This window comes from Dermacentor silvarum, chromosome 4 (assembly GCF_013339745.2).
Source record: "Dermacentor silvarum isolate Dsil-2018 chromosome 4, BIME_Dsil_1.4, whole genome shotgun sequence".
NCBI lineage: Eukaryota > Metazoa > Arthropoda > Arachnida > Ixodida > Ixodidae > Dermacentor > Dermacentor silvarum.
Genome location: NC_051157.2, coordinates 59,043,636 through 59,115,724, shown reverse-complemented (window position 1 = coordinate 59,115,724; position 72,089 = coordinate 59,043,636). Strand labels below are relative to the sequence as shown.

The 72,089-nt window shown below is 46.8% G+C and overlaps 2 protein-coding genes and 1 long non-coding RNA gene across 3 annotated transcripts; all 3 read right to left on the bottom strand.

Moving 5' to 3' along the window:
• Positions 1–11,666: 11,666 nt before the first annotated feature.
• On the bottom strand, positions 11,667–25,810 carry LOC119448629 (beta-Ala-His dipeptidase-like). Its single transcript, XM_037711860.2, has 10 exons — positions 25,619–25,810; positions 24,645–24,800; positions 22,843–23,000; positions 21,625–21,699; positions 19,790–19,934; positions 18,631–18,730; positions 16,680–16,851; positions 14,031–14,116; positions 12,787–12,947; positions 11,667–11,804 (listed from the first exon to the last, which is right to left on the bottom strand). Exons 1-10 carry the CDS (start codon positions 25,808–25,810, stop codon positions 11,757–11,759), a joined length of 1,293 nt encoding a protein of 430 aa, XP_037567788.2. The 3' UTR covers positions 11,667–11,756.
• A 2,066-nt stretch (positions 25,811–27,876) lies between these two features.
• On the bottom strand, positions 27,877–29,494 carry LOC125945180 (uncharacterized). Its single transcript, XR_007466676.1, has 3 exons — positions 29,359–29,494; positions 28,864–28,933; positions 27,877–28,002 (listed from the first exon to the last, which is right to left on the bottom strand). It is a non-coding gene; the product is annotated as an uncharacterized LOC125945180 (long non-coding RNA).
• Positions 29,495–30,595: 1,101 nt separating this feature from the next.
• Positions 30,596–58,364, bottom strand: LOC125944965 (cytosolic non-specific dipeptidase-like). Its single transcript, XM_049666439.1, has 14 exons — positions 58,079–58,364; positions 54,841–54,930; positions 53,956–54,022; positions 52,922–53,045; positions 50,289–50,459; positions 47,926–48,084; positions 46,878–47,035; positions 44,361–44,435; positions 42,325–42,469; positions 40,369–40,468; positions 39,018–39,189; positions 36,488–36,573; positions 32,939–33,105; positions 30,596–30,824 (listed from the first exon to the last, which is right to left on the bottom strand). Exons 1-14 carry the CDS (start codon positions 58,362–58,364, stop codon positions 30,777–30,779), a joined length of 1,848 nt encoding a protein of 615 aa, XP_049522396.1. The 3' UTR covers positions 30,596–30,776.
• Positions 58,365–72,089: the final 13,725 nt, after the last annotated feature.

The following is a 72,089-nucleotide window of genomic DNA, read 5'->3' as shown; positions in this document are numbered from 1 at the left end:
ATTATCGCCTTTTTGATAGAGAGTTAGAGAAAAGAACATTACATTTACAAAGTCAGGGCTGAAGACTATAATTAAATTCTGGCGAATAATCTTGGTTGCTCAGTTCGATGGCTCAGAATTATTTTTTCCTTTATTTCTCTAAGCAAAATGAGGCGTACAAAACTTTCTTCCGACTCACGAATGCGGTATCAAAGAGCCGGACGTGTCCTTCCGGAAGCTGAATAATTGAGCTCATTTTTATTCAAATGCTTCTCAACTTCATCGGGCCTTTCTGTGACGATGTCAACTTTCAAGGAATCAGAAACCTCCCCCCCCCCCCCCCCCCCCCCCCCCCCCCCACGTTGAGTAATTTTTTCGTGCCGCCTACGAGCAGAAAAGAGAAGTACTGCATTATGACACTAACGCGCACCGACAGTGAACGCTTCGGTGGTCTCAGCACTACGACGCCTCGATGCCAGCATTCGAAGGGACGCTGGCATCAAGAAGCACTACCAACGCCACCTAGGTGGCGTTGGTAGTGGCGTTCACCGTACTCAGCACAGCGGAGCGTGGCCTCCGCAATTAGCTCTGAAAATGTTTCTGAAGTTGATCGCGGAGGCTGCAATTACGACGCGCTGTACGCGCTGATTTGACTCGGTGACGATTCAGTTACGTGCTTTGTCTTGCGCGTTGTATTAGTGTGTCAGTTACGTGCTTCGTCTTTCGCGTTGTGCTAGCGTGTGCAGCGTAGTGCAGCTTCCATATGCACGACGGTTGCTCATGGTCATCGACGTTGGTAGTCGTGATGGAGGAGACGTGCCACCAGGCGTCAGCGTGGGTGCATCAACGCCTAAGGGCGCTTTAGCCACAAAACACCAATAGACATTATATATCCATGTGCAATAAACATTACACTACTTCTGTGAAGACACGTTTCACTTTCGTGTTCTATACCGATTCCTATATAAGAGGGATCAACCACATTTTTTTCCTCGTTGCACTAACTCAAGCATTGGACTGATGAAAGAACGAAACCGCACTTTCCTGCCTTTCTTTTTGCGCCACAATACGATCTTGCTATGCAGCGATGCGACACTAAAGAGGTATGTTTCGCAATCTCACGGCCATTTGTAAAACTTTATTGTTAGTCGGCCATTTGTAAAACTTTATTGTTAGTCGCGAGAAACAAGTCACACGTACCGACGCGGACACTGTTGTGACTTCGGCCGCGATTATCGTTGCGGCAACGCTCAGAATTCTCACACGTTAACTTCACAAAACGCTCAGCCGAAAGTGTCGCAACTCAATTCTCAAGGAGGCTTCGCTACCAGAACCACTCAAATTGCGGCTTCAGTTAAGACTGCTTTCTCTTCGCCAAGTTCTCCTCTTACAAGCGATATCCTTGTTATGGGGTCATCATTCGAGCCGATTGCCGTGTTGTTGTGTCGAAGACGGCCACGCGACTGTTCAGCGTAGAAGACAAGCAAGAAAAATATACGCCGATTCGACGCACATCTTAGAATGTATGTGAAGCGACACCTTTGTGAAGCCCTGTTAGTCCAATGCTATAAATTTACCCATTTAATTCAGGTATTTTTGGCGCAAAGAAAACTGGCGTGTGCCCTAGCGCACCCGTGCTACGAAATGTCTGACACGCGGCGATAATCTCAAAGAGCAAGTTCCGCGTCGACACGGTAGAAGTTTTCCTGCGATTGGGGACAAATGGTTACATCATCGGGTTGCTGTTCTGGGGAACCGAGGTTGGATCGCACCATCTGGCCGCGTAGTTCAATTTTTTTTCTTCAAAATATGAGCTATGGGACCAACGACATGGCAGTGGTCCTCATTTCTTTCTTGCTGCTTACACAGGCTTGCGTCGTGATCGAACCCACGAAAAAGCATGCTGCAGCTGTTTTCGCAGACGGGCAGGCGTGCAAGGGCGACATGGAAACAGTTATGCGGTGGTTACTTCCAGCGACGATGGATTTACGAAAATGCCCGGCACTGACGGAATTGGACTTTTTGTCGCGAAGACGACGAAGACGACGAAGACGACGAAGTGTTTCTCCTGTGGAACGCTGCTCTTTCTGTCTCCCGAGTTTGTGTTTTTGTATTTCGGGGATCATCGCTCTCCTGCGGGCGGCGATGGATCCTGGCCCCGTTGTACGTAGTCCCGACCTGGCATTGCCTTCGACGTCGGCCTCAAGGACACTCCAGGCCCTTGGATAATCATGGGTGACTTTAACGCTCACCATCCACTCTGGGGAAGCTTCAGGACAAATCAACGAGGCTCGAGTCTAGTGGATCTCGCTGCCGACCATGGACTGAGAGTTTTGAACGATGGAAGCCCGACTTATCTACGAGGAGTGACGTACAGCAGCTGTTTGGAGTTGACATTAGTGTCGCATAGTTTAACTTCAAAGGTTCAATGGTTCACAGACATTGAAACTCACGGCAGCGACCATATACCTACGTAGGTGACTATCAGAGGCCTTGACAACTCTATTTCCCCTGTGCTCTCAAGACAGATAGACTGGCAAGCGTACCGCCTTTCGATCGAGGACAAGTGCAGACATGAACATCCCGAACCCCTTGAAGACATGATCATACAAACGCTACAGGCTCCTACGCGGACGTATACAAGATCTACAAGACGCACAGATTTCGACCAAGAATTGGAGAGACTTCGGGCGATCCGCCGGCGGGCCGAGAGACGATATAGGCGTACTAAGTCCATTTATGACTTGAGGGAAGCCCGACGGATTCTGAAGAAAGTTCATCGTCAGATGATCAAACTTCAGAACCAACGATGGAAGACCTTTTGCGAATCGCTGGACCCTCGCAAGCCGTTATCACCGGTGTGGAGAACTCTCCAGGGCCTTCGCTCACTTCCACAACAACGTCGTCCCTTCACAGCACTGGCACTTCATCAAGGTCGTCTAGAGCTTGAGGTGTGAGGGCTGGGCGTGATGGCTGAGGCGTGAAGGCTGAGGCGATAATAACAGGGTAACGAAACTATTTATTAGAGCATAGTGGCACGCGCCAAAAACCGTGACCGTCCGTGGCGGCGGTCGTAGCGAATGGGAGAGAGCCCTGCCTCGCTTGGGCTTGGCGTTGAGTCGGCGTAACAGCGCTATAGGTGGCGCTAGTGATGAGATAGGCGGCACATGCGGGCGCTCACATCCCACCCCAGTCTGACTGACCACGTCTCGTGGTCAATTGCTTCTGCACACTGTCACACGCACGATACCACACACACACACATGCACGGAAACGCTGCAACTTCACTCGAGCACAAAGTCGCCGAGGTGGCTCGGTAGACATCGAGTGCGTTGGGGCCGTTGAGGCTGTTGCTGCTCTGTAGAGGCGACAACATTTGCTGCTGAGGCAGGCGTGGTCTCTGCATTGACGACGGGCTGTTGTTCGATCACTGGAGAAACTGGGGGCACGTAGGGCTTGAGCTGGGACACGTGCACTGTTCGTGTTTGATTAACAAGACGAGATGTCAAACTTGACACACGTAAAGCTCTAATAGTTTATGGAGTTAGTTGCTCAATGAGGCGGTAAACAGTAAACACCATTGAAGCGAGGTGCCATTTTATCATGAGGCACTGGACCCTGTCGTATCGCCCAGACCAGGTCACCGGCAGTAAAGGAGTGAGGACGGTGGCTGCGATCGTAGTGTTTTTTGCACGCTGTTTGAGCCGCTTCCGAATTGGCGGCTGCTTTGGAGAGCTGCACTTTTGTCGCGGATGCGCTCGGCAAGGGCGGATTGCTGGTTGATCAAGGCTGGTTGTGCATCATTTCCGAGGGAGCGGCCGTTGACGCAATAGGCGTCTGTTTTCTGCGTCGTTGTCGTCGTGGTCGTTTTCTTTGTGGCTCCTACCGGCGTCGCCGGAGTGTTGGGTGACAACACCCTGATGTCAACGTCACCACTTCGAAAAATGACCTTGGGTTCCGCGGTGTCCGTCGTCTCAGTCACATAAGTCGAACCGTAGCCCATGGCGAAGAGCGTGATCAGTGCGCTGACCAGTATCAAGAAGATGATGGTGGCACACGCCACAGTTGCGAACGTGGCGAAGCTCCCTTTTTGAGCATAATCGTCTCTGTGCTGGACTTCGTCAACCCGTACGCCGTCTGGCCATATGCCAGGGTGTCGTATGACGTGGGGCCGTAGGCCAAGTTTCCGTAGGCTGTTTGGTGAGCCACCGGGTCGTAGTAAGCCATGCTCACTGACTGAACCTTGGCAGAGCAACTTCTTGACCTGAGTTTGCAGGAACTGCCTGTCTTCTGCAGCGTACTGGTAGGGGCTTCGACTGTATGGCAACGTGTCATGTAGTAGGTCAATGCGGTGCTGCATGCCACTGAAATGGCCAAGATCATCATCGTGGCGAGCAAAAACAGCGTTGTGTTCAGCCAATCTATCATTTATAACTGACCGCTGGCTGAGAGTGAGCTGGCTGCCAAATTGGGCTGGTGCAATATCGGAATAAATGCGTATGGGCACCGTGTCAGAAGGGAGGGCATCTGATGTGATAGACGTACTCGAGGGCCACGTCTGGGCTGCTAAGGCTTGCCATGGTGGCTGTTCTGACGAAGGCAAGGTATGTCGTTGCAGGCAGTCTTTGAAATTGGGTCTGGCTTGTGGAAAGAGGCTTGACCGAGCTGAGATTACAGCGTTTGCCATTCTTGGGACCAGTTTTTGGCTAGCGGTAATGGTGACGTTCGTGGCTCGATGCTGCAGCTGGGTTGGTTCTGGCGGCTCGAAGATGAGACGTGCCTGCGCTGCCGAGAACCAATCCTCACCAAGAATGAGGGGGAGTACATTATCTTCCAAAACAGCAGCTTCAACAACTCCTGTGGCTAGGCCGATGGATATCTTCAAAAATGCAGCACCAACAGGTAGCACTGTGCTTCCTCCTACCACCACGAGTGGAGGCTCGGTCCATGGGATGATCATGCTTGCAGGCACACTAGCTTTAGAGATTAATGTCACCTTGGACCCAGAGTCAGGAAACGCTTCACACTCACCGACTCCACTGAGAGTTGCGTTGAAGAAGGGGCATTGCTGTTGTGAGCCGTCAAGCGGAACGGGTGCACTGTGCAGTGCTGGGGGCTGCTGTGTCTTGGGCATGGTTGGAGGCGCTGGTGATGATAAGCGGCTGATGCGTGTAGGGCACTTGGATGCCAGATGACCCAAGGCATGACATTGGTAGCAGACAGCTTGAGACAGGTCTTGACCGCTACGAAAAGCTGGAGCGCCATACTGTGCCGAAATAGCTGCATAAGTAGCTTCTTGTTGCTCGGCGGGCAGCTCTGAAATGCGCGTTTTTGGTGTGGCTCCTCGGGAGGACTGTGGTGTCGATTTTCTGAGCGAGGCTGCTGGCGCTCTGCGGGCTTAGCGGCACGAAAGGGTTGCGACGGCGGCAAAACAGGACCGGAAAATGGTGACGGGCTTGCTTTGGCGTGTAGATGTTGCGCACTCTTGTCGAGGCTGGTGCAAGTAGAAATAAACTCAGCTACCGAGGGCGGCCGGTTGGCTGCTATGGCGGCGAGGATGTGTTGTTCCCGTAACCCATGCAGCAGGTAGTCAATCTTTTGGGCCTCAGAGAGGTTAACGGGGCAACGCTCAATGATCTTCAACTTGGCAAAGGCATATTGGTGCAAGCTTTCGGATGGGGCCTGGGTTACCCTCATGACCTGCTCTTGCCACTCAATGAGGGACAATTCTGTACAAAATGTGTCCTTCAGGGCGGCACTCCACGTGGTCCAGGTGCTGTACTGGTTGCCGAACGCGAGATGCCAGTCTCGCGCCGTGCCTTTCAGCTTGCTAGCTGCGATCAGGCGTGTGGTGGCGTCGTCCCACGAGGCGAGCTGCTGTACTCGTCGTACGTCGTCAAGCCATGTATTGACACTGTGGCTGTGCAAACCAGCGAATTGCGGGATGGACGATGACAGGTCTGGCAGTGTCGTCACCGTTGTTGCAGGGCGAGGTAGCTGCTGGAACAGCATGGCGAGGCTCTGTAGAGTGGCTGGGTCCAGCGTCAAAGACGCCGCAGCGTTCGAGGCGGATTCATTCGTTTCAACCGGGGGGGCGGGGGGGGGGGGTAGCTTCACGCTGCTGCTGAATGTCGGCTTGCAAACGCTGAACGAGCTCCTCTTTCGAACCTGTGAGGTCCAGCTGTCGACGGGCCAATTCTTCGCGTATAAGGTCGACGCCGAGGCGCGACATGGTCACCGCGTCGAGATTCTGCCACACAATTCCGGGCATGATGCACTGCGAAACGAGGCTGCAGGCGCACGGGAGACTAGGCGAGTGATCGCTAAGCCTAGTTGTCGACTAGGGCGAGTCAACATTCACGGCACTCTAAATATGACGGCGGTGCTTTACACAGACGAGCGGTAAAATGGCAGGAGTATCTTCAGGCGTGAGTCTTCGGCGGCGTGAGTGCGTAAGTACAATGACGAATGCAGTTGAGAAGGCGTACTGACCGGCGTTCGACGCTGGCGTTGTTGCTGGCGTTCGACGCTGGCGTTCGAAAGGCGTTCTTGCGCTGCCGTGGCTGAATGGCTTGGCTGAGGTTCGGGGTCGACTGCGCCAGATGTGAGGGCTGGGCGTGATGGCTGAGGCGTGAAGGCTGAGGCGATAATAACAGGGTAACGAAACTATTTATTAGAGCATAGTGGCACGCGCCAAAAACCGTGACCGTCCGTGGCGGCGGTCGTAGCGAATGGGAGAGAGCCCTGTATCGCTTGGGCTTGGCGTTGAGTCGGCGTAACAGCGCTGTAGGTGGCGCTAGTGATGAGATAGGCGGCACATGCGGGCGCTCACAGAGGTCGCGGAAGATTTTTGTGCGAATGTTGCTGGCGACTTGGTTCTGCTGGTTGACTCCTCGCTACATGACGTTCCCGTCGCGAGAGATCAAAGCATGGAAGTGCCTTTCTCTATGGAAGAACTGCAAGCGGCCTTGGCTGCGTGCAGGCGGTCGTCATCACCCGGTCCTGATGGGGTGACGTACGCTGCCTTAAGGCACCTAGGTTCAACAGCACAATGCTATCTTCTGGATATCTTTAATCAATCTTGGCATGACGGCATAGTCCCCGACGATTGGAATTGTAGCAGACTGGTGCCTCTACTGAAGCCTGGGAAGTCTCCGCTGAACATTACATCGTACCGCCCGATTGCACTTGCGAGTTGCATCGGTAAGGTCATGGAGAGGATGTTACTAACACGCATGGAATGGTACCTCGAATACTATGACATATACCCTGAGGATATGGCTGGCTTTCGACGTGGACGGTCTTCAATTGACAGCGTCATCGATCTTGTGACATCCGTGCAACAACAAAAAGCTCTGAAGCGCCTCTCTGTGGCACTCTTCTTAGATGTAAAAGGTGCCTACGACAATGTAACCCACGAAGCCATCCTCCAAGCCCTTGAGGCTGCAGAACTTGGAGGCTACGTCTTTAGGTGGATTAGGAGTTATCTGTCACGGAGATTTGTGTTTGTCCTAACTGAAGATGGGCCGACAAATAGACATATCTCCAGTCGTGGTGTCCCACAAGGCGGAGTGTTGAGCCCTACTCTTTTCAATCTTGTTCTAGTGGGGCTCGCCGAAACGCTACCACAGACGGGTAATGTCTCGCTCTACGCAGACGATATTTGCATCTGGGCGTCCGGCCTGACAAGGCCACAAGTGCGCGCCAGAGTACAGAAAGCGGCAACCCTGACAGCGGCATACCTTCGCCGACAAGGCCTGACGATATCCGCAGAAAAATGTGCACTAGTGGCATTTACTCGACGGCCGATGTATTTTTACCCGGTGTGCATCGAGGGCCAGTCAATTAAGTACAAGAAAACTCACAGGTTCTTAGGCGTTATTGTGGATCGCGACCTCACGTGGAGTCCCCATGTCTCCTACATGAAGAAAAAACTCATTTGTATTGAGAATATGTTTAAATTCGTAGCTGGAAAATCGTGGGGACCATCCGTGCACTCCATGTTACAGCTATACACGGCACTTTTTCTCGGATTCCTGCGATACAGTCTTCCTGTCTTGTCCAACACATGCAAGACTAATATCCTTGCACTACAGAACGTACAAGCCCAAGCACTTCGGACATGTCTTGGCCTCCCGAGATGTTCATCGACAGCTGCAACAATTGTCATTGCACAGGAGCACCCGATCACCACTCATATCGTCGGTGAGACGCTAAGAGCGCACATTCGACACATTTCACGGCTACCATCCCATCATTTAGCCGATTTGCCATTGCGAAGACCACAGGCTTGTAGTAGGTAGTATTGTGACAAGACATCATGCCTCCATACCATCTGGCTTCAAGCCTGCGAAACGCCCAACATCGGCATTGTGGTGCCTCCGGCAAATTCACGTGTGCCTCTCAATTCCTGGGATTAGCAAAAAGGCAGACTTCTCAACACTAGCCCTGAAGCAATTGTCTCTGCTTGTCATCAACGAGTATTATTTTGACCGCATACACATTTACACGGACGGTTCCACCATTTCCAACAGCTCTACCGGAGCAGTAGTTATTCCATCGGACGCCGTCACTTTGCAATTTAAATACTCGCACAACACCACGTCTACAACAGCAGAACTTGCGGCTCTTCAAGGTGCACTCAATTACGTGCTCCAACAGCCTCCAAATCGTTGGGCCATTTTCAGTGATTCTAAAGCAGCTCTACAAACTCTGCAATTTTCACTACGACAAGCGTTACACGAGCAGCTAGTGCACGAAATTAGGCACGCTCATCATCATGCTCTCGAAAAAGGACACGATATTGTATTTCAGTGGTTGCCGAGCCATTGCGGAATTGTCGGCAACGACAGCGCAGATGCAGCAGCACGCTCGGCTCATCACAAAGATCAGCTGGTTCTTATACCACTCTCAAGAACGGATGCTGCGCGGCAACTTCAATCGATTGCTCGCCATATGACACTTCTGCGATGGAATTCACCGGGTTTCACCAACTCACGTTTGCTCTCTCTTGACCCTAACTTGCGACTTCGCCTACCACCTGGACTCTCCCGTCGTGAAACAACTTTACTGTGCCGTATGTGGTTGGGTGTCGCATTTACCAACGCCTATTCTTTCCTAATAGGGATGGCCAACAGTGCGGCGTGCAATTTGTGCGGGTGCGACGAGACTCTCGAGCACCTTCTGTGTCACTGTCCATCTTTTGACACTCAACGACGTATTCTCCAAGCTAAACTCAACCTGTTAGATGACAGAATGCTCTCGGAATAAAAGATTCTTGGGCCATGGCCTATGCATTCTTGCATGCAAAAGGCCACAAAAGCCCTTCTGGAGTTCGTGAAGAGTACTGGATTGTACGAACGCTTGTGACAGCGGAGATTCTTCTTTGCCAGTCTCTGCGAATGACTGACTCCAATTTTTTCCCCTTTTCTCTCCTTATCTATACTTGCCCTTTCCCCCTCCCCAAGTGTAGGGTAGTCAACCGGGCACGTCCTTGGTTAACCTCCCTACCTTTCCCTCTTCGTTTATCTCTCTCTTTGTCGCTGTTCAACTGCCAACAATGGACGCTGGGAGGCACAATGGCACAGATGCTGGCATTCGGCTACAAATTGACCGCAGCGGCACTTTGTCGACGGGGCATGGGACCGGCGAAATGGCAGTTGTCCTTATCACTTTCTTGCTGCTTGCGCAGGTTGGTTTTTCGCACCATATTTGCAAGTGGTGCCATTTCATTACGCCTGTTCCACCCCAGTGTTCCGTTTCTTTTTTGTTATTGAAGTGCCAGTATCGTGAAATGTCACGCAGAGTAATTCGCAGACGGCAGTTCTTGATGTTCCTGAGCGCTGCCTTTTATTCGTTTATTTTATTATTGTGTGAGTGAGAAGTTGAGAGAAACGCAGAGCCTTCTAGCGTGCAGATTGAACAGTTGCTCGAAGGACAGATTACAATTATTTCTAAATTCTCGCCAATTCAAGATGACCAAAGACAAACTAGCTGATATAACTGAATTGAAAACACGCCTGGATTCGTTAGAAATAAGTGTCCCGAACATAGAGGAAATGTGAACAGTAAAAGGTAATATCAAAGAATAACAGCAACGAAACCAAGATGCGATGTCCCTCGTTCTCGAGATATTAGATGACCTTGAAAACCGGAAAAGGTGTGCGAATTTGGTCTTCTACTGATTAGGGGACTCAGCGGCCGGCGAGACTAGTGCTAAGGCTGAAGATTTTATTCTGCAATGGAGACAGAGTCTAGGTGCGCCGAGGGCTGATAGCTTCGTGTGGACTGTGTTCTCGCCGCTTAGTTCGCGTTGAAGCGAGAGGCCACACGTAGGTCAATTACGCTCGCTGCTGCGGCCACGCTTCCTCACGCCGGCGTTTCGACAGCAAGTGTGCGCGGTCATAGAGGGAGATGTGTTCATGTCTGTCTGTGTGTGCGTAGCACCATGGTTGTTATTTTAGTTAATAAGCGAATGTTTACACGTTTATACGGTCGATAAAGCTACTATCCTTACTTCGTATAACTGTCTACTAACTTGGTATCGCAATCGATGCTTAGCTTTTCTGGCGAAACTGCGACATTGTTAAAATTAGCCTAGCATCTCATTAGCTGCGTACAAACACAGCTCTTATTAAGCGGTGAAGTATAGGGACAAGCGTTGAGTTCACTTCCGCTGACCAGAAGCTTCGGGGCTGCTACTCCAGAAGTATTATTTTAAAACTTCATTGGCCGATCCTTATACCAGTGCACGCTATGCGTAACTTTATCAATGACAGTGTATATAGGCCGTGTTTCTTCGGAGGAGCAACGGGATAAGAGTGGTGTAGCGGGGATATGGAAGAGTGGCGGGACGTAGAGAGACATCTTGACCGGAGTGGCCATAGTTCGCGTGTGTTCGGAGGACACGCTAGACTGCCCAACGCTTTCCACCATACTGCTTTGTTTGGAGGTGGCGTAGAGTAGAGTAGAGAGCTTTATTTCGCCACAAAAGTACATTTACGTACATGTACGTAAATATCGATGCATAACAATCGAATGACAAGATGCCATAATGATATGGCATTGCACTCACTTAAGTGTATAGCAGGTGGATCTGTGAGTTTTTCTTGGAAAACTTCCAATTTTGGGACGGTTGTACATAAGAGACCAAGAAAAAGTTTGCATAAATGGCTGGCGCCGTAAAAGGCAGGTGCCGAAAACAATGCATTGTCGGTATTGTAGGTAGCCGGCGCTTGTCACCCTTCTTAAATTATTATTTGCTCTACAATAGTCACCCAGGAAGTTTTGAGCGACAACAATGGAAGATTCTGCAAAGACGGTGCTTTTATATGAACTTCTATAGGCATGAATGAAAACCTGTTGAGTTACATTCTCACGTAACGCACGCTTCAAATGATTGTTACTAGCGATACCTATTGGACGGCGATCAACCTGTGTTGTATTTTTCGCAGTGCGTTTACACGAGTCATTGCATACAGAAACGATACTTATCTATATGTCCCGGACGGCGATGCTAGCACAGTCTGATTAGCTTTAGTTTTTTCTTTGTTTTTCGTCACATTAAGCAGGGAGACAAATACGTAGAGTATTTTCTGATTGAAGCGCGACTTCGAAGGAGCTCACTCCTTTGTGGCATCGGACGCTTCCTGGCTGGACAAGCAACTTCAGGACGATGTTTTGGTGAAACTTCTTTATTTAAACCAGTTGCTCACAAGTGAAGTGAAAGCAAGGGAGGTGGAAGTTGTTGCTTCTTTGGTGCTGAGCCGTTCGACGCTTCACGGAAACCTGGCGGCTTCGTAGCAATAAGCAGCGAATATCTTGGCCTGTAAAGAAAAAGCAAGGTTCAACGCTGTGTTTGGGCTGCTCGGACGGTGTTCTAACAATACGCGGAGCGACACGGCGCGACACAGCACGTGATGCGACTGCAGAATAGTTGTTTGCAAACCACAGCACGCGGACATGAAGAAAACAGCGTAATCAGTAAAGCAGCGTAATCACTAGTGAAAAGCTGTTGCACATTACTTTCAGTATATGACCCTCGCAAATGCTCGCGTCCTGCCAGGGATAAAACCAATCAGCTGTTGACGCCAGTATTGTCCGTGTGTGTTCCTTTTGTAAGTGTGTACACTGTTTCGCATAAAGGACACGGGCGCAAGAAAGAACAATGGGACACACAAGGCGCAATGGGAAAACTGCGCCTTGTGTGTCCCATCGTTATTTCTTGTGTCCGTGGCCTTTAGGAGCAACACTGTACTTACTTTTGGCATACCGGCAGGCCCAAGTACATATATAGCTACCTTTGTGTTCCTTTGTTCTCTTCAAAGCATGGGCGTGTGGTCATAAGTGTTCTTTTTTTAAAATTTTGGGACATTTCTTCTATGTTGCGCGCGGATGGGTCACCACAGCGTTCCGTCTGCTGTGGACATGCACCGGCCGAACCACAGTGCGAAAAATCTGTCTTGCTGGGCTTCAGAGCTCAGTCGTTATGTTGAACGACCGAATCCCTCCAAGAAGCAACCATGCTCGCTGGAAAACCTATATTCGATAGCTTGCTGCTATACTTTTTAAGGAGTGAACCAATCAACGTAATCTAGGCCACTCACCGAAGCAACACTGGGCTAGCATTTTCTTAATGATTAATAAACGTATTTTTTTCTCTTCTAAGATGAACCCGTACCAACTAGGCCAACAACAAGTTCTTTGTACTCGTTTTTTTTTGGTTGCCGTAATTCTTTTATCAGAACATTTAACTTTCATTTAACTGCATTCAGAAAGCAGATTAAAGGAGGCGATCCCTCAGCTCACCCCTCGAACCAAGTCTTCGATGGGAATGTTCTCGTTGACGCAGTAGCCGCCGGCCGCACTGATGGGCATCTGGATCACGTTGAGGCTCGCTCTGTCGCACAGCGTAGATGCAACGGCTACGCTGGCACCACTGCGCATCAGGCCTGGTGCCGTGCCGTACACTGCAAAGGACAGGTGGTAACACAAGTGCACCATGCTCTTGATGCAGCCGCACTCGGAAGCACACACCCATGATTATTTGGCTTGCCTAGGACCACTAACGCTCTTATGATGCTTCATCAGTATCTTCGATGCTTTACTACTGCGACATGAGTTAATGGCTACTTCACTTCGACTCGCTCTCTCTATAATATATATATATATATATATATATATATATATATATATAGGAAAGGAAACCGAGGGGCCTGATTGTTGTTAGTCAAATCATGAGAAGCCAACAAACAATGGCACGAAGAACAGCATAGGGGAAATTATTTGTAGTTGTTAATTGAAATAAAGACCTGATAAATGAATGGAAATGAAAGTGCATGAAAAAAACAACTGGCCGCAGGCGAGATACAAACCCACGTCTTCGCATTACGCGTGTGATGCTCTTACCAATTGAGTTACCACGACACCGTTTTCCCATCCACTTTCTGGGGTATTAATTTCTCAACCAGAACCAACCCTGGTAGTGTTAGCCAGCGCCACCACTCACGACCATGGCAGTGGATTTAGAACATCCTGTCTACCGTAGGCGTTTTCGGGTGAAAGGCAACGGGTAAATAAAACCGCACATGCTTCCCGAGGGCATCAAAGCTGCCGGATTCGATATGTATATATAAACGTGTTGGAAATTAGCAATTTAACAAGAGCGCCGACTCTTCAATGCCTTACATGGTCATGCTAACGATGGTACAGCACGTTTGATCACAGAAGCGAAGTCTGCTGCAAGGGTTGCTGTTCAAAAACCCTTGCTGGACATTTCTTATCTGCAAGAGAAATGTCTGTTGGCCGCATTTGTAACGCCTATGTCGTGAGACTGCAATGATGCATAGCATATGATTAGAGATAGCGCAGAAATACGCGCAAAATAGAGGACAGGACGAGCGCTCCTCCTGACGCCTTTTGTCTTGTGCCCGTTTTTTTGTTTCCCGCGCACGTTATATTAATCATCAACGGTATCCATCTAGCCCCCTCACCCTGCTGTGTACCACCCTGCAGGATACTACATACTTCGTCGCACTCGTGGTAACAAATACCTTGCTTGACGGCAGCTTGCGCGGCTCGGAAATTGGCGGTTCTTGGGTACGTCGTCCACGGTTCGCAACTGGTTGTCATGGTGACTCTGAAAGAAAGAGAGAGGCACACTTCATATTTAGCCAGCAGATGGTGTTAGAGAGAGAGAGAGAAAAAAAATCCTTCGCAGCTATCTGCTGTCAAAGACGGCAAAGCTGTGTGATCAAGTTCGCACACTTTTCGAGTTTGCTAGGGGTCTGTTTGCTGGCTGTTACTAGTGATGATTCTCCAGCGATGCCGCCTGAGCGTTCTCATCGGCGTACTCGTAATACGGCCGCTTCGGATCTCCCATTCTGCTTGGCGCACACGCTGGCTGCGTTGCTAGACGACACTCGCAGATTTCACCGCTACAGCCGTACAAACTCCTAGCTGACCTCCAACGCGGAGCTGGTAGAACCACGCAAAAACGTTATCTATTCCAGGGAAGTTTATGAAAGGGAAATTTTATTTTATAATGATTGATAATTATACGTTTCAAAGCCTGATGAAATTTGTGAATTTGGGATTTGGAATTCTGGCTGTTATTTGATTGACATTTGATTCCGAGCACAGTGCCGCCGCACGCCAACCTTCACCGGCGCACAAACACGGCTGCAAAACTACCCTTAACAGCTTCGCTACAAAGTTGAATGTACAAATGAAATCCTCGAAATCCGACACAGTAGGGCAATAGGTACTCCGACGACACGACGACGACACGACGATAGGATCAAATCCTGGTTAAGTAATGGAGTTTTCTTCACTGGTTGTTGGTACTGCTAGCCGCTCGTAGTTATTGATACGTGCACAAAGGCCCGCCGCGCTGGCTTGAGTAACTATGAAATTGCGCTGATGAGCACGAGGTCGCTGATTCGACTCCCGGCCGCGGTGGCCGCATCCCCACATGGACGGAATGCGAAGACTCTCGAGTACCGTGCTGTGGGTGCAGGGGGGTAGAAAATTAATCCGGAGCTCTCCACTACAGCGCCCCTCGTAACCGAGAAGGAAAACATAAGCGCGAAAGAAACAAGGACGAGACGAGAACACAGGACTGGCGCTTTCTTTTGACAGCGAAAGCTGTATATGGTTAGGCGAAACGAAAAACCATTCGCCCCATGTTTCTCTAAACGTCTCCATTGGCTGCGCCGTCAGTCACGTCGTTCTCTACGGCGCTCCATTGGCAGCGCCGTTAGTGACGCCATTCTCTGCGTCGTACCTGCTCTGCCCTCAACGCCGGCTCGTCGGGTCGCCGTTGTCGCATGCGTTCGATTATCGATATCTCGAGTAAGCTCGGTGTCGTGATTAGCAGCGTCCGCCCACCATTGGCGCTTGCATTCCACTTCGCGATTTCAACGTGGACATTTCGTCACAGCCGAAGCCAAAGTGCCGCTCGAGAAACTCCCGCCGAAAGCCGGCGTTGGCCCCGGCGAACGCGTTCCCGCCATTGCCACGTTGACGCTGCCCTGCCCGCAACGCCGCCTCCTCGGCTCGCCGTTGTCGCATGCGTTCGATATCGCGAGTTAGCTCGGCGTCGTGGTTAGCAGCATCCGCCCACCATTGGCGCTTGCGTTCCATTAGAAGCACAAACATGAACTCATAATTGAGAAATGCTTCAATACAGCGTCGGGATTAACCCTCTGCTAAATACCGGGGCCGCACGTTTCAGCTTCGCTGGTTAACCATCTGTACGAAGTGCTTGGGCGGTGTTTTTTTTAAAAGTTTCTTTCGCGCTTCTGCTTTCCTTCTCAGTTATACGAAACAACTCTCCCAATAAAATGTTTTACTAACCCTCAGAATCCTCTGTGCCATTTCGGGACGATAAGGCCTAACATTTAGATACGTGCCAGAGACGCCATCAACGCTCGATTAAGTATTTTTAACAGCACAGAAAGTTCTGGGGCGAGTTTGTGCGAACGCACGATCGGAATAAAGACGACGACCGAACAAGCGTTTGTCCGCTCGTTCTTTTCCTGCTTTCGTTTTTCTTGCGCCGTTAGACCGAGCATATTCTCAACAGATAACAGATAATCTTTCTCATCGTTTTTACCCAGCGACGAGATCTAAGCCAGTAAATTTGCCGTAGTAAAAAAGTCTACATGGTTCTTGCTATAGCAGACTGTCATCATTCTTCTAAAGACTACTGCTACCAGTATATTTTTGGGCAGCGACAGTATATATATATATATATATGAATGCGACAGTATATAGCTTATCACCTTTCTTAGCGCGCCACTGTGATTCTATGAGACAGCGTTTACGTGTGGAGCATCCTCCTTCGTTCTAAACAAGCCGGAGCCCGTTTCCGGCGAGTGCGTCTGGCCGGTGAGTGGAGCACACGACGACGGCGGCCGTCTCAATCTTCTCTCTCCCTCAGTGCGATATCCCAGCATTTACATGTCCCGCGAGAGACGACTTATCCATCTCGCACTAACCTCTTCTGGCGCATTAATGCGATTCCTAGCGCCGACGGTAATCGTCATTTTCGTGTAGTCGATGCGCTAGAAATGTGATGCGATGCGCCACTTGTCGCAATCATGTAAAGGCCGCTATTGAGCCTATTGGGTCGATATTGGCCCTTATTGTGTTCTCCCCCTCTTGAAGCGTAGATGCGACACAAGTCGCGGCGCACTTACTTCAGTCTGTTAGGACTTTTGCGCTTGGCGAACTCGCTCTCCAGGTGCCTGGTGATGCACTCGCGCACTTTTTCGCTCCTCTGATATGGCACAGTGCGAACGGAGAACTTGCCGATCACGTGACCTGGAATCACCGCTTTCCCACCGGGACCGGAGTAAGCTCCATGTATGCCTTAGAGACGGGGAGAAAGTGAAAGCAAAGAAATTTGATCAAAACAGTGGCTCGAGACAGGCTTCCAATTAAATCTGCGTCAAAGGTGACATAGCTGAAAGTAAACGTATGTACAAATCGCTATGAAGAATGGGATTGATAATGGGATGAATTCTACATAAAGGCCCTTCAAGACACTGTGAGCTCGAAGGCGAGTGATCCGTGCATTTCGGCTGCAGCCTGTTGCCGTCACACGCGCGGTGCAACGAGGCAGTAAGGCACTAGAACAGTTAAGACAGTGCTCGGAAGACAATGCTACAGGAGGTGAAATAAGTTGACTGCGCATGACACGCAAGCGAGGCGACGAGGAGGAGTGGGCGTGCGGCTGCATGAAGCTTGCTTGCAGACGGATCGAATTCATGTCTCTCGTATATGGACTGGTCGACAGCTTTTACTTTGGTCCCAGCCCGCCATAGTGGCGTAGTGGCGTAGTGGCTTTGCAGCTGCGCTGCTAAGCCTGAGGACACGCATCGAATTGCGGCCGTGGCAGCCGCCTTTCGATGGCTGTGAAATGCGACAACACCCGTGTACCGTGCATTGCATGCATGTTAAAGAACCCCAGGTGGTCAACATTAATCAGGAGTCCCCCACTACGGCGTGCCTCATAATCATATCGTGGTTTTGGCACGTAAAACCACTGAATTTATTTTTTGAGTTTTGGTTACGACATACGCAGGACCTTGTTGGCATTATGAAATGTGAAGGAGGCACCGGAAAAGTCGTCCGAGGAGAGCACGTGATTTTATTTTAATTGTCAGAGGTGGTTTAAAAGCCCTTTAAGGTGGGCATTCAGGCTAAGTGGTGCTTATGGTGCCCATCAGGCAGCGTGTTTAAGGAGGACGTAGTAAAAAGAAGCACATCAAGCACTGACTTTCTACTGGCTTATTTTATATGAGCGAACAAATATATGAATGAGGAGACATACCTATTATTCTTCTTGCTGAAATACAGTTTACATGGTGCACAGAAAGACTTTCTCGCTTTCAAAAATAAGAAAGGTAATTGTATCGATGTACTGAAGCTGATCTGTTCTTGATCGAGGAGCATAGCTATAGTGCGGCTGGTCATGTGGCTATGGCTAATCACTCGAATTGTGCAGGTAGATTTGCTTGAGGTTGGTAGATGCGCTTTCGTATTCCTTTTCCTTGGCAACGTGGATAGCTGGGCGAATTGGTTATTACTGACTCAACTTGTGGCATCGAGGCGACACAGGACAAGCACATAATTAACGCTCGTCCTGCGCTTCTCCCTTTCTGTTTATATCACCGCTTTTTGTTGCAAACAGCGATTCGCACGATATGGAAAAATTGAACACAGCCGGCCTCCTGCTGACCACTGACCACCTCTGGCAAAGCTCAGTATAACTGTGCTGACTGTACAAATGCAGCCAACGGTCGGTTAAGAGCCGACTAAGCCAGAATGTGAATACTGTACTTACAGACTGCTTCGGATGCCCTTTAAGACGAGCAGCACGTCAGCCCCAATGAGCCCTATCTATCGCACTGACCAATGGTCAGCGTGCTTTGTTGTCTCGAGATAAGTAATACGAATGGGCTGTTTTAATGAAGGAAAATTGTTGGGTGCGTGGTGCTTTGTGCGCGGCTGTTATTAGCGCTCGCGCGTGCGCACGCGCTCCCACGCACGCACGCCCCCCCCCCCCCCCCCCTCCCCCCCAGCTCTCTTTCTCTCCCCAGTTTTTCTTGACCATTGTTGCAATCAGAATCGATCGATTTAGCTTACCATGAATGCTAAGGGATGGGCACTGCCAGATGCGCTTTAATGCCTCCACCTTGTCTTTTTCTGTCAGCTGAGGCACACCCAGATTCTCGCGAAAGGTCTCCTGGAAAGCAATGTTCGCGAGTGTACAATTTGATTGTCACGCAGAAACACTCATGACGTTATAAAAAGCATAATTTATTTTTTTTGTTACTTGACCGGATCTTAAGGAGTATGGGAGAATGTAATAAATAATGATGGCTGTACGGATCGTACTTTCTGACGGCCGCATTGTTATCGATGAATAATGTTAAATGTGCTGTAAAATGCGCTGCCATTATTGTAGCTTGCATAATGGCGAATAATGTTTGTAAATGTTAGAACAACGTGATACCATGCATATACTTTTTTATTTGAATAAATAAATAAAGATTGAGTTCTGGTAGCTCAATATTTGTTCGTAATAAAAATAACTACAAGAAAAAAAAGAACATTGATTGTGGTCGAAATACAATCAAAAGATTAGCACGACTGCAATCAATTTCCTCATAGAGAGAGCAGTGTTAGTAATTTCGGTTCAAATTAGTATTGCCTGCTTATCGTTGCGTTAGAGCAGATGTAAATTTAGAAAGCTAGGTGCTACGTGTACAAAATAATCATCAGGCTCATTATTACTTTGAAATCTTTCTTGGTAATTGTAACTCTTTTGTTGCTCTAATATTAGACGTTATTAGTCAATACTTGGCGGTTATAGTGGAGATAGAAAGGCCCAATTTGAACTGAGTGCTCCTGATTTTAATCACAGTGTCTATACTTACTTTTATCTTGGATGATAACCCTAGAAAAATAATGTAATTTCAATTACTAGATAGGCTTTGAAACTATCTTACTTGATCACCTGCTGAGCGACTAGTCCCAGTGATACGCATTACTTTACGAGAAACCTTAACAACAGCAAAACATGCCGTCGCCACGCTAGCTAGAGCATAATAGATGCAACGGTGCGAAAAAGTCGAGAACACGAAAACACACAAAATGTGCATGTCAAGTGACACCGCGTTTGAACCACAAGTTGGCGCATGCAGCGTACATTCTGCGTGTCTTCATGTCCTCGACCCTGTCGTGCCGTTGCGTGGATTTCAAATATGTACGAACTAACCCGAGCATCAGTACATTGTCATACCAGGTCGAATCGGGCGTTTTCTAAAATCCGGTTCTCATCTTCCGTGATGTTGGCCAGTTCGTCGCAGAAGCCCGGCACTGAGACGCAGCCGTCGTCGTCAGTGAGAGAGTTGAGCAGACTGACCACGTCAAACATGCCTTCCAAGCTAAAGACAGGCAAGGGTGAGAGTAAGAACGAGATGGAAAGAGTGTTACGGGAATGGCAGTGCGAGGCATTACACTTTAGTTGAGCGCTGGCGCCGATAATTTTGGCGATATGTTTCAAATTCAGACATTTCTCTCCCTGCAGAAAGACAGAAGCAGGCCGTGATAACAGCAGCACCTTCTTCAGTCTTTCTGGTGCAAACAATCACACGGACGAAAGAACGAAATTCGAACGCACGCAGAAACCATACAAAGTTGGCTGTCTCATTAAGCTTCATGTTTTTAGACTATCTTTGACCGCCTCTCGCCACCATCGAGCTACGCACATTTCGATCCGTTTCGACGTTCGATCCCAGCCGCGGTGATCGTGTTTGGAAGGGTGCAAGTTAAATTGGAAGAATATCAGAAGTCCCTCACTACGGCGTGCCTCATATCAAATCGGGGTTCTGGCACGTAATACATCAGAATTTAATTTCATAATTGACTAAAGCAGCTCAACGTGCTGCGTCTCTCCTCGTTCATATATATAGGGCCACTCCAGTTGGGGCCGCCTGTGCAGTCTTGCACTAAGTGCCAACTCAGAGCGCAAGTGTAAACACGCACCACTGAAGCGCTTCTCTTCTGCCGCGACCGAGCTCGGCTGTGCATCCACCGCGGCGGAGTTCACGTCATCACTGCCCTAATTAATCGATTGGCGCCGCGCCCTATACACACGTCTACCTCACCTCCCACCTCTCACAGCCTCCTCTTCACACTTCCTATCTATTAGATCCCGTCGCTTTATTTCCTTCTCCCCTTTTCAGTTCAGCCACCGCAGCATCAAAAGTGGTCTTGCTAGCTCCACAAATAAATTAAATTTTAGGGTTTTACGTGCAAAGTCGCGATCTGGTTGTGAGGCACGCCGTATAGTGGGGGACTCCGGATTAATTTTGACCACCTTGGATTCTGCGAGGTGCACCTAAATAGAAGTGCAGGACGGTTTTTGCCTTTCGTCCCCATCGAAATGCGGCCGCCGCGGTCGGGACCAAACCCGCGACCGGCATCGAACCCGTAACCTCGAGCTGAACAGCGCAACACCATTGTCACTGGGCTTCCACGGCGGGTTATACAGATAACACTTCGCTTTTAATATTAACTGGCATAGTTTCCAATGGATAAGAATGCCTTATTTGAGGGCTCCTAGATGATTTTTTTTCTATCTGTATGCCAAAGTCTCAACAGACACGCGTGTTTTTGCGAAGTGAAGCCGCCACGTCCAGGAAGAATAAAAATTTCCAGGAATTCGACAATGAGAATTTGAAGTTACTTCGTGTCATGGTTAATCACCGCTTGTTATGCGGCTTCTGGTTCAACGAAAAAAAAAAAAAACAACTTCAGTACATTGAAACCCAAATACTATCGAACGTTACGAAGTCTAACCTACTAAAGTTGTGCAGACGCCCGTCTTCATGCAAAAGAGGAGCGCAGAAGCGTTGTGGAAGAAAGGAAACCAAGACAGGAAAGCATCCTCTTCCTGGCTTGGTTCTGTCTTCGTTAGCCGGCCTGTTTAGGCCGTAAACGCACTTATCTCGTCGCCTGTCAACTATTTCTAGGCTGCACATTCTCTCAAGTAAGCTGAAGGCTTTGACAATGCATCTTTACACGTACATTTAGATGAATCAGACTACTTTTATCGCCGTCTATAGCACTCACATTGTTCCTCCGTACACGCCAGAGTGCAGGTCTTGACCGGCACATGTCACGTCGACTTGGAAGTAGCACATGCCCCTGATAGAGATGTCAAAGAAGAATGTCGCGCACAGGCTCAAAGAGGACGTTGCGTTCATCCATTGATACGGCTGGCACACAGATATATCTTGACACCACAGTTACCATTTTAGAGGCGCTTGTAACGGTTTCAACAAACATTTGAAAAGGTGGTGGGGCACTGGTTAATCTCAAGCGGATATTATGTCATATAATCGTACCGGGCTCTTGAAAAAAAAAAAAAGAAAGTTCTGACACGAGTACATTTTTATCTTTTCCCGCCGACCGCTTTTCACCCGCCTAATCACTGCTACAATGTTATCACTCGGCTCAAGACGCACCTGCAAATATCGGAGCTTTGCTGAACGTTGTCACCATTCCTATAGGGAAAGAACCTTGTCTAATCAGATTGCAGGCTTGAAGCGAAAAGTGGTTTTCCCTCAGATCAGATTTCAATGACCGATGACTGTGCTCGCCGGAATCGTTTTGCTTTGAGTGTAACTTGTTTTTCTGGGCAAAAGTTCGCTCTATGAAACGTGAAATTCGTGACTCACAGTTTTGCTACCTGCCTGGTTCTTCGCCGTCACTACAACCCGACAATACACACCTGCGAATAGTGATAGCTGATGTGCGATGATGACGAATAACATGCTGTCAGAGGTTGGTGATAGTAGCGTAAAGTTAATGTACGATTTTATGATATTGTTATCCGGATCGAAAATGAGTACTATCGACCAAAAAAGTTCACAGACCACAGGATCTCAAAAAAAAAAAAACGCTACATATCCGAGCAGCCTTTAAAAGTAGCCAGTAAAACCGTACATCACAATGTTGTTCACATATACCATTAGAGGCTGGAAATGGGAATACCAGGCTGCGTTTTGAGGCTGCGAAAATATTCAGCTTTTTGTCAGGTCCCTTGGTCTGCAAACATTTTTGGTCGTTAGCACGTTGGTAAATAAAGGCTACGATCATCATGAAGGTGCGCGAAAACGGAGCAGGTAATGGAGAAAAGAACGCTACGCATTTACGCAGCTTTTTCGGTAATCATCGATTACCACCTAAGTCAGCTTTACAATTTTCTGCATTTCGTAAAGGAAAGGTTAGCGAAAGGTATTTATGTCAGCACCGGGTGACACGCATAAAACAACCAAGATGTCGTACCTTAGGCCGAAGGAAAGACGGGGTTTAGTTCTTTCAAGCCAGCAGCCATCTGACAGAACAACGCTGGCGGTCCTGGAGTAAAAATCGGTATTCATTTCCGACTTGATGTAATCCATGAGTTCTTGGGAGCCCACTTCCTTCGTGGAGTCGATGACGAACTGCACAATCACAGAGGAAATTTGTTGCAGCTAGTACGCTCATGGCATTTTGCGTGCTACCCTTCTCGAATGTCTTGAATGTTTTTTCTATGTGATGATCAAATAGCGACTAGCATGAAACGCGCAAGAACATAGTGTCGTTTTAATTAAACTGCACTAGGTCTACCATGTCTCCCTAAATCGAGCTCTCGGTGAAGCAGAAAAAAAAAAGAGTTTTTGAATTAATTTCAACCCCCTGGGGTTGAAAAACTCTCCCTTTAATCACTCTAAACCTATGTGTTTCTATTACTCGTTCATTAACTTAATTACCGTCTAACAAGTTGGGGAGATACCTACAGCTCCTACTTTATATCATTACAAACATTGCAAAATCGGGCTATAAGGTTGCTTACATTTAGCCCATTGCAGACTAATTACAAGAAACTCCTTAATGGCGATTAAATTTTCACAGTCGATAAGTTAGTTACAATGTCGGTGTACGTTTTTGTCAGATCTCTCAAGAATGAAGCTCCGATTGCGTTACTTCCGGCAGCACATCTGGTCAATACTAACAACACTAGGTTTACTTCATGCAATAACTTAATTCTCCCGAAAATACGTACTAACTACGGTAAAGCGAGTCATTTTTTCATCTTTTTTTATTGTGGAACAAAATTCCGCCACACTTAAAATCATTGCAGTTTACTTAATTGTCTGAAAACAAATAAAGAAATGACTAATTATGGACAGAATCAACGTAGCTGTTTTTGATCGTGGAATGTTTTAGTGATATCAGAAATATTGTCCTCTATTTTCTTTAATATTATTGTTCTTTGTATATCTTACACATCCATTAAAATTTCTTGATTTGTTGTTTTTGTTGGCTATTCAATACCATGCCCGCCGCTGCTTCTTCTTACAGCGCTGAGCTTTTGGTTATTATAGTTGCCTTTTATCGGCTTCTTGTTTATCTTTGTTTTGGACTGTATACTTATGCTTTGTTTGAGTCTTTTATTGAACTTTATTGTATTAATTGTAAGACGTATAGTGTTCTTTCTTTTAGCATTTGCCCTTTTTAAAATTATATTGCACGCTAGAACAAATAACTTCATAATACGTTTTATCGTTGCAACTTATTCTTTCTATTGAGTTTGTCCTCATGGGGGATCCCCCGCAGTCTCCGACTATGGGACCTCCTTCTGTATATGACACCCATCGAAAATTGTATAACACTACAGCACCAATAAAATCTGAAAAATCTGAAAGTGCAGAAGCATTTGTGGGTTCTGCCTCCATATCAGAATGCGGCAGCCGCGGTAGGGGATCGAACCCGCGTCCTGCGTGCTCAGAAGCAGAACGCCATACCCACTGAGGTGCCGTGGCCGGTGCTCAGTATATACCTAGTTATGCTCATTCGCGTAACTCATCGCCAAGTTCAGGTGTCATTTGCAGAGCAATGAAAACTAAAAACCGTGCTCTAGTATCCAGCTAGACTAGTCCATTAGCCGCATAACTTGACTTTGTAGGATGTGGCGCAGACGGTTTAAATCTCGCTCGCAGCGAACTGTCATTGTCCGCTGTCATTGTTACCAAAGTGCGCGTACATTAGCAACATGAAAGAGGTCACTGTCTTCCCCTGCGAAGCACGTATTCTCTGGCACTCACTCTGAGATTGACAGGCAACGCCACGCCGGCGATGTTGAACGCCTTCAAGGCCCATATCCAGGCAACCATGGGTCCTTTGCCAGCAGCACAGCCTCGGCCGTACACCTTGCCATCCCTTTCTTCCGGCACGAACGGGTCCATGTCCCAGCCATCGGACTGCACAAAGTGTAGATTTCTTGTCTCTGTGACCATATACATATATATAAAAAAGCTAATCGCCATTTAGTAAAGTGATGGGCACGTCGTTTCACAAGGCCTTTTCTTGCGGAAGTCTTGCGAAACGTATCGCGAAGCTTGTCCTTGTGCGTCAGGATTGTTGTACAGAAATTCGTCCTTTTATTTTCTGTACCCTCTGCAGGCTGTAAACCAGGTTGGACTGATTATACAGTCACAGTTATAGTCGTTATGGGAGACATATACGGCAACGCCCTATCAATACCCTTTGATACTTAATGGCTGCTATTATAATTAAACCTTACTGGCTGCCATTAAAGACTTTAGCTGTCCTTCAGTCTCCAATATAAATCATATAAAAAGCCAGCAGTGAAATAAAGATGGCAAGTCGGAGTGAAATGCTCATCACTGAAGATGTCGGAAGTGGAAATGAGGATATGAAACTGTGTAATTTTTATATTTCTTTTGCTTTTGTATTCCCTCGTTCTTCTAGGTTCATTCTCTGCCCTCGCTTCCTCCCTTGCAGAGTAGCATATAGGCTGATACATCTGCACCGACAAATATTTCTGTGTAAAAAAAAAAAAAAAAAAAAAGAGAGCTTTCTCTCCGTACCGAAATAACAGGACAGAGAGACTGGAAGTGCACGTGACTGACGTCATTATGAACACCGCAGCTTGACGACGTTTGCTGATGTACTGCATTCAAGCCCCTTCTGTTTATAACGTGATTTGTAGAGTTTATATTATAGCCTGTTGACGATTTGTCTATATATAAGCAGAAAAGACAATGATGCAGCGCACTTTTTTAGCCGGGTGCACATCGAGGTAGCCGTATGCCATCACAGTGTTCTTCCTGCTGTCATATTCCGTGCGACCCAGCAGAACCGGAGGCGTAGACCGGGTGCTGCCGTAGTAGACATTTTTGTCCCCTTTCAGTGGCACCAGATCCACACGCACGCCTTCGTTTTCGAGCGCCTGCAAAGAAAACGACATTCAGTACTGTACGCGCGCGATTCTTTTACCTTGCGCTGAAGAGAAGCTTCAAAATCTGTTCGAATATGAAACTTTTAAAAAAATTGGTTCGTAGAGGATGTCACCTTGTTTAATAAATAAATAAATAAATAAATAAATAAATAAATAAATAAATAAATAAACAGACAAACAGACAAACAAACAAACAAGCAAGCAAACAAACAAACAAACAAACAAACAAACAAGCAAGCAAACAAACAAACAAACAAACAAACAAACAAACAAACAAACAAACAAACAAACAAACAAACAAACAAACAAATAAATAAATAAATAAATAAATAAATAAATAAATAAATAAATAAATAAATAAATAAATAAATCTTTATTCATGCCACAAAATACATGAAGACGTGAGAAACAAAATCCGGCGATAATAAAGCTTGAAGGTTGTCACCCGCGTAGCGTGAATAGCAGTTGCAGTTAAAAATATCCGAAGAAATTCAGCGCAGTCAATGTAGTTGTGAAAAGATATATAAATATAGTAGGTAGATTGGTGCAACGGAAAAACGTTTTTCACATAAATACAAAAGTGAACGAAGTTGCAGCGAGATCTGTAAAGTATAAGCATGCACATCTGGTTGTGTGCTGGTATTTGGTGTTGTGTGCGCGAGAACACGCCAAAGGACACATTTGTTGTTTCCATTCAAAATAACGTGCACGTCTGCTGAGTGCGAGATAGACGGTCGCCGTGCGTCCCCTCGCTCCATAATGAACATTACGGGTACGGCAGGGCAAAACATGAGGACAATGAGGCAAACGGGGCGGACGCTCCGCGTCGTGTTTTGAGCTGCCGCGCTCATAATGAATCATTACCAAATAGCGCGACTCTCCGTGATATAATGGAAAAGTGTGCGTCAGGCAAAACGTTGGATCGGAATGTGGAATAATCTCGCGCTCAGCACGAAATTCCGAGCACCTCTACTCGTTCTATCGAAGAAACCAGCATAACCCCCCTTCCCTGCACAATCAATCAAAATTTAATTGTTTGGTTATTGCGCGTCAGAAAACAATCTGCTTACGAGGCACACCGTAATGGGAGACTCCGCATCAATGTTTAAAACCCGGGGTTCTTTAATGTGCACCTAAATCTAAGTACACGAGCGTTCTTGCAATTCGTTTCCATCGAAATGTGGCCTCGAACGGGCGACGTAGAGCTGAGCAGCTCCACGTCATAGCCACTTAGTTACCACGGCGGGTAACATGCACAGTCAATAAAGCCACATGTCATATGGAATCCTGCAACTGCTTCAACCAACGCGTGCCAATCCGCAAGTGGCCCTGAACTGCGATGCCAAAGAAAGTGTAATAAATGTTCTTGGCACCTGCTTAAAAAAACAAGTATGGGGTTTTCCGTGCCAAAACAACGATCTGATTAGGAGACACTTCGTAGTGGGGGACTCCGGAATAATTTGGACCAACTGGGGTTCTTTAACGTGCACCTAAATCTATAGTACACCGGTGTTTTCGCATTTCGGCCCCATCGAAATGCAGTCGCCGTGGCCGGGATTTGATCCCGCGACCTCGTGCTTAGCAGCCCGACACAATAGCCACCAAAGGCACCTGCTTTTCGGAAGGGTTCAAAAGCGTCAAGGGCTTCTTATAGACTATCTCTTTACAGAATTAAATAGCGACAGGCATGTCCATCTTTATAAAAAATTGTATTCATACAACCGAGGCTCTGTTCAAGTTTGCTTAAAACTTGATTTATCGTTGAAACTGCGCTTCCTAATTGTGTATTAAATTTATTAATTTACTTGTTATTATAATATAGCTTATGACTTACTACTACTACTACTACTATTATTATTTATTATTATTTTTTGTATTTACGCTGCGGAAAAAGCAGTCGGCATCAACTGTTTTGCGGCAAGTTGAACTGCGACTTCTATGGTCGAACGATTCAGCAGCTGAGCTAAACAAAATAACACTGTCTTGCTGCCCTAAACATCGCTGGCTAGCAGCACTGTTCCCACATTTGCGTAATGCCGAATTTTATGTGTCTTAATCTGCAAATATATGGACGTGCCTTTTTAGTCCACTCGATGCAGCGTTGAACGGCCGTTTGATGTTTCGTCTGCGCCGACACGCTTGGAATGGAGACCAGTTCCTTGAGAGAATCCACAATTGCAGCCCTGCTGTCATCGATTATCCTGGAGAAAAAGGGTAAGGTTACAATACTGTTCCCGCTGGTCACGTGCGCAGACCAGGCGTGTTTGTTGTAAATTCTGGTGCTTTATGTGCCAGAACCACGTACTGCTTATGACGCGCGTTTTTGTAGTAGGGGGACTCCGGATTAATTTTGACCCCCTGGGGTTGTTTAACGTGCACATAAATACACGTTAAGTGCATATGCAGTAGCTAAAGCACCGCACGCGTAACGCGGAGGCTGTGGGTTCAATTCCAACCAGAGGCAAGTTGTCTTTTCGTTCACTTCCATTCCCTTTTCCTCATTATTTCTGCATTTCAATTAAACGGAAAGGTTAATTTCCTGTATCCTTTCTCTGGCATCTTTGTCTATCTTCTTCATATGGTTGCAATTAAAAAAAATCGAGCCCCCCGTAAGCGCGAGCGCGATCGTGCCCGTAAGGCCGATCCCGTGTATCGGCAACGGTAGAGTCTCTGACCGTCTACCACAGCGATCACACGGCAATACTTTGCAAGTGTAGATTCGTCCGTGAAAGTGTAAGTGTGTGCGTGCAATCAACGGCTACATGACCTAAAATAAAGGCTATGCAACTTAACGAAATGTGTCTTCATTCAACTTCAACGTTCAAAAAATACAATCCTAAACAAGCTATCTTCGATGGGGGCTAAATGCGAACGTTCAAAAAATACAATCCTAAACAAGCTATCAAATCACATACGCATCGCGTCGGGTCGCTCCGCATTTCTTGGGTTCGTTGCGTGGTAGTTGTCTTTGGACTTTGACTAATTCAGTTTGCATGGGAGAAAGCTTCGCGCTCAACCATCTTTCTTTAGAAAAGGTATTTGATTTTAAGTCATATTCTTACCTGAAAATTGATGGTAAGTCTTTGGGGATGTGCAAGTTTCCCATTTTCAATAGGTTCGTCTGCGTGCGTTCTGAAACACAAGTGAGTAGTTATTTCCTTAATGCAGGTGGGTCAATAAATTCAATAATTTTAATAATTAAATACTTAAGTGGCGCGTATGCAGTGTGTACGGAAAACAATATAAAATGACTTAGAGCGGCAAGTAGAGCCAAATCGATCCGGCAGGCTAGTTCGACGAAGTTTGTTTTGAGGAACGGGCGACTTTGATGACGCGTAACAAAGACCAACAATACCACTAGCCACATGTCAAATTGAACTTGTGTTGACTTGCAGATTAGGACTGCACAATACAATAACAGGAGAGATGACTGAATTCATAATTCACAGCCAGGTGCTATCAGTTATTTAAACATTGACGAAAGCTAACATGCCAGTTGTCACATTAAAGCTCGCTATAATTAATACGCGTATAGTATTAGCGTAAAGCGTGCCTACCTGTGCCCTCTTGGAGTGATAGTTCTTTACTTGCAAGTAAGGAACTTTTACTCAATCGCGTGACTAAGTGACAGTCCGATTCGCCAGGACAAATTCCAGGAAATGGTGCAACTTGCAGCTGTGCTATTGAGAAATTTACGATGCTGTTTGAACTTCAATGGCGCGAGATGGCAATGGGATGCAAGTTGCAGAAAAAAAAGGAGGGGGGTGGCGTTCCGCGCATGTGCAGACTGTCTCGCCTATTCATCTCGGGCGTAAGACGAATGTGCTTTTCGGATCGAATTCCGGCAGGAACCTGCAAATCAAGGCAATACGAAGCACCTAAACAATGCTCGAACGCTCGAATGCGCTTCACGAAGATATTTATTTGCGATGATGGGCGAAACGTGTGTTGGAGGGGCAGTGCTTTTGCGTCGCCACTAGGGTCAAAAAGAATTGAAAGCAAGCGATAGGCAGCAAAATCCAAGTCGCTAAAATACCGCGAATTTTTCTGTAATGGCACTAAAGAAAGTCGCCGGTCATTAAATGGAAATATGTGTCGCTGAAGAGGCCACAGAATCACTAAACCTAGCGGCATAATCGTTAAAATGGCAACAGTGATGGTCACTACGCATGAACGAGGAACTTAAGTCAGCACAAACGCATAGAGAGACATTTTCATCTGACGGACAGAAAGGCTGATTCAGTTTGCGGACGGAGTCTGCATGACGTAGATCAAGGGCACAAAAGTCCGCAGAGAGCAGATGCAACTCAGTAACGCGATAACGCTGAGCCACGCCACTCTAACTACGCAAAATGGATGGGCGATTCAGTCCGTAGCCCTGAACACTCATAGATGCGCAAGTGGCAAGCGCTGACACGACTGACTGATCGTGCATACGGTCCGAAAGCAATACAGGTTCTATATTAGACGTCATTGCCCAGGGCTGCGTAATAATTTTCAGTACATTTAGGATTCTTTAACATGTACCGAAATCTGAGCATGCGAAACGTTTTCGTAGTTGGCTACAATAACAACGGAGCCGCTGCGATCCCAGAATCAAAACAGCGTCATCGTAATCAAACCCGCCTTCTCATGCCGAGACACCGAACGCCATAGCCACCGAGCAACCGCGGTGCGCCAAGCGTAGACTTCCTACAACCGGAAGTGAATAAAGTGGCTTTATTCGCAATTATACGTAACATATTTTAATATGACAATTTACGTCTCGTGAATGTCCGAAGAAGGCACCACAAATCCTACTGTGAGCGAAAAACCACAGTGTCGGATTTCGATTTGCAGTTCCGTGGCATGGAATCCCGCAAGTAACGTGGGATCCGCGATCTCGACAGTGGATTCCTCGGGCCTTGTACCGGGTATACGCAGGTGGGCTTCCATCGTGGAGTCGGTGCCTCGATCACGGTACACTTAGAATGCCTCAGTGGAGCTTGGACAGTTCGAACATGTACGCTGCGAACAGCTTCGCCTGTAACGCAGCAACAAAAAGACATTGTAAAGTCAAAAGTGAGCGATAGAAAATACCTGTTAGAAGTACCGCTATATTGCGCATATAATTCTAACCCTTATATTATCACGATGAGAAACTGTGGCGCGAAAGAAAGCCTGTCGGTGTAGTTCCGAGTTCAGAACATTGGGAAAAGTAAAGCTCTTTACAGCCGAGTCCGGCGACAAATTTCATTGATCGCAGAGAAGCTTCGAAGTCTTTGACAAATACTGTACAAGCCGACGGGTATCGCCTATAGCGATGGAGCTTTCCAGCGAATAGCGCGATCATAGAACAGCCACACGCCCTCCAGGCACAAAACGCCTGAATAGCGTGTGTGCCGGGTACTGTCTGAAAGTGATTGAGGCGCTGGCGTGCTTTTGCCGCACTTTAATTAGAACCATGAAATGATCGCTAGAATTTGGCGCGGTACCAGTTGCTTGCTCCCATAAATTTAATGAATTTTACCGAGACAACATTCGAGAGCTCTAAAGGGGGTTCGATGTGTCCGTGCGTCGTGTTCGTCTCGTTTTCAATCTACCCGTAATACTACTGTCGGAATATGGCGAGGAAAAACGAAACTTCTACCGTCAAAGCTTCTGCCGGCAAATGTATATCGAACTGCTGCCCTTGCGGCAACGTACACTTCGGAGCCGGACGTGCTAACCTCTGACTGATCGTGGTATACGCTCGGGCTTGGTAACGTGTGCGGGGTTTTGCGCGTCACGCAGGCTTTGATAGTCGTGGCGTCAGTGCATGGACTTTTAAGGCCACAGCAGGACGTAGCGGATGGAGACGGCATTGTGCTCATCGCGAAAGAAGATGGCAGATTATGAGAGCATGGTTCTGTCGCAGGTAAAAGGGTTCGAAGCCCGTAGAAATCGCTGAATCCCGCTGCTTTTTCTTGTAACATTTGGCGTACTCTTTTAGTGAATATGTTTCCTCGTGCCGTATCAAAGTGAACGCAAATCGCTGGGTGTACGAGAACATGGAAGATTGAGCTAAGTATAACAGCAGAAATACTCCCTAGTAGGGGTAGTAACCAATTAATTTGTTCCTAGAAAGTGTAATGATATAGTAGAACACATCCGCTACTACAATGAAGTTAGTCAACAGGCGTGAAAGGAAATGCGACGAGAAGCGTTTGGAATATAAAGTGTTAGACGAAGCTCATGCTGAGTCTTTCATCGACAAAGCTCTCGAAGCTTCGGTAATGGCGGATACCATGCATGCAATTGAACTGTGTCGCATGGTCATGAAATGGGTGACGTAGCTCGTACTTCTCCTCGCTGTCACATTTAAAATTTTATCTTAAGTTGAAAGATTAGGCACTTGTATATATATAGCTGAGTAGGATCAGCTAAACGCCATGGAGCCGGTAGCAATCGACAGAAGAATGTGGCGCTATTGTATGCCGACGGATAGGGATAGAGCCTTTATGCAAAGCCCAAATGGCACTGTGGTACGAGTTCCTCCGTATAAGCGCATTCACCGTGGATTCCGGTACGGAATGCCACATGGTAAACAACGTCGCACACCCTTCTTAAATCGACTTCATCATCAGCCTATATTTATGTCCACTGCAGGACGAAGGCCTCTCCCGGTGATCTCGAATTACCCTTGTCTTGCGCTAGCTGATTCCAACTTGCGCCTGCAAATATCCTAACTTCATCACCCCACCTAGTTTTTTGCCGTCCTCGACTGCTCTTCCCTTCTCTTGGTATCCATTCTGTAACTCTAATGGTCCACCGGCCATTCATCCTGCGCATTACATGGCTTGCCCAGGTCCATTTTTTCCTCCTAATGTCAACTAGAATATCGGCTATCCCCGTTTGAAATCGACTTACAGTTCTGTAAATGATAAATGAATAAACGTTTAAAACAGCCACAGACTTTCCGGAATATCTGTACATGCCTGCAGCGCTCAGTTTAGTAGAAATAACAGCCGGTCGCACAGAAAAGCGTCGTACTACTTTGCATAGAGAAATAGCGGTGCCGAATTACTCGTATCTGACGGTCAAATATTAGACGCATAAAGTATCAGAAGAATGCGCGCCTGCATATTAGACAATATCGTGTTGCGGCTGGTCACTGACCCCTGCGACGAGGTCTTCGACACGGAGGTACTCGTCCTTTGCGTGGAATCCGCGGCCGTTGGGCGTCATGCTCAGCACGACCAGGTCAGGGCACACGTACTTGTGCAGATAGCTGGCCGCAGTCACGGTCCCGCCTTCGCGGGTCAGGTCCGGCCTCACGCCGTACGCTGTGCGACAGTGAATGAGAGGAGTGACAATGAGTTATTTGATGCGCAGTTGCACAAAGAAATTGAACTACGTGAGAAGTGGACCAACGATTTCGAGTACAACTCGTTAGATACTTTTTCTTTCGGACAGCTTATTCTTTGAGCTTTTTTCTTCTCTCTGCGTGAATAAATTTTACGTACTTACGCATTTTGCTCCATGTGCTGTAACTCTGTTTACTCTGGTTTGCCTATTATGACTTATGCTGACGTATAACTGTCGAGTCACTGCCATTGTTAGTTGACTACTCATTACTAGCGGGCACGCCTTAGTCAGCTGTGAATGACACTTTTTGCCTGCCCTTCAGTTTTAGAGCGCAGCTCTTAGGCGCTCGTTCCTGCGTTGAGCGTCGGCGTCGGTCTCGGCGTCCCTCGTAACCGAGCGAACGCGGAGCGCAGCGGGAAATGAAAAGACGGCGAGAGCGAAGAGAGCCCGAGGAGGAAATCGGAGGAGAGTATGGTAAAAAGGTGAGGAGGAAAGCGGAGTGCCACACGAGACATGTTCAACGGCGGCGACAAGACATGCGGCGAGTGCTATGGAAATAAAGAGCTGTCGTGGGCTTCGGACACACTGCGCATGCGCTACTTCGCCCACACCTTCACGCTTTCTTTCTGAACAATGAGCGACGCAAGCGGTCGAAATGCTTCGTCTGCCGCTGCTGCTAAATGAGCTGCCCAAGCAGAGGCTTAGCGCCGCCGTCGAGAGGACCCTGTCGTTCAGAATAAAATTCTTCGAAATAATTTATCGTGAATTCACAACACCTGAACAGCTGCGCTCAATAAATTTGTCTTATTATTGAAATAAATTATAAGGTGTTACTAAATTGCCCTTCTGCAATGCCGAAACAGTCACTTTTACCACGAGGGAGGCTCGGTAAGCCACAAAAGACGCAGAAACAAAACGCCGGTGGCGCCGCCGCCTTGAAGTTCTCGCACCAGTTCACCGTGACGTCATAGATTTTGACGGGGACTACTTGGGCCTAGTTAATGTTTTGCTAACAATGGGCAACATTGTTGGCTAAAGTAGCCAAAGACTGAATGTGGGAAGTTTCAGTAACTTCTATTCAGTGATAGGGGCCAAAATACTAGAATATTATTTGAAATTTGTGTCGTCACCTGACATTACGACGTTGGGATGTCGGTTCGAAATTCAAGAAATGAAGCTTCGAACATAATTTCATTTCTTAGTACGCAGCCTATTACCGCGAAATAAACTAGAGTTTTGAAAGAACGCTATCAGTCTAAACTGATATAATGTTTCTTTTAAGTGTCTCTTTAAAGTCAAGCCAAAGAAAAATACACTGTCTTATCGTCAACGGAGGCTTAGCAAGCCAGAAATAAATGAAAAATGAAAGAATACTGGTGACGTGAAAAGTTTCTCAGTTGCTCTCGGCGACGTCATGAATTTCGATAGCGCGTGCTCCAGGATAGCTACGCGTCTATCATTATTGATGACATTTTTTGGAAAGTAAGCAAATGTCCAATCAGTGAACTTTTGCCAAATCCTAGTGGATAAAAAGCGACATAAGCGAAAATACCATGAAATTCACGACGTTGCATGGTGGCACGGTTAGGGCGGGAAGTTTGAATATATAAGTGGGGCCTGGTAGTTTCTTCTCTGGTAATGAACTTTTCTTAGTCAAAGAAGCGTGAGTAGAGTTTTAAGAAAGTAACCAGGGCCGATCTATAGTGATTTAATGTTTTTGCTTATGACTCCTACAAGCACTTTCACAAAAAGCGAAGCGATAGCATTGGTCATTATTTCGGGTGTTCGTTTAGACTTCATATTATCTTTATACATCGCACGTGACAGACGGTACAATGCTATCTCCTTGAGGTGAATTACTTGAGCAATACTTGCATGGAAATTTGAGATGCATATTCGACGAAATAAAAAAAATCACTAATTAGCTAACCTATTACTTTACGGCACATATTGTACTTTGCGAATTGTAGCCGGTAAGTTTGCAAGGACCATCCACTTACAATGAATTCTGAGGGTGATTGTAGTTTTGATATAGGTATTTATTTCCAAAGTGTGTGACGAATAGATTGGCGCTCCAGTTACTTTTGCGCTTCAATGCCTAGAAAAGGCGTTTCCTTCAAAAAATGTGGTTGATCCCTCTTATATAGGAATCGGTATAGAACACGAAAGTGAAACGTGTCTTCACAGAAGTAGTGTAATGTTTATCGCACATTGATATATAATGTCTATTGGTGTTTTGTGGCTAAAGCGCCCTTAGGCGTTGATGCACCCACGCTGACGCCTGGTGGCACGTCTCCTCCATCACGACTACCAACGTCGATGACCATGAGCAACCGTCGTGCATATGGAAGCTGCACTACGCTGCACACGCTAGCACAACGCGAAAGACGAAGCACGTAACTGACACACTAATACAACGCGCAAGACAAAGCACGTAACTGAATCGTCACCGAGTCAAATCAGCGCGTACAGCGCGTCGTAATTGCAGCCTCCACGATCAACTTCAGAAACATTTTCAGAGCTAATTGCGGAGGCCACGCTCCGCTGTGCTGAGTACGGTGAACGCCACCTGGCGTTGGTAGTGCTTCTTGATGCCAGCGTCCCTTCGAATGCTGGCATCGAGGCGTCGTAGTGCTGAGACCACCGAAGCGTTCACTGTCGGTGCGCGTTAGTGTCATAATGCAGTACTTCTCTTTTCTGCTCGTAGGCGGCGGCACCGCCCCGAGCAAGAGCGCGGGTACACGGAGGAGTGTTAGATATATAAGGCGCGTCTGTGTAGCTCTCTGCAAATGCGTTTGTGGCGCAATGGGTTAAACGCTCGGCGATCTATCGTCGCGGACCGAGAGGTCGTGGGTTCGATTTCCAAATTTTGCATGTTTGTGGAACTTTTTCTTCTCGTTTATTTCTTTGTATTATGTTCGTGTACATTGTAAGCTGACGTATTTCCGTGACGGAAATACGTCAGTGAAGTCTTGGTGGACCCCGGCATAAAACACTTTCGTGTTAAAATTGTGGCAGTTTCACCCGAAAGGTGAAGCATCAATTGCGATAGCAAATTAGTAGAGAGCTATACGGAGTAAGGATAGTAGTTTTATCAGCTGTATAAACTTGGAGATGTAGCAGCACCAGCAACGCGCTGAACTGTTGTCGACGCCGTCGGCGTTTTGCCCGCGTTCGCACCGAACGCGCGCGGCGTTGGTGACTGTTGCCGGTGCCTCTGGGCACGCTCGGAGGTTTTCGACGAGATCCGAACGGGACACTCGTCGAGCAGCGTCGGAAGTCTTTGCTAAATAATATAGGCTATATACACATAGGGCTCAGTGAGGCGTTTGTCGTTTTGAATACCGTCAAACAACTCACTGTGGCGCACGGCAGCCGCGGCGGCCCTCATGTGGGGCCTGTGAGGTTCGTTGAGCCATGTCTCGGTGCTCTGCGTCATTGTCACCCTGGAAATGGAAGGAACAGCCCCGAGCAACATCATTGATATGCAAGTTCGCATCCAACCTTGATATTTTCATACTAAAACATGATAGGAAGAGTAGCGAGATTGCTCCCCTGCAAGGCTATAGGACGCTCCTTTAGAGTGTGGTAGCACATTAACTCTAAGGTTGCGTATCTCACTGTATTATTGTGTAAATATTCGAAATGTGGTCCAGGCGCAATTACAACTAAGAGGAAAGAAGAAGATACAGAAAGAACGCCAGCGAATTTGGCGTTCTTTCTGTTGCGCTTGCCTGAGAACCACATTTCAAACGTGAACCAACTAGCCCAACATCGCATTGGTCTGGCTTATATTTACCGGCAATATTCCGTTCTTACACGTTTTATCTTCCACAGGGTGTTTCGCGTAAATTGAATCAAGAATTAAAAAAAAAGGTGGTTAGCCGCAGTTGAATGAAACCAACGAACGACATATGGTTTGCCGTCATGTGGCGCTCCTTAGAGTATTTTTTTTAATATTCCGCTCAACTAATTAATTTACTGAGATCAACTATGCGAAATTTTTAATATTCACTTGAGGGCCAAGTGCGTTTCGTTACGTTGCAGAGGGGATTACAAAACGACCCATCCAATTCTTTGTGGCAACGCACATGCTGCGTGGTGATTTTTTTTTCAGCGTCTAAAAAAGTCCGCGAAATAATAAATAAAACCACGTGACTGCGTTCATGCGATATCGTATTGCAGTGCCCTCAACCGTGCTTCGAAAAAAAAGCGCACGCACGCTTTGGATATATATATATATATATATATATATATATATATATATATATATATATATATATATATATACAGTGAACTTTTTGCAGGCATGTGTATATAATTATATATACACAAATACACATGCACTTTTTTCTACTTTGACACTCAAAATGCAAACGCATTAGAAAACATCCCTACGTAAACGTGCCGCATACGCTTCAATAATTCCACATGTCGTCCGTACGATTACTACGGAAATTACATGAAATTTATATGGAAGCCATATAGATTCCGTAAAAAATATAAGAAATATATACGGAATATACAGGGTGTCCCAGCTATCACGCAGCACGATTTAAAAAAAAGAGGAACGGCGTTACGCGAAGCAAACCTAGTGCGTATTGTTTCCAGTACAGTGGAGTAGCCGCCAGTACTTTTTCGTTACCGAGAATTAATTAATTGTAATTAATTATCTAACTCGAGAAGTACTGTCCTAATTATCAAAGTGTCAATGAGAAAGTTGTAGAGCAACATAAAAAAAAAAAACTCCCGATACAGCTTTCTGTTGCTCAATACGTGCTACATAAAAGCCTTTTTCCGAGCATGAAAGAAGCCCGCGAATACACGAAAAGTGCCTCGAGCGGCCAGTCGTGCGGCAATTATGCGTGTATTCGCTATTGAAATTCAGCGTTTCAATAGGAAGTGAGATATAAAAGTCGCCACGGCAGGATTGATACGCAAATGGCAGAGACACGCCTCATGATGCTGGAGGAATGATGAAGCACGACAGAATAAATCTGTCGGGGAAGAAAAATTAATGCGATAGCAACACAGCAATGTCATACGAAGTAAGGTGAGCGGCTTTGGTAGCAACAACACGCAGAACTGTTGTCGACGCCATCGGCGTTTTGCCCGCGTTAGCTCAAAATGCGTGCGGCGTTGGTGACTGTTGCTGGAGCCTCTGATATAAATAGGCACTTGGTGCCGCAGCTAAACGTCGCGTCCCTTCCTTCCCCCTCCCCCACGGCCTCTCGCGCGTCTGAAGAAGGCGCGTTTGCTCTACATATATGGTGATTGTAAAGGAGGAAAGAGACGCCTACTTCTGCAGCCCTTAAGGAAGCACGGCGCAGAACGCGCGTTTGTTCTCCGCCGTGCGTTCACTCCCCGTGAAAGAGCGCGTCCCTCGCGCCCTTTCACTCGCACATACAGCGTTCGGCGGCGCGCGGCCACGATTTCATCTCCATTGACGTCATACGGAACCTCACGGCGACGGCGACGCCGACGGCAGAAATCTGCTTTTGAGTGTCCATATAATTGCTATCGCAATAAAACATTTAAGTCACGAGAGCTTCCTTTTACGACAAGGTGACAGCTTTCACCACCCCCGACATAGTCGGCCAGCACCAGAAATATTGATGTAGCTATACATTAAACAAGCGCCCCGATGACGGTCAAGACCACCTTTGACCAAAATACATTTTAGGTACTGTAAGGTTTATATAAAGGCGGATGTGCAAAGGTAAAACAGTGCCGGATGCATGCCTTCAGATGGGAAAATATGCACATGCTATAAAGCTTATCCTGTTACCAGCAAGCGTGTCCCTCTACAAAACTTCATGCAGCGAAGTTCGAGGCCACTATATCTGGTAAATCCATGTTTAATCTCTCTCTCTCTCTCTCGCGTGCTCACCTAAACTTGTTGGGGCTTCTTCGCTTGGCGAATTCCCGCTCCAAGTGACTGGTGACGCAGTCGTGCACCTTCTGGCACGTCTGGTTGGGCACAGTGCGGACGGAGAACTTGCCCACCACGCGGCTGGGAATCACTGTGTTCAGGCCGGGTGACCAGTGGGCGCCCTCGATGCCTGTTGAAGAGCAGAGAAGCAAGGCTCGATCAACACGTGCGGTGTACGTGGCGCATCCAGTCGTAGCATTTTGTGTCTCCCAATTCTGGCGTTTTGCGCGTAGAGCAGCTCCACGAGGTCGCCACATTTGGCATGATCGAATTGACCGTGCGATGAACTGTGATTAATAAAGACAAAACCTACAGGGGAACACGAAACATGGCGCATGAACACTACACCAGACGTCCCAACGGGTACGCTATAGACGTTGACTGAGGAACATGCAGGCCTTAGTTAGTCAACGTCTATAGTGTGCGTTACTGTATTATTGTGAGCTGAGAAAACCGGAGCAAAATGTTCAGCCACTTAGTACTGCGGCTTGCTCTTTCCGACGTTGTCAGCTGTGCGGTGCCAGCCTGTGGCAGCGACGAATGCCCGCCACTTTACAACAATGTCTGGTTTGTCTAAATTTTGTTTACGTCACTTTTCTTTACGCTCGTGAAATTTTACTTAACTTTGCAATGAAGAATGAGTTGTGCATGAATGTTGCGACTTCTATAGCCCGAGCGGGCTTTCTGTTTTTACTAATGCCCACTGGTTATTAATTGTACGCGCAAAAGGTCAAGTGCATTGCTTAAAAAACTTACTCCACAGAGCTCTTCGAGCGTAAAATCTAATGAATTTAGAGTGATGAAATGGTAATGTAGCATAAGGCATGCGTAAAGGCACACTGCCAACGCACAAGTGCAGTGGCTCTTCAGTATAGGCACCATGAAGCGTGGCGAAGCGATATGTATTGCGGCAGAGTGTGACTATCTTGCTAAACAGTTGATGTTTCATTTTAACGATAGATGCGCAACGCATCACGACAGACGACTCTGGACATTTATAGGAGAGTCGAACGCCCTTGAAGCCATAAGAACTGTCGCTGTAGGAATTCGCCGCCGTCGGCAACAACAACAACAACAACAACAACAACAACAACAACAACAACAACAACAACAACAACAACAACAACAACAACAACAACAACAACAACAACAACAACAACAACAACAACAACGACGACGACGACGACGACGACGACGACGACGACGACGGCAGCGACGACGACGACGACAACAATAACAACATCAACAAGGTAATGTACTCGGACGCAAGCGATATTTCGTGGCTATAGTTTCTCCCAGCTGTTCGTACCGTGTATGGTGAGAGATGGGTATCGCCACTTGCGCATCAGCAGTTGCACCGCGTCGTCGATGGTGACGTGCCAAATGCCATGCTTCTCTTGGTACCGGTCCTGCGATAATGGTTGTGATGGCACTGAGAGAGGGTTGCGGTAAATCTGAAAGCGAGGTAAAACGCCCGAGTTCTCTGGCACTGTTTAAACGAATATCCACCGTTAAGCCCTTTCTCTGCAAAGCAACTGTTATAGCAAACAAGGCTTGTTGCTACGAACGCTACTGTAGCTGTGACGTAGACTGTGCGTCTGCATTTCAAAAAGACCAGTGATAGCGTAATGCTACTAGCATGTTCATTGTTCAGGACGTGAGGAGCTTGAAAAACTCATGTTCTAGATTCTTCCTTTTATGAACCATCCTCAACTAAGAACGCTAGGACCAGGAGCTCGTTTATATTTCACCAAGACACCACATGGTGTCACTATAGGTGGACCCGCTTCCTAACAGATTACTCTAATCGCTCGATGAAGAGCAGCCGTCTCCACACGTGCGACGAAGTGTAACGTCATCGGTAAAGTGACTAGAGGCCGCGCCTCACCGGCTGCTCTCCGCTTTTCTGAGCCGCTGCATTTCAGTTGCACTTGAATTACATCACTTTAGCAATTAAGTATGACTATGATAATTATCTCACGACCCTGAAATTTCATACTGAGTCTTCAGATCTCGAGTGCCCTTATGACAAATACCTGTGCTCTCTGAGCATCTCTTAGCCTGCCCATGAAAATGATTAAAACGGGCAGTTTCAGCGTTATACAACAACGTGACGTTATGGAATCAGGAAGTCGGTTTGTCAGGACTAACTCCTGTATTAAAGAAATAATAAGAAGCACTACTGGCGGCAATAAAGAAAATCAAATATAGGCTTTGGCGAGAATAAAGCGCGAAGACAACATCAACATGAGAGTTTCCTAGTTATCCACGCTTAAAATATATATGCATATAGTCATCTACATATGGTCCTTTACGTACGTCTAATATATACATATGGCTCAGCCTCTAAATATATACATATGGACCAGCCTCTAAATATATACATATGGCCCAGCCTCGTGTGTATTTTCCGCAGCTGTGACCACCTGATTGTCTTCGATTCTACTTCGGAGCCTATTCTTGTGCCCCTGGGAGCTGGAATTTTCTGTGCTGCCGACATTGCTCCTGTATCACTTGTTAAACTTTCCTCTACACTGCCCGTGCCTGCTGTAGCATTCCCCTTGAGCCATCTTGTTTCTCCTCTCTTTGCTACAAGAGAACATCGTTATATCGGGGACAGGAATTGTACGTCTCCCGCTTGAAACCGTTCACTTGGCACGCTTCATCTGTCTGACATGCTTCCAGGCTGGCCGCTTTCTTCCATGAGCAGAAATAAGTGTTAACACTGTTCATAACCACCCTCGTCTCTCTCTCTCTCTCTCTCTCTCTCTCTCTCTCTCTCTCTCTATATATATATATATATATATATATATATATATATATATATATATATATATATATCAAGCAAAGGAGCGAAGGCCACTGGCGCTTCGTATTTTCTTTTGTCACTAAGCGCGGTTTACTCAAGCCTTCGACGCATCGCTACCTCTATTGTAGCCTGAAACTGGAGTGTGTAACGTACTTGAGAAATAGTGCTCATTCAGTGTGAGGGAGGGGGTTTTCTCCTGCCACAGATATTGTAACTGTCTCGCTGAGTACGGATACCTGAACTATACCGCAGTAGAAGGCGAGCCATCGCAATCCGTCTTTGTCCACGTTGTCTCCTTCCTCCCAACTACTGACCAAGCACAATGCCGCTCACCTTCGGCGACCCTGACGAAAACTGGCGTATTCAACATAACATAGTGCATGTGCATCTATTGTGCAATGTGTTTATCTCTGCTAGTCACTCGTGAGTTCCCTGTATAACCGCTGTTTTTCCCACCGGATCGAAGTCCACGTGCTCGTACAGCTTCCACTCGGTGTCCGAGATGGGGGCTACGTCATCGTGGATTCCCTCGACGGCGATGTGACCGCGGGGGCCCATCAGGCTGTCTAGTAGGTGGACAAGGTCCGCCATCGCCTCGCACCTGCGAACACATGTAAACGGACTATGATAATAATAACGGAACGAATATTAATTAACCCATAGTTGTGGAATTCATGGGGCGCTACCACGCAGTCTTACCACCCGACCACAAGCAATCAAGCCGGTCGGAGCCAGGTGCATTCGTGGCGCGGGTTAACTGGCACGAGCGAAATCTGTCATATGATCGAGACGGTAGTGGTAAAATACGAGTATGCGCTATATTGAAGCATTTGAATAACTGAATGGGTTTTAAGTACCAAAGCCGAAGTTTGGTTACGAGCGACGCTGTAGTCGGATGGCGTTCCTGGTTACGTTTGACCACAATTAATTCTTGAATGTGTACCGAAGCAACAGTACAAGAGTGCCCCATATGAATTGCACCCTCGGCCTAGTGTTGCGCTCAACACCGTTCTCCCTAGGTCGCCATGGCGGATATGCGGAACATACCATGTACGACTCCTCCTGACGAAGGCTTCTGCCTCACTTGAGCAGAAATACTAGTAGTTCTCGTGTCAGAAAAGCACGTTCGGCGTGACCGTGACCGTAGTGAGCGTGGTGAGTTGTTCATTTGCTGCTGTTAACGACGCTGACGTGCTCTGGTGCTCGAGGAACCCTATAGAAAATGTGGATGCCTCTATACTCTCAAATAGAGCCTTCAGTAAATCAGCAGCAGCAGCAGCAGCAGCGTGTTTTCACGTTCACCTCGGCCATGTTCACGTTGTTCTATGCTGAAAGAGACTGTGTTACATGTCGCTTAAGTTTCAGGGGTACGCATTTGGGCTGGTGGATTCATGATTACTAGCAGAAAACAGCGCTAAACGACAGGACGAAGAGAAGGACACAGACCACATCGCTGTTGTCTGTATCCTTCTCTTCGGGCCGTCGTTCAGCGCTGTTTTCGGCCCTTAAGTTTCAAGGTGAACGACTCCCAGCCAGTGACCGCGTGGAGGTATTCCTGCTGCCTCCGTCAGAGTAATTTCAGAGTAGATGTTTTTGGGCGTTTAGGAGTGTCTACACGCACAAATGCGATTAGCATGAAGCAGCAGTGCCCTTGTCACCATTTATGCACGGTCCACGTGAAAGCAGGTTTGTCTGGGAACGTTCCTCACGGTGCGTACTGCCGGGCATAGTTTTGTGATGGCGCATTAATGTGTTTTATTTAATTAATTTCATTTAGTCTGGCCGATTAAAAGCTTCGCCCGCGAGGCAAGGCAAAAGGAGGATGGTATCTTCCTAAGTCTTTTGGCTCGATAGAGCAGCAAAACTACTCGCTTTCATGTCAGAAAACAAAATTATGTGATAAATAATTTAAAACAATGCAAACATACCTAATTACAACCATGCGATGAATCACAACTGTACAACCTTGAAGTTAAACAAATTGCAATCAAGTTCTAGTGTTGAGTATAAATGGTATTACTGTTTGAAATTTGTTCATAACTTGCTTTGACCTTCTTCAGTGCAAACTAATAGAACTGTATGCGACTGGAGCACTTTGTTGCCTTATAACTATATGCGGTGCGGTAATTGCGACAAGCACTGATAACTTCTTTCGTCGACAATCACGAAGCATTTTTTTCTGCTTAAGGTGAGCTCAATCTGTCAGTTTTGAGGCCGTAACGAAGGAAAATTGAGCGTCGAACACCAAACCTCAGCATTTGAGTCATTTACCGAAGTACTTTAACTGACTGGTTCTGTGGAGAGTGGTTCTATATATATATGCGGACTTCCTAAGGTGGCCGCGCGTCTGTTGGCCCCGAATTCATCCGTAAGAGAATATTCTCGTTATCGAGTTACTTTATCAACAACGCTGTTGAAACGCAGTTGAGACTGCTTTCTTGCAAAGGCTATCGTGAGTTCGTACTTTCGTGAGTAAAATGTACAGGACTCACGATGTTCCACCGTCGACACCAGAATCAAGATCTGATCGAGCGGCGGCTATCTCCACGCTGAAGGAGCATAATCCCCTGAAAAATCAAGGAATAATAAAAATCTACATATATTATTAGTTCCAATTCTGGAAGGCTACCCTACTGAGTGTATTTGTCTGTCACAAAGTTGTGTGATTAGTCATAGTCGTTAGTGTGAATCGTTCGCTCTAAAGAAAACAACTGTAGTGGAAAATAACTGAGTGGTTGAAGTTGGTGACGTGATGTGCCCTAAAGGTGAGTAACGATGCTTGCTTGCTTTTTTATGGCATGGTAGGAATTGTTATAGCCACTGACAAAGAGCCCGCGCTGAATGTTTTGCTCTCACTGAGTTAAAATACCGCTGAGATAAAAAAGACTACATGATGTCGCTTCGGTTTTAGAAAAGCTGCAATATTGAGAAGTGGTTTTCATATTATGGTCCTTTACAATATTTTGTTTACACATTCAGGCGAGGGCCCATACAAATGAACCTTTTCGTACAGGAGAGCAAGAACAAGTCGCACGTGTATTTTTAAAAAAATGTTCGTTCACTGCTGCACACTTATACGGCAGAAATTATTGATCGGTTCGCGTCACTCAAGTAACTAAGGTTTAGTCTTCTGGCCTTTCAGAAGACTAAACCTCGTGATCCCTTATCATCACCGCGTTAATAAGCGCACTGCGGTCAATTACTCATTGAAATGACCCTGGAATTGTTATACTGATACGGAACAGCCGTTCAATGCATGCTCAATGCAATACAAATAATCTAGCGATTATTTTTACAGCTTTCGTTTCGGTTATTTGGTCCTACCTTTGTCCTCCAGCGACTATATGCTGTATGTAAGAAATACCCTTGTATTATATTATAATAAAAGCCGGAATTGGCAGACTATTCTGAGCAGCAGAGTGAAGCCGTATTGAAAAACGTTATCGCAATAAATGCGGAATGCGGCGCGCGACACAGGTCATACACTGCCAGCGTTGCAGCGGGCATTACACAATGAGTCTAAAACAAAACTACAAGATGACCAGCGCCACTACCGGCAGATGTTATAGGGCCCCTCAAAAGACTTACTTGTCTTGTTCTAGCATTGAACTTAATCAAACTAAATTGTGCTTTACCGCCTCAAAACTGCACAGTGGGTTATGACGTAGGTCGTCATGGATCACTCGGGGATTAGTCTAGACCACCTGGTCTCCTTTAACGCAACCAACAGCACGGTACACGTGCGTTTTCCATTTCGCCCCCATCGGAATGCGGCCGCCGCGGGCAGGAATTGAACCTGCAACCTTGCTACAGCAGCGTAACGTCATAGTCACTAAGATACCGTGGTGGGTCACATTGCACATTGATGAAGTCTATTAACTGTGACAGGCTAATTTCAGAAGCCTGCGCACAAAACACCATCAGATTAATTTGCAACATCGCAACAGCTCACAAGAAAGTCATTAAATATGATCTGGTGATGCGTCTGCGAGAAAAAGAAGGAACAAGATTACGAAGACATCCACCGAATGTGGAACCATATATAGGGCGAAGTGAAATCGATGACATAAGTGGTGGACACTTATCTGCAGTTGCAAGCAGTGCAAGAAAAAGATCACATGTCTGAATGCGAACAATAGCGGCACAGGCAATTAGTGATGCCGCAATTACTGTTTTTATATACCATCTAAAATTTGTATAGAGGCACTTAGAGGAAAGCTTTAACTGATATCGAGAGGAGTGGTAACTCTAACGGAGTCAACGACGACCTCAGAACGACTGCTAAGGCGGCCAAAAAAATACATTACGTAAACGGCAACTCCAATAGCTGCACGGCGGCAATTTAGTAGAAAACGTAAACATTTCTTGGTTGTGCTGTCAAAACTTTCTAATTTCTACCAAAACTTTTGACAGAGGCACAAATATTCACCGAGATAACTATTAACATCTTATAGCCATAATTTCTAGCCTGAAGAAAAAAACATTTATCGCTTTTAAGAAAACTTCTATGCTAAGTTACAGCATCTTCAAATTAGTCTCGCACAATACGATGCCTTTACGTGACATTTAGGGCCATGGGAAGAAAAGCAGAAATGGGTTTCTAGAACAAAAGAATAGCTTGATATACGCACATTTTCACACTGTGTAAACTCTTGGCAGATGAACCACCTCGTATTTTTATAGCAGCCTTTAAACCAGTCACTTTTGCAGAAATGACGACTGCAATTTGTGCACATGAATGGATGAAGCCGCTCGACTTGGGAGGGTTCACCATTGGTGGAAATACCATGTGCAGGGCTAATTGTTTTCTGATTCAGAGATGGCGACATGATTACTTATTTCTTGTTAGATGACTAAAAATTACGTCAAAATTATGCTCTATTTGTCACTTAAGAGTCCCGTTTGGATTTAGGAGCAAATTCTGTATTCCGCATAATCGCAACAAGAGGCTCGAAGAGTTGCAAAAACAGATCTAAATAAATCTAAAAATAGAGCATAGTCACATCTACCTGAGCCCGTAGCTGATAGACGGTGTAAGCGGGCTCAGCCAGAAGCCATTGGGGACGCAGGCAAAATTTATGCCTTTGAAGAAGTCCTGCTTGGCGCTCGCCGCCAAGTAGGGTCCCAGGCCCAGTGAGCCGACTTCCTGCATGCTCTCGAGAAGGAACTGCACCGAATCAGTGACAGAGTGTGTGTCAGTGAACAACAACAACAACAACAACAACAACAACAACAACAACAACAACAACAACAACAACAACAACAACAACAACAACAACAACAACAACAACAACAACAACAACAACAACAACAACAACAACAACAACAACAACAACAACAACAACAACAACAACAACAACAACAACAACAACAACAACAACAACAACAACAACAACAACAACGACGACGACGACGACGACGACGACGACGACCACGACGACGCCGGCAACGACAACGAAGACGATGACAAACAACAAGCAACAAACAACAACATAGAAAAGCTGAACAAGCTGTTCGGCATTGACTGCGAAGAAAGCAGGTATGACTGCCGTGTTCATTGCCTTCTAAGCAAAGCTTGTTCCAGCGGCAGGTGTTTCTGATGTGCGTCAAATCACTCCTGCAGTTCTTATTTTCTGTGCTTTTCGTTTGTGATAAGAGGGCTGTACTTTGTGCTTCATCTGGACATGGCCTGAAGGGATCATACTGCTAGTTTGTTCGGACGTGCGTGGCTCTTTGTTCAGTGATGAAATCTGAAGAGAACCAGACTGGCGGGTAACGGAAATAGAATTAGTTACCGCATGGTGAATTACTTAAGCGCATCTTTAATTTCTTCGATCTTGTACATACACCTTGACTCACACTTCATCTGACACCAACAACCCTCCATAACAAGATAAAATGAAGCCCTTGCCGTCTGAGCTATCAAAATCAGCGTCATTCTTGCAACTCTAGTCGAGCTCTCTAATTGATGGTCCACGTAAAAATACGAGCGTTCACATTTTAGGATCGTTCACAGCAAGTTAACGCGATGACATGTCCTTGCTTGTGGTCATATACCTTGAGGTTGACGGGCGTAGCTTTTGCGGCGCTCTTGCGGAAAGCGTAGAGAGCCCCGATCCATGCGACCAGGGGACCCTTGTCGTGCGCTACGCCCCTTGCGAAGAGTCGGCCCTCTTTCTCCGTAGGAAGGAACGGGTCCGCCGTCCACCCGTCCTCCTGCGAGGTTGTCGTGGTGGGAATAACAACTTTCGTAGCGATCTCACACACAAAATACTATTTCGGCAGAGACCATCTCAGAATGACCGTCGATGTTAATGCGATTAGCATTGAAGCAATGTAGCGACACACCGTATTTCCATGTAAGAGGCGTGAACGTACTACAGCCAGGTTCCTCTCTCGCGCTTCCACCTGGACTCGCAGCGCCATCCAGCGGCACCGCCGCTAAGTCCGCGCGTGACACTGGTCTAAATATATATGACGCGGGTTTGATTCTGCCCAGCGCCGGCTAAATTTCAAATAACTTTTTTTTCTCGCCGGACAATCAATAAAGTTATGGTTCTTCTTCTTCTGTCATTGAAGAGCGCCACAAGCCCGGTGATCCAAGTTTGTGTGAAAGAGATGCATTGAAGAGAGGCAACAAATAACCAGTGTCGCATACCCAGTGACCCAAGTTGGTCCGACGGTTGGCTTCGAAACCCGGTTCCCTCAGTACAGCAGCCCAGGGCTCTACCCATTAGACCGTGGACTACCCAGGTACCCAGGTTGGAGTGAAAGAGGTTAGATTTGGACGGACAAACAAACATACAGTAAACTGGGTTAAGTTCCGAAAGAATGCTAATCGCATTGAAGCCCAAAATGTTCCCACTCACCGAAGAGTTCATTGCGAGGAGAGCCTCAGTATCACCAGATTACGGAACCTTCGCTAGGCATGTTTTATCACTCAGCACAGCGGCATAAATGCCAGATAGCCATAATCAATATCGACATATTTCCATCCCGAGTAAGACAGCAGAGTTACGTACCGAGATTCCCCTGCACTGATCCATGTTTTGGAACACAAACAAAAGAGCAAAAACTAACAACAAGATGAATTATATAAGACGAAAATATCTGCCGCACATGTCAGCGCGCGCTGTCGTGGTGGTTAGGCCATGATACGAAGGATTGGCAGTGTATGAATGAATTTCTTTGAACTTCGCCCTTCTAGATTTGGATTTCCTTGTGGCAAGTTAATTCTTCATCGAGAATGATTTATCTGGCAATGATTTGGATAAGGAAGCCTTGTATTTTTACCATGTATACGATAGCCTTTCGAACAATACAGCGGAAAATATTTGTTCAGTCAATCAAAAATATTTTCTGATCGTGGCATTGCTGTCCATCAGCCATCTAGATAAAAAATGCATTTACATCAAAGTGTAGTGACTTGATTATTCGATAAAAATTGTATGTCAAGATTAACAGCTAATGCAAAACATTTCACTGCTGCGAAGGAATATTGTGAGGTGTGTGCACCAGCACAACGTAGCCTCAATGAAAAATAATGGAAGCCGCCGCACGTTTTCTCAATGAAGCCATGCGATATTGTAAAATAACTTCCTGGGTTAGCCATGCTCCACAGTGTTGCCGAACGACTGACGCTTTAAATTTCTCAGAATAAAACTTGCACATTTGCAAACTCTTTTGCACCAATAGACCTCCGTAGACCACGGCACAAACGCAATCCAAGGCGCGCTGTGACAGAGCTCTAGACAGGGATCTCGGGGACTCTAAACCCAAACCAAGGTGAGAAAAATTCACCGCCGATTACGATACTCCCGAAGGCGAAATTTTAGTGCAGTTCTATACGTGTTTTCATTGCGTGATATATTGGCAGGCACGGACAATCTATTTCATGCGGCACGCTGCAAATGGAGGGAAGTGTGGCTTGACTGCCTTGCTAATCTGAAGTTCGTGAGAGCCAGCACGTGGGTGACGCGTGGGTGCAATTCACAGCAGCCATCGCAAACAGACCTCCCTGATGACGCGCGCTACTCTGGCGCCATCTCGTAGCCATCGTCGCCGCACTACGCGTTTGTTCTCACGCTTTCGCCATACCCTCCTCCTCCACTTTCCGCCTCAGGGTTCCGCTGCACTCTCCTCCTAGGCTTTACTCCTCGCGTATTTCATCCCCCGCTGTGCTCCGCGTTCGTTCTCTCATCCTTCGCTGCGCTAGTTCGCTTGGTTACGCCGACGCCGATGGTCACCGCAGGAACGCGCGCCTAAGAGCTGCGCTCAAACACTTGATAAAACCACGTTTTTTAAAGCAACCGCATAAAAAACTGATACAAGAGACACAAAAAATTAAAGGAAACACAAACACTGATTAGGAAAGAAAGAAACTATGTCGGCTCTACTTTGGCCCTTGCGCCCACCATTACCTTGCGCGCCTGGTAGACGTCCAGGTGCCCGTAGACGCACAGAGTCTTCTTGCTGGGCTCTTGACCGGTGGCGCCCAACAACAGTGGTGGCAGCGGCACCTTGCTCCCGTCCGGCAGCTGCTGGTCGCCTAGGGGCACCATAGTCACGTGGACGTCTTGTTCTAGCAGTATCTGCGATCCAGCCACAAAAACTGGCGATTTTCCCGTGGCCTAACAATTCTTGCCTCATGATGAGCGCTGTTCTATGACACCCTTATAACGAATCATTATTCATACAACACCGAGTTAACCAAATATTTTTCTTCAAGGGCTTCAAGAAAAAGTGGCAGTTTCGCCCGAAAGGCGAAGCACCGATTGCGATAGCAAATTAGTGAGAAGCTATGCGGAGTAAGGATAGTAGTTTTATTGGCAGTATAAACTTGTAAACATAGGCATATAACTAAGTTAACAAGCATGGTGTCACGCGCGCACAGGCATACGTGAACACATATCAGTCGATGACCGCGGAAGCTCGCTGTGAAAACGGTGAAATGAGGGAGCGTGGCAGCAGCAGCGAGCGAATTGACCTTCGTGCTGCCTCTCGCATCAACGCGAACTAAGCCGCGAAAACACAGCGCGCGGCGCACTCTGAGATGGCGTGCGCGGCCTCCCGGGCCTCCCGGAGTAGAACACGCCCTGTTTCCCCTCCTCCTCCTCCTGGAACCTTGCTCACGACCGAAGAGGGCGTGTTTCCTCTCCGCTTTCCCCCATTGCGTGCGGGAGATAAGCCGCCATCGCCGGCTCACCCTCACACGCTTTCACTCGCACATACAGCATACGGCACGCGGTGACAATTTTATCGTCCTTGGGTTTTATACGAAACCTCACGGTGACGCCGACGGCAAAAATGCGCCTGGAGTGTCCATATAATTGCTATGGCAATAAAAGTGTGCCAAGGAAACTGTGTCAGTTATTAAGCGATAAATTATAAGGAAGATGCCCAACATTTTCGACTTCAACTGTTTTCATACCGTGGTTATCCCTTCTACAACACGCACGCAGTGTGTTGTGATTGTGGCAGAACAAGCCGGGGACAAAAGTATAATCCGGAAATTGTGTGTAGCATTGTAATATTTAGCCACTCTCGGTTGCCCCGTAGCCATCAACGCAAACCAAAAGCAGTGCTGCAGCAGAAACCAAACGCAATTAGGTCGCAGTGCTACGCTTACGATGCTGGACACCATGAACATGAAGTGAAAAAGACGTGCTTTGACTGACGGGCGAATTAAGGTATGCGATGACAAATGCGTTAGTGTTCGGGCATGCACAAGCAAGAAAAAAAGGGAACGTGCCAGCGGTGACCGAGCCGCGCTGCGGCACACCGTAATGGCTTCGGCTGTGACTCAGTAATGTTAATAGTCGATTTTTATGCCAAATGAACGGTGCCTCTGTGATACCTTGGTGCCAAGCATTGCTGTGGGCTAGTGCGTACGACGCTGATCTTGTGAAACCCAACGCACCTTCGGGAAAATATAAAGCTTGGTCTTTCGGCCAGCACTCTTACCTCTGAGACTTGGTGAAAAAATAAGGACTGACGAAGAAGCCGCCATCATCGCTATTACGTTCGTGTTTTCTGATAAAGGGGTAGACGTGTGTGTGTGTATGGGGGGGGGGGGGGGTATCCATAGAGACGGATGCGTATCCTTTTTTTCTCCATCGTGCAAAAGACGCAAGGCCTGTTGATGTAGCGTTAGCCATTAACACCAGGATTGTCCACTTGTGTCATTGTTGGGACCGTTTTCTCTTGGATCTAGTGAGGGGTATATACGACATTATATTGAGCGCATAGCGTACCCTAGAGCTGTACGTATTCTTTACTTCTTTCGATCACCTATGAAGCAGCGTTATACGTAGCATGCGATAAAATGCCTGCCAAAGCAGTTTTGTACACCGTTCTGGCTTGGCACTGCAGTTGAGATGAAGTCAGACCATTATCGAACGGATGCATTTGCCAATACTCTTAACCAATGCCTCCTTTACTAGATGCCTGCCGCGTGGTCCGGTAAACGCGGTTCTGTGCCCTCTCCCTTTTCTCTTCTCCGCGAAAAGGCAACGAGCGCGGCTTGTGGCGCACGTATGCAACTTAGATCACGTGCTGCGGCCTCTGAGATTACTGTAGCATCTGTTACCGTCTCGGAGTCGGCAGGTGCTATCGAAGCGCCGGCGGAAGTCTTCGACCGCCGCTGCTGCCGCCGCCGGAAGTTGAAAAGGCAACGAGTGCCGCCTCGCGGAATTTATGCTGAACTAAGGGAACCGCCGCCCAATGGGAAAGCGAGCAACGCGACGGGCATCTAGTAAAGGAGGCATTGCCTTAACTAACCTATTTGGTTTCAGGAAGACCACTGATACGAGATATGGCTGACAAACTCACGCAAACATATAGTCAACTCATCTGCATATTGCTGAATCAGTAATCCAGCAGAAGGGGAAAAGGCCCAAGTGAGCGCGAATGCGCTTAACTACGTGAAACTGAGCCCGATATTGCGAGTCCCTGCGAAAAAGGCCTACGCGAGAAATGAAAACAAATAAACAAAAAGTGGAAATATATAGACGCCGAAGGACACCCTGCTTGACTAAGTTCCTTACTGTTTTACCGTGTTGGTTTCTTTGATGACGCGCATGATGTCCTTGCGGTGTTCCTTTTCGGATGACACACTGGGGATGGCAACCAAATCCTTTAGCCACGTGAGCATCTGGTCCTTGTTTTGCTCGATGATGCTGCACACGTAGGCATGTGTCAGCACAATACTAGATAATATATGGACACGGAAAACCCCGATGGTGCGCTTTCGTACTTAATTTAGCTGAGTACAGAAAGTTGGCGTAATTATTACTTGTTTATTGTTTTACAGATACGACCACATTGGCTTTTTCGTTCGAGGAAGCGGCTCCAGGTGTAACAACGCCAATGCAAAAAAAAAAAAAAAAAAAAAAAAGAAAACGCTCTTGTTCTGTGGACGCGCGTGGCAAACACTTAACGCATCATAGGAAGTTATGATACGGATCCCGCATTTGGTGATATTTGCACGGACATATTTGCCTTCACGTTGCAGCACGTAGAACGTTTGTAGTCCCGTTTTCAGAAATGTAGTAACAGAACGATGTACTTGGTACGACCATACGTCGGCTTATTTTAGTGTGAACAAGAAAGCTATTTATGGCCTCTGGGCAGCTACGCCAACTGTAGGACCGAACTCGTTGTCTAACTTTTTAGTCATATGAACATCTTCCTTCTAAAGTTGACCAAAAGTCGCTGCTGCTACCACATAAAGTTGCAATGTGTCTTTGCAGACATCTATTCACAAACTCTTACGATTCTGACCGCACGTTTACATCAAGAATTTCATACGCATAACCGGGTTTGCTGCGAAAAAACGACTGTGTTACATTTTGTTGGGCACATTTACCACACTATAAGGTCGTGTGGAAGTAATCGCTTTGTTTAATAGCCCTCGTTTTTTCTTCAACAACTGCTGGAGGTTTCAGAACGCGTCCAATGACGTGTCCGTGTAACATACTATGTGAATTATGGTCAATGCTTATCTTTTTTTCTGGCAATACAGCAGCGTTATTCAGTATGGCGAGGAGCTAACACAGAGTTGCTTATGTCTGCGTTTATGTAACTTACTCAAAGATGCCTTCTAGCTCCTTGGGAATGCCTTCGTCAGTTCCAATGCCGTGGGATTTTCCCGCTGCTTGAAATGATTAGAAACGCATGAAAAATGTTACAGTGAACTGATTTTACAGGTTTGAACGTGCATATCGTCTGCACAATAAGCAACAAAAGAAAAGAAAAATGTAGGAAAGCAATGCACACGCAAGTGAATATTAGAAATGCTTTAAATGTTGAGTGCTGCGAGAGCAAGGGTTAAGGAGCTCTAAGCAACTGCCGAATAGCTGACATCTCGGGAATTGGATGTGTCTCATATATGGAGATAGCTTTGAATCAATACCCCGTACATTTCAAAGGTACACATTTAAATAAATACTTCAAGAAGGTTATGTTGTTTAATGAACACCCATTTCTGAACGCAAGTCAATGCGTGCGGTCTTTTTGGGGCCTGCATATTCAGTACCTCCTACGTGAACATCCTAATCTCTCACGGTACGCCCAAGGTGGTTTCAGCCCCACCCCCTCAAAAACAAACAAAAAAAAAAACGAAAAAAAAAACGAACAAAGGTTGTGTGGCGGTTTATTTTTTCATCTCTGACAACTGTCTCAAGCCATAGATACTGAGAGCTCCAGGTTCAATGGCACAATCTAAACATTTGACAAAAAAAAAAAACGCAATGTAACTGCCAGATTACCCACGAAAGCGATGCAGTGCTCATGGTGACCTACAGCCCCCCTCATAAGGGGACGTGCAGGAAGAACGTTGGCGTTGCTTCACAACGCATCTGAACAGAACTGACCGAAGTATTTCCAGCTACCTATAAGCCTTAGTAGAATATGATAATGTTCGGAGCACGAAATATGCAGCCGAGTATGATTTAACGTTCCAACAACTCTTACCAGTGTTATCAGGCGGAGATGATGCACTCATGTCCCAGCCGAGATGATCGACGACAGATTCCAGGATCAGCTCTTCTTCCTTGTCTTGGACTAGAAGTGAAGAAGTGAAGAAACGCGTGCACGGATGACACTGACTGGGCTTCTTCTTCTTCTTCTTTCAAACTATGCCAGTTCACAGCATTTTGCAAAGATTTAGAAAGCTGTTTTTTTGGTAATTAAAATATTGCACAAATTTGGGGAGCACATAAAAATTGCGCGAATACCCAAATCTCCAGTTTGGTCATACGCGTAATCTCATGCAACTTTGCTAGGAGAGTTGGGATACATTACTAGACGTTACTAATGCTACATATCATTCTAAAACAAGTACAAAACAAATAAAACGGAGAAGTACAAGCGCTTTTTCTTGTTGGTTGGATGTTTGGTTGGTTTCCCTCTACGAGTGGCTCATGCCTACTAAGGGGGAATGGCCGAGCATCGGGTGAGTTATAAAAATTCACAGGGTCTCTTATGTTATCCCTAAAACGACTTGAAGGCGAAAGCCCAAGTGCCGATGTATTAAAGACTGACCCACTTAATTCGCTTAGTCTAATTCGCTTAGTCATCCCCTTTACTCATCCTCTTAATTCGCTTACTCATAGAAGACGATGGCGACGGTGACGCGCACACCATCAAAATTGTGGCGTGAGCGTTTGCACATAGGTAAGACACAATGCCAGGTTGGTGTAATAGGTCGATCACTAAACCATCCCAGAATCGTCTCTTTACTCTTTGGGCCGTCGGCCATATTTTTACCTTTCGTGTAGTCGCAGCGTTTTCGCTCAAGGACTTCGAAGCTAGACTGAACGAAGAGATATACCGGGTGTTTCAGCAAACGCTTTAAAAAATGTTTAAAGGTTGCCTGTTGCAGATGGCACAATTCTAATTCCTGAGCTGGTCTACTCGAAGAGACGGACATTACTTGCGCAAAAAGTTGAAATGCATAATCGACTAATTAACGAAAAGTGACTAATTAAGTTTTTAACGAATTACCTCATGGCCCAAATTGCAATTTAGAAATTCCAGCCGTGGAGTTCACAAGGTGGATCCACTTGGAACGAATTGTCAGGATGACACCAGTTTTTAGATATTAATTCCTGAACTTTGCGGAGAGAGGCATTGGCGTTCCAGTAACTTTATTAAATCGTCGTTTTATGCATTGAAGCACAAAAGTAACTGGAACCCTAAAATAATTCGAGTCTAAAAAGCAACACTAATGATAAATTTTGGAACAATCTGTTTCATTGGTTTCGTCCTCGTCAAAAAAGTCGCACTGCTTTGCTTTGAAAGACACATAACCAACTAGCCCAATCTTCTACGTTGACATGTGTGGCATATGTATTTTTGTGTCCTCATTAGCTGTAAGTTTCGGACCGAATGAGTGTTGTAATTCAGAACTGTGTGTTGAGGTAGAATTCCTCTTAGCCGAGCACTGTTGTTTCGGCTTCTATCTCCTCAAAGTAGACCTGGCTACATTGACGCCACAAATCAAGCAACTCGTTGACGTTAATCTCATTTAAAATTGACAAGGAAGACACTGTTTCAACGCCGCATATTGTACTCACGAGTGAAAAGAAACTTCGTGTGACCTGCTCTGCCAGCCGTGATTTTCGTTTTTAAGTTACTACTTTGCAAAGTCGTTAATAGAACACGAGCGTTGGTCTTACACAGGCTTTTTTTTTCAGTGGTAGCGCATTCCCAGGGTAATTTAACATTAAATTCTTTTTGTCTCACACAGCAAATTGCAGACGTCATCACAAACGTTCATGAGGGCCACCAAAACGGCTTGTGCCCTATTCAAAACTTCAGCTTCCTTTTTTTGCTTGCGTGTCGGGCACGCTCAGTGTATGTATTATTTTAAGCAAGGTGGAAGGTCTTGCAGGGCAACTTATTACACCACAACCGCTCATGTCAACAACTACAAGAATAACAACAGCAAACAATAACATAATTATGGTGAGTTAGCTGCAGTTGCCCCAGCATATGCTATGCTTTCTTTGCGTTGCTATCTGAATTTTTCACATGCATGGTTTTGGTTCCTTTTCTGAAAGCCAGGTGCATAAAATGGCGTCGGAAGCAAACACACTCGTACAAATGTTGCACGTAGTATGTTGACTATACGGCTATAACTACTTTAATGTGGTTTGCTGTATGTTTGTAATGTATCTTAGGAACCTGGATGGCTAAATAATCGAAATAACATAGACCGTGGTTTCAATAGAATGCTCGATAGTTTCTCAGTGCGGGTCTGTGGGACTCGTATAAGTGCGTTGTTTATTCCAAAATATAACAGCTGAGCGTTGAAGGATTAGGTGAATATGAAATAAATAGATTTGTTGCAGCAGCGCCAAAATCAGCGATATGGCTTCTCATTTTGGAGTACCAACCGCGAAGGGTTGTGCACCTCCGTCGTTATAATCATGTTCTAAATATGAAACAAAAATTACGAACCGGGAAATATTCTATGAAAATTATAAAGAAGCAGCCTATACTCGGCTTCCATATAAAGTTGTTGTGAGTAAGAGAATTTCACTAACAACAATCTTGGAGGCAATGCTAGTTTTCAGTGACAAAAAAATCGCGTAAAATGGAACTTTACCATGCGGGCACCTATAAAAGAGACAGTACCGGTAAGCAACATATGTAACTTGAGCCTTATGCCTTGAGCCTATGCACCTTATGTCAAATAAACAACACTACATGGGAGTGGAAATGTTCGAAAGCCCGTTCCCCTTCATTCAAGTTCTCTAAGTTAAAGAGCCATTGCTGGGAATGCTCGAAATTGATGCCAGTTTAGCAGCCAGGCTGCTCAGAATAAAGGAGCAGGGATGATGTCCGGGTGGCTCCCGGTGCTTGGGGCAGCCGAATGCTTCCGCGAATTCAGGCGAATGCACGGTCGCATAACTGCAAGCCGAAGCACCTATAGGGTCACCGCACTTCATCTGGCACAGTCTCCCGAAAAAGACCTGCGTCCTCGCGTTGTCGTTCGAGTCAGTCGGCACGACAGTCGACGTCGACGACGGCGAAATCGCTTCGTGACGACCAGAAGCTCCGCGGAATTTCCTAGCCATCGCGGCTGTTGCAGTCAACGCAACCCTGATGGCCCAAGGCACTAGCAGCGCGTTCGTGAGCAACACTTCGTCGGAGGCCCTGTCGCTCAATGCGTGATCCAGAGGATGGTTCTTTCGCACGCAGTTACCGTACGATGCAGCCGTCGCCGACCAGTCGTCCCCACGCGCTATTACCGAGCGCGCCCACGAAATCAGGACGGGCACTCCAACCGTGGGCATGTTTAGGCTGGGCTCCAAGGCCTCGGCGTACAGCAGGTCTCCGGACAGGTACAGCGGAGGTACGAATATCGCGTGTTCGTCCGCCGATACAGAGAAGCCGAGGCTGCTGGGAAGTCGGAAAGGCCCGTCTTTCGCCACCTGTGTCACGTCTGTGCGAGACGGCTCAGCGTTGATGTACCTGTCTTCTTTGAACATAAGGATGAGGTTGCCAACAAAGTCATCGGTGGATAGGAATGGTGGGGAGAGGTTTTCCCTGTGGCACGCAGACTCGCTTTTGGGTCGCTCGGCTGCGAACATAATCAAAGATCGGTTAGCCAGAGCTCGAGTTGGGAGACATGGTATGGGCGTGTTAGGGCTAATTATTTTTGCCTGCCCACTTCACAGGAGCTGTAAAACTGGACCCATATTCAAGACGTAGCTCGTACGCTAAATCGCTTTGAATAAAGAAACGCCGGCCAATCGTGATAACGAACAAACACTAGCGAAGGCTCTGCCCATGAAACAAAAAAAGTTCTTACGAAAGGAGTCTTTTGTGAATTGTGTTTATAGCGCCCATGAAACAAATAAGAATGTGGTGAATGAAGTTTTCGAATGATGATACCGCTTGCACAACTTACCTATGGTGACGACCTTGAAGGCAACGTGCGCATCGGCGCCGTTTAGCGCCAGGTTGTCTTGGTCAGGATCCGCAATCCTGAGGGCACTCCTGAGCGCTGACACCATGTCCTTGAAGTACATCCGAGCCCGCGCAGTCTCAGTCCAGGCTGCTACGAGCGAGAGGAATTCCGAAGCAAAGCGGCGCTCTGTCGCACGAATGCAGGCAGGGATGACTCTGTCTTCGCGGTTCTTCCTGGGAACCAGCCACGGTCGGGCGTAGGCGAACAGTTGGGCTGCCGGCACAAGAAGCGTGTACAGGTTGGCCACATCCGGTTCAGCTCGAGTCGCCCAACGCGCGTAAGACTTCTCCCACTTCGATGAGGCCGCGCACGTAGAATGAAAAATTTCTTGGGACCTATCGATATATATAGGCAGAAGTGTAAGCTCCAGTTCTAAGTACATGTATAATTGTAAATAGCTGAAAAAAAGTACGGGATACCGAAAAATACCTCGCCCAAAAATTGATTACACAAGAATACGCCACACACGCGATTTTCTGCGTCCGTTTTCTTTTTAGTTGTCCAGTGATTTTTGCGCTATTTACAATTATGTATCGAGTACTACTGGCCCTGTTCTCTATATATCTTATTAGGTTCATGTTCGAAGTCTGGCCCAACGTCATCGACAGTGCCTGCCATTGCTTCTGCTCGTAATGAATCCACCTTTATGGGTACTAACAGGATGGAGGAAATCACTGACTAACTCTGTGGATGAAGCTTGACGTCTCACCCGCACCCAGTCACGACGCCCAGCCGAAACATGAAGCGATTCGGTGCCATTGCGATACTAAACGGTTGGTACACGGGTTGAATCAGTGACTTTGTTCATCGTGCAAATCGAGCTTTAGCGACATTAACCTACACCAACGTGGCCTCAGCATTCACCAGGCAAAGTGTGACGAGTCTACAGATGAAACGCGTGCGCTCACCGCGAACCAACTTTAATGCTCAGCGCAAACCGTGAACAGAGCAGTGCTTATCCGGCACTGCATGCTCAGACGATGAAGGTTGTTCCAAACCAGTCGTCTTTGACACATGGCGCAGATGCATTTAAAACGTCATTGCTTTGGTTTCAAAGTCAAAAGCGCCAATTTCTGTCCGGTATATACGTATGCCAAAAATGTATCGGATGCGAATGCGGGATTCGGAAGAGCCAGCTGTAACACACTACGGAAAATTTCCTCTCCTAGTGAGAGCTATAACTTTGTCTTGTTTTGGGAAGTGCTCTTAAATTGCCATCAGGCTCCAAGTAAAACTGTAAAATATTTGATATCTAGGTCTCTGTAAAGGTGGGCAAAAACAGCATTCTAAAGAGAGAGAAACCCTGTAACTTCTAGAGGTTCAAGCAAACTCTATATTTTTTAAAGAATTGTCCAAACCACCGCGATACTTATTTACATAGCAAGCAAAAACCTTTATTACCACGGGTTTCGAGGTAGGAGTAAAGAGTTTGTACAGTAATAAATCAGGACCATTAAGGTTAATATAGCGCTGGTTGGTGGCAAAAACGAAAGACTAGCTTGGAGGAAAACGTAGAGGTTATGTAATGGTGGTTGTATGGGACCGTCACCAGTGCCTGAAATTGTTAAGAACCGTAGTTTTATCACTGGAAACTTGTGACGCAATCTTCCTGGCTAGCGCTGTTTTGTAATCATAAGGAATTGCTGACCGAGGTACGAAACGCGGGCCGAATTTATAAAGTTTGTTTTCGTATGTGTCGTTCACCTGTGGGCCGGTCGCGTTCGCTAATAATTTGTTCGGCATCAGGAATTGCCTGAAATTTGCTCTCACGAACAATTCTAGCGCAAGATATTTCTGTGGATACAGGTAAATCCTGGGTAAACCCGGGCTAAATACGTACGTCACTCGAGTCGAAGAATGTCTGGTTTTGCTGGTCTGGTTCTAGTAAAGAGTGCCAGTGCAGTCCGGCCAGCTTACGAGGCAGCTGCTGGTCTTCGACGTTTCTAAACGGCTCCGAACGAAGCCCGTCACCGTGCTTTCTCCGGGTTCTGTCGACAAAGCCGTCCAGTTCAGCTACCTTGGACCAATGCACGTCCAGCTGAAGTTCCTGAAGTGCATTTTCTACGAACAACCGAGGGCGCCCGGTTGCGACGTCATGGCCATCCTCGTCGTCAGCGCTGTCGAGGCTGTGCTTGAGGGTCTCGCCGACCTCAATAAAAATACTGTGCCCATCTGGGCTCTTTCGGACTCTTATCACGGAAGCCACACCACTGCGAAGGCAAGCAGCTACGACACGAGCCAGCAACTCCTGTAAATTTCTTGAGCTCAGCCACGCTGCGGTGTCAATACCAATCTGTAAAAATATATGTGTGGAAGAAAGCTGAGTGTTACTTATTTCTTGTGTGCTTAACGAGCAGTTTTAGTCGACATCCGTGCATGGTATTATGTCAGCTTACGTTACCTGTCTTGTGCACTACGCAAAGCACCAAGTTCCTTATAAGTAGAGTTTCAGATCACTCTATGTAGGCACCGATATCTGGGGCTCTTACACAATAATATCTCGTTTTACACAAAATATGGGAGGACGTAATGGGACGTCCCAGTCGTGCACCAATGTTTTGATGGGGGGACTAGTATTCATCAAAGTACTTCTCTTTCCTTTAGAAAGACTAGTTCCACATAGAGATGTCGATATCGGTCTTCGGCATCCCATTCCCTCCTTCTACCATGTTTTTGATTTTCCACATGACGCTTCTTTACCTTGGAACAAACCTAATCGCCCTTACGAGGCGAAGTTGGCGAGGCCCAGCGTAAGCTCAGTACTAATCTCGACACATAAAAAAAGAAAAGCAGTATTTAAGGGGGACATTTATAGAAGGTGAATCGAAGTTAAGGAAAGGTATTCAGGTGTGCTAGTTGGTTCGTTGCTAGAGATTGTGAGCTTAAACTTCAAACAAGGAACACTGCAAAAAAGATATATAGCGCTGGCACTGGCAACCTCGTGTTGTCTTTTTATTGTCCATTGCCTGCACTTAGGCTGATAAACTCGCTTTAGGAAGTAACGACGCATAAGATAAGAAGCTACGCGCACACGCACGTAGCGATAAATATTAGAAGCTTTGAATAATTCGCACTGGTCAGCAAAATGGGACTCCATGTGGGAAGTACGGAAAGATTGCAATACATTGATTCAACTTTTAGGGGATGACATAGAATGCGATTCACTCTATAGATTGCGCCTATATTCGCCACAATTCGCAGATCACTACGCTCAGCCTCTTAGCTATGAATGACTACTTACCCCAGAGAGCGCAGCCTGCAGAGACGGCATAGACGGTCGACGCCCGAAGCGAAGGCAGCTCGCGTAGAAGACGGCCATCATTCGATTGCGCAACTCGCAGCCACCACGGGCCGGCGGCACGTCAGTACCGCTCCTGCCAGCATCGAATGACAAGCGCGCCAATCTGCGGTGAATGGCCACGAGGAAGTTGTGGCGGTTCTCAGCCGCGTAGCTGCGACGCCTGGGATTTCCAGCCCGCCATCGGCCACACATGTGCCTGCATGTAAGAATGGGAACACAAAAGAAAAGGTGTGTCTGGTTACTTTTAATTTTTCAAGAGTGCTCCAGATGTCCGACGTTTGGTAAAACTTTATTAGAAGAATGCAATGCATATATTTAAGGCAGGCTGGCTTGAAGTATGGAACCCTTGATATCTGATGGCGGCAATGATAATAATCTTTGTCATGAAACAGGAAGTACTGCAGACTACAGCATTGGGACAGCTACATAACGCTAAATGACGAGCACTGGCTCGGATACTAGCAATGAAACAAGATGTGGTAAAAATCAAACATGAAGGTGTGCGAATAACTAAAAAGAATGACGCAGTTTCGCCTAGAAGGCGAAGCACCGATTGTGATAGCAAATTATTAGACAGCTATACAATGTAAGGATAGTAGCTTTATCGGCCGTACAAACTTGTAAGCGTTTGTCTACGAACTAAATTAACAAACATGTTGGCACGCGCGCACAGGTAAACATTAACACATCTTAATCGCTGATCGCGAACACTCGCTGTCAAAACGCTGGCGTGAGGAAAAGCGGCAGCGAGCGAATTGTCCTTCGTGCTGCCTCTCGCTTCAACGCGAACTAAGCGGCGAGAGCACAGCGCACATGAAGCATTCAGCTTTCGGCTCGCTTTGCCTCTCTACCCACCGAAGATGGCTTTCGAGACAGGGCCGGCGCGGCTGCGCTCAGCCGCGCCAGACGCAGCCGCCGACGAAGTTGAACCTTTCGATGTGGGCGAAATGGAAAAACGCCCATGTGTCGTGCCATTCGGTGTGCAGTAAAGACGCCCAGGTGGTCAAAATTAATCCGTAGTCCCCCATTAGGGAAAATTTATAAATAAAACACGAGTCAGTATTGATATGCCAATACATGTGCCACACCTGTAAAGGTCATCGCACGGGGACACCTCCGCATCCATGGGCTCCGCCAGTGAGGCGATGGCTCTGTGGCAGGTTGGATTGTCGCAGACGCTCGACCAGTCACGCCGTTCCAGTCCCGAGCGTGCCAACGAACCCCGAGTACGATTCAAGCGCGGAAGCAAGATGAATATCGCCAGCATGAGGAAAGCCACTGCAGCCAGGGGCACGATTCGACACAGGAGGCAGAAAGGACCCCAGCCGGTTTCCGTTCCACTCGTGGCGTTGCTGCTTTCGGCTTTACTTGATGTGGTTGTGTTGGTGGAGTGCCGAGTTGCACTACCTGCTGAGACAAGGACGACGAAAATTGTAAATAGCGGGAGAAGTGGGAGGAGGTGATCGGGGGTTCGTTTGCTCGAAGCAGTGTAAAGCTGTGTTACAGGTATACATCATCTTTGTCAAATGAAAGTTCTGTTTCGTGTTGTATAAATAAACAATCCTCATAAGCGCTCTTCATAATCAGTATGCGCTTTCTTCGTTGGAGTTATTGAGACCGACGTTGAACAAGAGGTCGTCATATCTACAGGAGCGATAAAATTGTCACGGAGCTGCTGCTTTACAGTGAAAATCATGAACCCATTCTGTTCAGCTGTGGCAGCATTAACCTCACTAATATAGAGTTGAGCAGCTTTCAAGGAACCGTAAGATGCTGGGAAATGCAAACTGGACATCATTCGGATATACATGCAAACCGACAACGAGTGTATAGTATTTTGGAGTAATTTGGCTCTATGTCGCGGACGCGTGTTGCTAGGCAACGCGCGGTGACGTCATCGCCAGGCGCAGTTTTGAAGCGAAAGCTTCGTTACGCTACCTCGGGCAGCCGTCCGCGACTCAGCACTTTTCACCTTGGGATCTAGAGTTCAAACCACAAGAGAGCATTAAGGCGCGTTTATAGTCCGACGTTATCGTTGCTCACACTTTGTCTTGCATTATTTACAAACTTATTCCTCGGATGTTTGAATATGACAACATACAAACAAATATCATGAAACAAAACACCGGCAGCGCATGCCTTTTGTGTTATATATTCTAAAACTAAATATTAAAAGCGCGAAACAAAAATTGACAGTCGCTTAGCATACGCCTAAGAGGGTGAAGGCGAAGGCCTGCGCGCTCAAGTGACATTCACTAAATTACTTCACATTCTCATTCGAATGCATTGTTACTTTTGAAGCGAAAGAATCATTACGGTAGCTCAGGCAGCCGTCGGTGACTCAGCAGTTTTCACCTTGAGAGCTAGAGGTCAAACCCCAAGACAGCATTAAGGCGCGTTTATAGTCACGACGTTATCAGCACGCGGGCGAGCGTCATCAGACGCCGGGCGCTTCGGAGCGCATTGGCCGCGCGTACGGTTACGCTGGCGGCGCTAGTACGTCGAACCATCGGTCAAACTATAGTCGCTCTTGTTCTCGCCAACGTGACATAACATGTGCGCGCGTTCACACTACGTCGGACTATATTTAGGCCTTTACGGAGTCCTAAAAGGAGACATTGCCGCCGTTGCCCGAGTAGAGTTGGGCCCGGCTGCGAGTTCCAACCAAGTCTCACTAATTTACTGATCACCGCAGTGTCTTCATAGGCATAAAAACGATGAATAAACACTGTATATATTGCAAACATCTCTGTATATCATTGGGAAACCGCACCTCGGCCACAGCTCGACAATGGGCCTAGCCAAGGCAGTGAAGCTTTCGCTATCAACGAGGGTTAACCAAAGCTAAACCACACCAATTTTTAGGGGCGAAGCTCCTTAGGGTGTGGGTCTGTCCCTCCTCTGTAGTATGTAGTAGTAGTATTAGTATTCGTCGTCGTAGTAGTAGGTAGCCACGTCTACTTTTATGAAAAAAAAATTCCGAAAGTTGTGTCCGTAGCGCGGAATCGAACCAGAAACCCCTCGCTTCCGAACGCGCGGCGCTAACCACTACGCCACGAAGCGCACATGGACACACGCACCACGATGACAATAAATACCCAACATTAACGAAAGACTGCGCGTTTCTAACGCGTTTGTGCTAGCGCGTTACGGCCCTTGTAAGAAGCTGGTGTAAGACGCTGTGGCCTCTCCGCCTTACCCCCGTAATAATAAACGCTGATGGCGTCGGCAAACGCTGTGCACGTTCCCGCATGTGTAAACGGCTGCGTAAGACGTTGTGGCCTCTCCCCCTTACTAGAGAGTACTGCACGTTTCTAACGCGTTTGTGCTAGCGTCCCCTTAAGCGGGAGATGGTGCAATTATAATGAAGGGCGCTGTTATAAAATAGGAATGACGTCACACATGGCGCGTGTCATTGGTGGAAGTCAATCGTTAGATTTAGTGCGGCGAGACTGGGCGAATTACACGGAGGATTCATGGTTTACCGATGATTCCCTCCGGAGCTTCGCCCACTCATCATCATTCACCCCGTGGATATGCGTTTTTTTTTTTTTTTTGTTCGCACTAGGCGGCCTAACCAAGAGCTTAAACTGCTCCGCTGTTAAATAAAAGTTATAGCAGTAGCAAAGACAATATAGTTGAGTACATGCGGGCATGCAGGGACAGTGGTGTAAAAAGTATAAACAAAAGGCACTCACTAATCGAGTTCGGCGTTTCCGACCGTGTCTGTGTGCCTTCGCTAGCGAAGCAGGAAACCACTCTGAGCCCACTGGCAAGCGCGCCAGCTTTCCTATTTTTCTTTCTGCGCGTGGCTCGAGAAGTGTCGATACTAGTTACACGCGTTCCTGTGTCCACGGTAGAGAGCTTCGTAGCCTGGGACGTCGTGTCCTCGAACGTGGACGTGTTATTCGGCGGATCTACCGGCAAGGTGATGGTGGATGTGGTTGTGGACTCTACAGCTTCTACGCGGCTCGCGGGTATTGTCATAGAGTGCTCGATCCGTCGTATCATATCGCGGATTGCTGCCTCGTTCGTCATGTTCTGCAACTCGATGATGCGCTCCGTGTCCAGCGAGAAGGAACAGCTGCGCTTCGACGTTGCAAGATCAGCCGTAGAACGCTTCGCAGGCGACGGTTCTCGGGATCTGATGAATGTTCGCGCTTGAGACGCCAGCGTCCACGTCCGATCTTCGGCGGAGACATTGGCAGCACTCGTGGCAGGACTGGACTGCTTCACGTGCACGGATCCCATGGAGCTGGCCTTTCGACTTGGACGGTTGTGGCGTGACTTAGCGGCATTTAATACTGGTTCTGACGAAGCATGGCTTTTCATTACAGAAGCTGGCGCCTTAGAAGGGGCGTGCCGCTCTTTGGAGCGTGGTCGCAAATTCTTGTTGTTCGAGGCCCTGGAAGAAAAGGCATCTCTCGCTGAGTTTCCACTTGCTATTGTAGTAGTTGGTGTTTTAGCGTTGCTCCCGATTCGTGTTACGCTTGCTGATCTTAGCGGCTCCGAGTCTGTTAGGTGGCATATGGTTTGTGGGACAGTTACTCGGCTCAGATCGTTCGCTAAAACGAGATGTTCGCGCTGAGATCCATCAAGAACGCGTTGTTCGACCGTCTGGTTAGAGTGGACCTCGTTCGGACTCGCTACAGTACAAGACGTGGCGACGTACCGTGGCTTCGTGGAGCTGCTTTGCTCCTTGTGGACTCCGCTGCTTACGGACGGGATGGTTGCCACACCAAGAACGTCTGGCGTGGACGACTCTTTCGTCGTGTTTTTCATTGGCAGCTTCAAGAACGCAGACAAGTCGGAGTGCCGACAAACGGGTGCAGTGAATCTTCTTCTGTTACCCACGCAGGAATGGCCCGCGCTGACAGTGCGTGATTGATGATGATGATGATGATGATGATGATGATGATGATGATGATGATATCCTCAACACATGGCTCGTACCCACTCCGAGAGATTGGCCAGGAATTGGGCACGTGAAGCCACAGATTCTTCTTATTTCTGAGATTTTTACGTGCCAAAACCAGTTCTCATTATGAGGCCCGCCGCAGTGGAGGGCTACGGATCGATTTTGACCACCTGGGGTTCTTTAACGTGCACTACAACGCAGAGGATTCTGAGATTAGGCAGCACGCACGGTGTTGTGTACGACGAGCTATCTCGGAGGTCATGCATTGGCAATGTAAATATTTATTTGGAGGAGTGGTGGCAGCGCGGATTACGGCTGGAAGCTTTCTATTGCATTGTAGCCACAGAGAAAGTCGCATTAATGCACTAGTAAATTAATTTGCTAAAAATTATTCGTCGTTCATGTCCTTGTTTGCCTCTTTGTAGTCTGTGAGCCGTATCTACTTTGTGATTGTTCTTAAAAAAGAAGACGGGTTGGCTTACGTGTTCACCTTTACATCTACATATACGCATTTCGACGGGGGCGAAATGCTAAAACACCCGTGTATTTAGATTTAGGTGCACCTTAAAGAACCCAAGCTGGTACAAGTTATTCTGGAGTCCCCCACTACGGTGTGCCTTATAATAATATCGTGGTTTTGGCACGTAAAACCCCATAATTTAAGTTTTTAACTACGTCTACGTTTATTAAGGCGAAAGCCTTAAGTGGCTCGTTGCAATGGCTCATACCCGAAGAAAGCGGCGTCTAGTCCCGTGATAAAGAAAAGTAGACGAGTAAAAAAAAATCATAATCAGCAATGGCTCATACACGAGAAAAGCGGCGCCTAGTCCAGTGATGCAAAAATATGATGCAAGAAATACCATCATCAGGAATGGCTCATACCCCCGGGGGTAAGCAAGCAAAGATGCAACGGCTGAATACTAATGAAGAAATGAAAGAAAGAAAGAACGAAAGAAAGAAAGAAGGAACGAAAAAAGACGGAAAGAAAGAGAATGAAAGAAAGAACGAAAGGAAGAACGAAAGAACCTTCAGGTAGTGCATTAGGTGCTCGCATGTGTCGGTGAGGAGATCGACCTATAGCGCCATACGTCTACTTCACAGTGCGGCTCCTTATATCTTCCAAAAAGTCTGACCCCTCCGATCGTATAACTTAATGCATTACCACGTGTGCAGTAGGCCTTCGCCTTCACGTGTTACATGCTGTAACATGGAGTGTAATTGGAGTGTAACTGGAGTGTAACATGCTGCCGGATTTTTCGCTAGTGCCGGATTTTTCGCTAGTGCCGGATTTCAGAGCGCCAGCCTTCGCCTCGTGACTTAATATTTTCTTTCCTTTACTCCGCTCTTATTACCTGGTCTTAAGCTCTGGTCTTAAGGTTCTTTGTTCGTGTTAAATTGATTTCCAATTCAACTAACTTTCCTTCCACTGGTGTCGTCTCAAGAGTAACTTATAAACCAGAGGATTTGAATTATTGTCTTTAGCCTGCAGTGGGGGCAGCCTCTGTGCGATATCTCACGACAAAGCAGTTTCCTAAACCTGTCTGTAAAACTAGATAGCTCACTTCTTAAGGGGCTGAGGAAAAAGCGGTCATCTTTAGCTGCGGACGCCGTAACTCTGTCAATCAAGGAGCGGCACTTTAAATCAGTTTACGGCAGCATGTATTATAGTATTTCCGAATGGCTTGATTCTGGACAGTTAGTGTTTACTCCCACCCGTCGCGGTGGCTCAGTCAGCTAAGGCGTTGCGCTGCTGAGCATGAAATCGCAGGATCGAATCCCGGCCACGGCGGCCGCATTTTGATGGAGGCAAAATGCAAAAAACGCCCATGTGCTTGTGTTGTATTGCACGTTAAAGAACCCCAGGTGGTCAAATTTAATCCGGAGCCCTCCACTACGGCGAGCCTCATAATCAGAACTGGTTTTGGCTCGTAAAACCTCCAGGAGCGACGAAACTCAATGCTGCTTATAGCTTCGATGATCTGACGAGAACAATCATTTTCAGCATAAAATGGCCGTCGTCCGCCAGAGGCCCCCATTGACAGCAGGTATCGATTATGATTAATCAAACTTAAACATTTATTATCAATCATAGTGACGAGGATAACACAAAACGAAAAAAAAAATGTCACAGTTTCGCCCTAAGGGCGAAGCAATGAATGCGATAGCAACACAGCAATGTCATACGAAGTAAGGTGAGCGGCTTTGGTAGCAATATGAATTGTAGTAAACATGAGCTGATTAAGTAAGCAGGTGTGCTGCGGCGTAAGTAGACCGACATGAAGAGAGACTCGATGACCACGAGAAGGCGCGTGTGAAACGGTGGTGTTGATGAGAAGCGCTTCCCGTGGGCAGCGCGTGCGAAGGGACACACCTGTAGCGCTGCACTGCCGATCCGGGCAGCATTGCGTGTGTAGCGTGCGTTGGAAAATGTGGCCCGACTATTACGAACTGAATGAACAAGCGTGGTGTGAGCGCGCACAAACACGAAGAGATCACACTGAATGACAGCAGACAACGACTGTCAAAACGCTGGCAGCAAGCATACGCCGCAGCGGGCGAAGGTACGTGCGGTCTATCGCTTCAACGGAAACTGAGCGGCGAATGCACTTAAAGGTCAGAGCCGTGTGGAGATAAGAGACGGTGCGAGCGAGCGACGAGCGCGGTTGTTGGCAGAGAAGTGCGCCCCCCCCCCCCCCCCCCTTGCTCCCTCCGGCGCTGGCTTCCTGCTTCCTTGCTTGCGCGTGGGAGATTGAGTGCGTTCGCTCTCCGTGATAGCGCGCGTCTCCGCACGCTTCCTCTCGGGCATACGGCGCGCGGCGAAGATTTTATCTATAGGGAACCTCACGGCGACGGCGACGGCGACGACGACGGCGACGACGACGGCGACGCCGACGGCAGAAATCCGGTTCAAGTGTCCATATAATTGCTATCGCAATAAAAGTGGAAGGAGTGGAGGAATGTCATGAAGAGAAGGAGGCCAGCTTGGGCTTACGTATGTCCAGGGTCCTTCAATTGGTATGTCTTCGCGAGGCTTCACAGTCGAATCCTTAGCTTGCTTTATTTCTGAAAGACGAATCTCGTTGTTGCGCGCTGTATCTGTGCAGCAGGTCAGTGCGGATGATCCTACTTGCCGCTTTGTCGCCCATGGTCTTGCCCCCATATGCCATAGTAGTAATGTACTCCTTGATTTCCTCGATTTGTAGTTCTTTTTTTGAAGACACCAAAAAAAAAATAGACATGGATCTGATAGGAAAAAAAAACGACGAGAAGATAAAAAGAATAAACTTATATGTTACGTGTAGACAAAGAGGCGCTTAGTATAAACTTTACGAGCACAAAGTGCATGTTCTGGCCTATCCTACTGAGCAGCGTGTCCATGAAGGTCAAGTTGGTCTTTATATCGGCTGCATTACGACGAAATGAGTATATCTTAACTGGCACTTGCACCGCTAACGCTGCCATTGCCACTCGCATAGCAACAGCTCGACAGACGCCCAGAGATAAACACGAATTGAAAAGATAATACTTGCCCGCACGTAAGTCCTTGGGTTACAGATACAATTCGATGTGCAAGGAACAGGTGAAATAAAGTTAAAAAAATAAAATGTGCAGGCCCGTGAATAGCCTGCACTTGGGTGCTTTTCCTTTCTTCATGATACAGGTAAAGTCAGTCTGCAGACTATCCCCTAAACCGTCTCAGCCTAGCGGTTAAAGCTAACCAATTTTGCTTGTTCTTTCTTTACAAAATGAAAGTACACACATAAAAAGGGCAACCACCTTGATCAAGGTTGAAGGCTTTAATCATGATTAAAGACTGGCGTGGCTATCTACAGTAAGAATAAGAAAAGGATGGCTATCATGTTAAGACCGCTATTGGGTTCCAATAACCAATTGATGCTCGCGCCCTGTTCTTTAGCAATCTGTAGCTGCAGTTGACCAGTGGCCGCATTACAGCTTAGAAATGGTCTACTCGGCTTACTTAGAGCTACTCGGAACGGCCGCTTGGCGGTACTGGAGTTTTATTTTTGTCGCAGATGCTCTCCTCTCGTTAAATTTGGATCGTCCTACACAATGCAGGACCAGTCTTGCAACACATGCAACGCCTGCCCTGTTTTACGCAGTATTCAAAACAACGCTGCTTAATTTACCTCAGATTGGCTTGATAACGTCATCTGTGCTTTCGAACAGGAACACCGAACACTGGTGGCTTTTCTTTTCAGCCGTCGTTGTCATACAGCCGCGCCTTGGAATGTGTCAGCCAGCTAGCCAATGAGTGCAAGAAAGTCACAGCGAATGGTCATTGTATAGCCAACTGCACTATGCTCATGGAGAGAGCATTACATTCAAAGCGGCGTCATCAACTGCATTACACGTGTGCCTTAATTTGCGTAAGCGACACAGAAAAAACAACAGCAAGGGCGAATACAATTTGTTAAATATAGACTGACATAGATAGCAAGCGTGGAGTGATCTACACTTTACGTGGAAGTGGCTACTCCAAAGCTCTTAACATTGCTCGAACGTGTTAGAGCGAGAAAACTGAGAGGCAATTACAAACAGCGGGAATATATATATATATATATATATATATATATATATATATATATATATATATATATATATATATATATATATATAAAGAAAGGAGCGTATTATTTGCTGAACACTATGCAGAATTCAATACCGTGCATTGACCTAAATAAACTAATCAAATATGTACACATGCGCATTTTAAATATAGCAAATGAAAAAAGCACAGAATGGTGAAAAACGGTAATTTCAGGTCGATACGGGCCACTTGTTCTCTATAAAATTGAAAGGCGATGTCTCTTCAGCCGCTGTCTTCCGGTTTGTTGTGAACAAGTGACCCATATTGGCCATGAAATGCTGTTTTTCTGTCGGTTTGCGTTACTTATTTTTTGTCTATAATGTTTGCTTTAAATTTCGATGCATTTCCCTCGATAAACAGATTGTCGTTCAAACGTATTTACTTTCACAAGTTCTTTTTTCCCTTAACTATTGTC

Coding starts and splice junctions, on each gene's coding strand:
- LOC119448629 (XM_037711860.2), bottom strand. CDS start 25,810: ATGTCGTTTTCTTTGCAGGCGCTCGAAAACGAAGGCGTGCGTGTGGAT. Junction 19,935..21,624: donor GGCGTGTACGGAGGAACAAT/GTGAGTGCTATA, acceptor GCCTGTCTTTAG/CTTGGAAGGCATGTTTGACG. Junction 14,117..16,679: donor AAAAGTCCTAACAGACTGAA/GTAAGTGCGCCG, acceptor TCTTTCTTTCAG/AGTCACCATGACAACCAGTT.
- LOC125944965 (XM_049666439.1), bottom strand. CDS start 58,364: ATGTTCAAAGAAGACAGGTACATCAACGCTGAGCCGTCTCGCACAGAC. Junction 54,931..58,078: donor GGCGACGGCTGCATCGTACG/GTAACTGCGTGC, acceptor CTTCACTTCTAG/TCCAAGACAAGGAAGAAGAG. Junction 53,046..53,955: donor GAGCTAGAAGGCATCTTTGA/GTAAGTTACATA, acceptor CTACGTGTGCAG/CATCATCGAGCAAAACAAGG.